Below are 57,131 nucleotides of genomic sequence, written 5' to 3' on the forward strand. Positions count from 1 at the left end.
GAGATGGGGCACTGCAGCTAGAAATGAGTTAGAACAATCACAGACATCTGATTTAATAAATACAAAAGGCCCCATCTCTTCCTTCTGTCCTCACATCTGTATGAGAAACTTGGAGACAAGTAAGAGATGTGGAATCTCTTAGTTTTCTTTTTTCTTAGTTTGAATACCAATCTTAAAAGGCAGTTTGTATCCAGGGTACACACCACCTCCAGTAATACCATAAAGGCTAAAAAAATCCCACAATATTCAGTGTGCATACCACCTCTAACAATACTACGATTGCTAAAATCAAAACACTCCCCCTGCCCACACACAATGCCCCTGACTAAACTGCAACACTGAAGTCCTAGTATAAAGAAGTCTGACAACTCCACGCCCCTCCACTAGACAAGGCTCCTCACTTGCCCTTTAAGAACCAGGAGTTATGTGTACCTTCAACTCACAGGATGGGCTTGTCATCAGGGTTATCAGAGCTCTGCAGGGTCCTTCTTGCAGCAGGGCAGGTCTCCTGCTCAGCGTTTGTCCAGAGTGCTGCTCTTGGGAAGCAGGAGGCAGTCCTGCAAGACACTAAACATCTGCACACATTTATTTATGGCACAAATTCTACTCCAGTCTCAAGACGTTGCTGCTTTACAGACTTGCTAGAAAAGGTCAAGTTCAGGAACTAACAGTTTAACAATGAGCAGGCAAACAGAGGGCTTGGGAGGGTCAAAACCTTCTCCTACCCAAAGGTCACTAAGATTCATCCCCTAGCGAATTTTAAATGTATTCAAATGTCTCATGGGACATACCGTCATTCTAAACCTCACAACAGTGCTCTTAGGAACAGTTCATGACATTGATCATGCTGTGAGGCAGCTAGCAAAAGAAATACTTTTCTATACACAAAGAAAAAAATAAATCAGTCAAGACAAACTGGAATTTCTCTGAACTCAGTGTTTTATTGCCTCATGATTATTAGTTATACTTTGACACAATGTACTTTGGAATAAATTGGCACCTACTACATAATTTTAAAAACTTAGTATCTTACAGCTCATATAATTGGCACTATAGAGAAAACCCAGAGATCTGTCATTTTGACCCAAGATTAAAAGAAAGATAAAATGTTTACATCCTTTATTGTTGGCAGGTGAACTTGCATTGTGGAAGGCCCTTTAAAATAGTGAACAGAAACTAACAACCTAAATGCCCTCCAAAAAATATATAAAACCAGTATCAGACAAATCACTCCCTTCTTTACACCAGTCTTTTTGCTTTGGTACTTTTAATACCCAAGTGCACAGTAACTCCCTTGTCGCTTTTAAGGAAAAAAAGTAACAGGATTAAGTCTACCTTGACTACTTTGGGTGACAAGAGGAGAGACTCCCACACACCATCCTCAGCGCCCACACAAACAGCATTTTCATCAAAAGTGACATTGCCTCAGGATTTACCACATCCCAAGAAGTTTATAAATACTAAAGGTTTATTTAAAAAAAAAAAAAAATTATTTTGAATAAATATATGACAGCTGTAATAGCTGCATTTGCTTTGGTGACCAGTTATCTATATGCAGCATAAGTTATCTTCACAAGGCAAGTGATGAGATAGCATAAGTGAAGTCCCTGAGGATCAGCATCTCTGTGTTCAACATGTTTGTTTCACAATGTGTGTAGACAGCCTGGAAAACAATCAGTCCCAAGGCATCTGCTTTTTAATCTCCGAGCACAGCTGCAGACCACACAATGAATTATTTCTGTACCTCTTCTGTAGGCAGGAATATGTAAATAAACCAGAATACTTAGTAGGTGGTAGGGGGGAATTAGTTCTCCTAAACCTGGACCAAGTGCTCCACCTTGTGTTAGTCCTCGGCATTCAGAGCGAACCTCTCGATGCCGGCTCCATAACTGCAGGTCCAGCAGAGTAGTTTAGGATTCCTTCTGCCTGTGCACAAGTGTTGTCCATGGTGCCGTATGATTGCTGCTCCTTAGGGTCAAGCATCGTCCTTTCTGTAGAATGATGCAAAACTCGGGGGACGTACATCTGAAATCACAAGTGTTAAGGACTTTACTAGTCTCTCAAAGCATACTGCTGGGATAATTCACCCAGGATAATTTTTCCCCTCGCCACTCTTCTTTTCATCCATTTCCCATTCTTCACCTTAACACCTAAGGCCTTTTGCTCCCTAATGAAGGCTTCCTGGTGCGACACTCACCTGTTCCTGTAAATTGTGGCACAAAGACCTCTATTTCTACCTCAGTCCTACATCCTTTTTAGCGACATGGCAGGTAAGACCTGCTACTCGTCACAACGTTCCAAGTCACAAAGCAGTGGCAACTGACTGCATGTGGCAGCTGTGCAGATGTGAGGACCTGTCTGGCGAAGGCCCAGAACACAGCTTACAGAGCTGCTGGAAGCAGTGTGTCTCAACTACTCCCAGAACATCAGCCGAAGGTACTTCTGGAACACCACCTGGCCACAGTCAAGGAGCCCAGCTGCAGAACTCTCTGGTCCCACATGCATATGGGGAGTCCAGTCAGACTACTATGTCCTACACAAGCTCTTCGGTAAGCAGGGTGAGAAATTTAGTTTTTCTAGGAAATGTAAGAGAATATTAGTAACTCTTAACTTCTTACAGAAGATGTTGGGATGGTTGGTACATCTGTGTCATTTCCTCTTTCACCTTGTGTGTCTTCTATCTGTAACCAGGAACAGGTGGGAAAAGGAAGAGAGACAATATCAAATTGGTAAGTCAAAACAACATACAGAGATCATTAAGTGCCCAAAAACCTGCAGACAGGTCTCTGTGCAGCACTGGTACTCTCTCCTCCAATCTTCTTGCATACTTCTTCCATACTGCTCTTTCCTCTCAAATTCAGTTCCTGCTAACACTGACAGACTTTCCACTGTGCCAAGCAGCCTACCTCTACTACCTGACCTCTTTAGCCATCTTACCAGAATGAACCTTTGTGGACAGACGTTGTTTGTGCCTTCTTGCTAGCAACCCAGTAGGAACAGCTGGTGCTACATCAAGCACATAGGTAGTTGCCAAAAGGTGTCAGGGATCCATCACTTACCTTGTAATTCAGTGGGCTCAGGTACTTGAAACAGCCAAAACAAGTATAAGCCAAGCAAATAACAATTGTGATGTTGACAACTAGGAAGGTAAACATGGTTGTAGGTGCTTTAAAGCCTAGAAAAACATCCAGAGAATACAATATAAAAATACATAGCAGGAAAAAGAAAAAAACATGCAACAAACCAACCTTCACTATCTTCCCCATTCTCAGAAGCCTTGTGGTTTTTTTTTTTCCTTAGAGGACTGGGCACACCACTTCCAGCCACAAACAGGAGAATCTCATTATGCACAAAGTTCCTTGACTGGTAAAACTGCTGAACAAGCTGTTTTCCCAGCTTCCTTAAAGGCCAAGAAAGGCGGCTGCAATACTCGAATGATAAACAAGACTCAGAGCGATTCTTCTCCTCCTCCCTCAGTCATCTATTCTGGACCCACTTCTAAAATACTTTCATTAATGATCTGTGAAATGTAATAGATAGAGTCCATTTATTAAATATGACAATAATACCAAACTAGATGGCTCGCAAACAACCCAAATTAACAACAAACAAAACAAAACAAAAAAAAAGAAATCTTGATAGACAACACCACCCTCTTTCAAGGAAAAAAACAAAAAACCAGAAATAAACAGTAAGATGAAATTGTATGTAGAAAACCGAATAACTACAATTTGGAAGGAAAAATTAAATACAGATATGAGGAATAACAAGCCTGTAGCACTGGAGAATACAACTGATGATTACAAGCTGGAAAGCAGTCAATAGTGTGATGCTATCACAAAACATGGGGAGGGGAGAAAAAAAAAAAAGCAAGCCTCTGGTACCTATACAAAATACTTCGGTGCTACTGAGCCTTCAACTTGAACAGCCTTGCCTGTGTAGGACACAACGATAAAATATGGACAGGATGGGGAGGAGTCCAAGGAGAAGAAACTGAGTAAACATGACCTAAGCTGAAAGGTAAGTTTTTCTTCAGAGAGAGCAAGTGTGTGAATATGAGAAAGAGAGAGAGAGAGAGAGAGAAGTATAGGAAAGGACATGGTAGCAGCTCTAGTATGAAAAAAATTATAATGATTACAGTGACTTATTATTCTCCAGCTCCAGTGGGAAATATTCTGAAGAAATTAATCTCATTTTGCAGCAAAGATGACTTGAATAAGATATTAGGGAGGAAAAAAAAAGAACCAAACACAAAAAACTTAGCTGTTTCCAAGCTTCTTTAGACAAAAGAGGCAACACCAACCCTCAGATATTTTTGTGGTAACTCCAGCATATGCAGTGGCACAGAACAGAGAAGTTTTACTTTTTAGCAGGTTATAGAAGCCCTGCACAGGTTTGTTCATGAGAGGAAAAAAGCTGCACACATGCAAAAAAAACAAACCAAAAACCCCACAAACATGTCACTATTCAAACCAAAAAGGGAAGTGAAAAAGCTCCCCACGGGTATTCTGGAACGTCCTTCAGAAGAGGTTTTTTTTCATAAGCGTAGGTTACGTCAGTATTTACCAGCTGGTGAGGCATCTCTATGCCAAAACCAACGTATGGTGTGAACCACAAGGCAAACTGCAGAGATCAGGGAAGAAGAAATCTCCGAAGATCAGTTTTCCCTGTCCTGTGTCCTCAGGACTCCTCTCTGCCAACAGCTCTAGAGAACATGGGACTTCAGTGACTACCCCAGGAGACAGGGGTTGAACTGCAGATACTACCATTGCTGCCTCTGTTGTGAGAGGCCCAGTGGTGCTTTAGGTATGGGAGGGAGGGAGGGATGGATGGATGGATGGATGGATGGATGGATGGATGGATGGATGGATGGATGGATGGATGGATGGCATGAGAGCTGAGGAAGAAAACAGCAACTGAGTCACCAGTGCAGTCAATCACTTTCTGTATGCAGTCAAGTGATATTTGATCCTGAGAACTGGGATAGAAGTTCCCGCAGCCTTACATTAATATAATGAGTGAGGAAACAGAATATTACCCCTGTACTCTGCAACCAGATTGAAAGATCCATACCAGGCAAACTATACAAACCAATGACCTAATCAATCAAGCTTTACACACCATAACTGATTTATTTTGCAGATAAGGAAGCAGAGCACTATTCCCCCTCCTTCCTTCTCTTTGTCACAAGAAGCAGCAATGAAATCAACATCTCAAGTTCCTACCTCTGGGACTCATACCACTTGGCTAGACTGCTCAGTGCACTGACAAATCCCTGAACAACATCCCGTAAACAGGATCCTCTGTACTGACCAAGCCAAACATGGCAAACAGGTCTGTGTTCTCCATTACTAAGTTCCATGACAAATGATGGTTTTACTGCAGATGCAGAACCAGAAAACATTCTTATAAAGATTTAATTTCTACTACTCCAGGATTTCCTTCATAACAATTAAAGAGGTACATCAATTGCTGCATGTTTGGAGTTGATTTTTCTAAAGCATGCTCTAGAAATTCTGCTGTTATTTCAGAGGACATAGATTTGTTGGTCTTCCTGGTTGCAAAGACAGCTTTCAAAACAAGCTCTCAAACATACAAGTAACACAGGGACATCTGCTCAAACCCAAGGACAGTCTGAAGCAATAGTTCCAAGTGCCTCTTACATCCACAGGGAGCTATCTCTAACGTGAGATGACAGTCTGCCAACATCATCTTTTTTACTACCGGTATGCTAGAAAAGCACAATGCAAGCATGGTCATTTGTCATCAGTGCTGTGAAAGCAGAGAAGCGGGCAAAATACAGTTAGATACTAAGGGCCTCCTGCTCAACTCCTTCCAGCATCACCGGCATCCCTGTTCCATGCCAAATGCTTCCTCCTATATCACAGACAAAAAGCCATAAGCTATCGCCTACCTTTTCTGATGTCAAAGCTGTTAGTACACCACAGCCAATACTGTCAATGCCAAGTACTTGCAAAACACAGAACATCCATATTTTTAAAATAAATTACACACAAAACATGAGTTTTTAAATTACAGTACGGGGAGGAGAGTCACCATCTCACTGCAGTCTTCCACGTAAAATTTGACAGATGATGTAGAACACAGGTCTTACTAGCATTAGCCAACATTTTAACAGTTTTTTCTAAATGACAGTTGTACAACAGAGGCAGTAGTTAATTCACCCAGGCAAACTAAACTTACGCACAGACTACACAAATGCAGGTAGTGAAGCCAGAGATCTTACTAGAAAGAGCTAATTCTGAACAGATTTTTGTTGTATTTAATGATTTTTACTCTACGTCACTCTACAGCTCAACTGGCCAGTTCAAACTCTACAGATTTAGGGAACACATGATCTCCTGTAAAATGAAGAAATATGAAACTCCATGCTAGCAGTTTTAAGTTAACACATCAACCATCTCCATCAGATTATCTTATGCAAACTTGTGTAAGCAGCAAATGTTGTATAATTCAGTGCTACAGGTAACCACCATGACTTCCCATTTATGGAAGCAAAAAGAAAAGCCCACAAAGCCTGTGAAACTTCAAGTGTAATTTAGGTAAGTTGGCAGGAGAGCTGGGAGCAACTTCTTGGTGGAAAAAGGTAATACTTACCTAGCCGCAAAAATGAGAAAAAGTAGAGCCAGAAAAGGCAGAGAATTGGAGCTGCAAGGGCCTGATTCACAGCTGCAAAGTGCATCTTCTTCTCCAGCTTGGCAGGGAGATATGCATAGTAAAGGTTGTAACGGTCAACCATGTGCTTCAGGAGTATGTATATTAAACCTGGAAGGAAAAAAGGGAAATCCAAGGAGAGGTTGTTGAAGACTATGTAAAAAAACAGCAATTCTGTGAAGAAATCTACACTAACCAAGTGACTGAAAATCTAGAAACCAATGGTGGATACAGCCCAAATATGAATGGGGTACAGCTGCATGGCAGCAGCCTGCTCCTAAAGTTGTTGCATCCTCAGCCCAAGACTCCTGGGGTCTCCCCATCCCTCCCCCTCTCCTCACACTTCTCTGTGGCACCACTCCCACTCCCAGGGAGAACCCAGAGCTCCTTCCTAGCGCTGGCACAGGAGGCCAAGCCGGTAGGGAAGACTTGGTTACTCCACCACTGTACTGGTAAGGAAAAGAGGTCTAACAGTGGCTTAATGTCTCCCTCTCAGCCTTCAGCAGATTCATGACTGGATTTCGAGTGAGCTATTTCTTATCCCCCCCCAAAAAAGCCAGTTACTGCTGTGGCAGCTATGAATTGCAACAGCTCTGGTATGCAGCACCACATTGAGATATTTACAACTGCACACAAAACAAAATGTAAATAAATATCAAGTATATTGTTACAAAAAAATTGGCCACATTCTCCCAATAATAAGGTTGTTGATTAAAACAAGTTCTGAACAATATTTAATTTAGCTAATTATGTTGTATCTAGCTCTCTAAAATTTTGGATTAGAAAAGGAAAATACCAACTATATAAAATGATTTAGTACTAATTATGCCTGATAAACAGGTTTCCAGAGTGAAAATATCTGTAGCTGCTGAAATGATTCTTTATACATAATTCTTATGAAAGTCCAAAATCTCTGTGAATAAAAGATTCAGTAAAATAAGATGTAGATGATGTCACAGTCACTAAAGATGAACAACTGCCCATGAGTTCTACACAGATTGCTAAGTTTCTTGCACACTCATACAGGATTTAATGGCTGGTACAGCAAGAAGAAAGTAGTCAAAGCCAGATATATAGGCAACTTAAGGCAGAAACGTTTTGTCCATGGGACTGAGATATACCAATTGAGTAAGAGAAACATGCTAGAAAAAGGAGGTCTGTGACTCAGATCTGGAGACCTTCTCAGGGTCCTGTAGGACTGCAGCTCCATCTACACCACAGGCCAGCTGTGCTCCACAAACATGCCCTGAGCTCCTAGGTAACTGGTTTTCTAAGCCAGCAAATCTACCAGAGTATAGAGCACTTCCTTTTCTGGTCAAAGGGCAGCTATGGTGTTCACCAAGACCATGTTGCAGCAAAGCAGTCAGCACATCGTTAGGTCACATCCCTGGGCTCAGGACCATGGAGCATACAGCTGTCCATAGCACAGTGATGACCACAGTCCCTTTTCTCATTCAGGATGTGCAATTTTAGACAAATGGTTTGCAATGCATAAGAGCTACAGTAGTGAAAAGGACAGGCAGTTTTCCAGTTTCTTGCTACTGGATCAACATGCTGATTTTTGTGCTTAATTTTACATACATCAGTCAAACTTTAGGACAAAAGTTATTTCAAATGTTCCTAAAGGATCTGGGGATCAGAATGTCTCAAGTCAAGTTTGGCTGCTTAAGGTGGACCTTCAGGCTGGGTACCCTCTGCAGCTTGCTTCTCCCAAACCTCAAGGACCCAGAGATAAAAATAATCCCCTCATCCCCAAACCTACCTAAACTCCTACACTTAACTATTAAAAACTACCACTAGAACTAATACACTCAAATTTGAGAAATAAAGTAAGCATCTAACAGACATTAAATATACTTTCAACTTCTAAAGGCAGTACAAGAGCTAAGTAATTCACCGTCTTCTGCCCTGTTTTTCTGCAAGAAGGGAAGGAAACTTGGATCCAAGTCCTAAGGATTATCAGCATTTGAACTGGTACAAGAATGCAGAACTGGGCCTTCCAAACCTCCCACATACCCCCATCAGCCCATCAGAAATGCCCACATCTCATCAGAAAACTTACCAAATGGAACAATGATGGGACACGTAATGCTGTAGGCCATGATGACAGTAAACACACACAACATCCAGGCATACATTGCTCCAAATTCATATTCAAATGCTTGTTGCTAGGAACAAAAACAAAACACTCAAAACTCTCATGTCATCTATCAATGTGTCAGGAGTTAAGAATAGATTCACTAAAGCAACAATTCACCTTCTCTTATTCTCTCCCTATGAGAGATCAGTTATCTCCCTAAGAGGCATAAACGATGTAATTAGAGAGATGAAGTATTATGCATTTAAGCATATGTACTTACAGAAAATACACTGCTTCTTTCATAGCCTTAAAGTAATTCCTCAGAGAATCTGTTTTCATCTACAAGAAGTAACTACTTTAAATCACAAGGCAGTGTGTGCTGCCAAACTCGGAACCTTCGTCTCACTGCAGATTCCATTGAAACTGTACTGCTCCTTGTGTTGGCTTTCCCAGTAGGGAAAGCTCAAGATATCAACGCTTTGGTGTGGTCAGTATTCCCACTTTTTCCTCTTGGGATGAGGAAATCAATATAAATCATTTCAACCAGAGCAAGGGGTAATATGCAACAGTTAAGAGAAGTGAATGTTTAAAAGAACCTTTTAAAAATGAAATGCACCCACTCATAAAAAAGAAAAAGAGAAAAAAAAATAAGAAGAAAAAGAGAAAAAAAAAAAAGAAGAAAAAGAGAAAAAAAAAAAAGAAGAAAAAGAGAAAAAAAAAAAAGACGAAAAAGAGAAAAAAAAAAAAAGACGAAAAAGAGAAAAAAAAAAAGACGAAAAAGAGAAAAAAAAATAAGAAGAAAAAGAGAAAAAAAAATAAGAAGAAAAAGGGGGAAAAAATAAGAAGAAAAAGGGGGAAAAAATAAGAAGAAAAAGGGGGAAAAAATAAGAAGAAAAAGGGGGAAAAAATAAGAAGAAAAAGGGGGAAAAAATAAGAAGAAAAAGGGGGAAAAAATAAGAAGAAAAAGGGGGAAAAAATAAGAAGAAAAAGGGGGAAAAAATAAGAAGAAAAAGGGGGAAAAAATAAGAAGAAAAAGGGGGAAAAAATAAGAAGAAAAAGGGGGAAAAAATAAGAAGAAAAAGGGGGAAAAAATAAGAAGAAAAAGGGGGAAAAAATAAGAAGAAAAAGGGGGAAAAAATAAGAAGAAAAAGAGGGAAAAAATAAGAAGAAAAAGAGGAAAAAAATAAGAAGAAAAAGAGGAAAAAAATAAGAAGAAAAAGAGGAAAAAAATAAGAAGAAAAAGAGGAAAAAAATAAGAAGAAAAAGAGGAAAAAAATAAGAAGAAAAAGAGGAAAAAAATAAGAAGAAAAAGAGGAAAAAAATAAGAAGAAAAAGAAAAATAGGGGCAGCTGTATACAGGCTTAAGTTCCCATTGTAACTCCTGGAATTTCAAGCTGCAAGATGACACATCATCTGGAAGTGAAAATCCACCACTTCAAATGGAATACAGACAATAAATATATATTTTGCTACGTGTATGTTCAGATTAAAGTAAGTTGTATTCACCTGCGGGCTGACAGAAGAAACTAAATATAGACAGATTTGAATTTAGAAAAACCTGAAGTCTAGACTGTAAGATAAAATCAGAATTATCCTATAAAATCCAAATCATAAAACTCTGACTTGGAGCTATGAATAGAATAATACCTGAAGTTCAGAGCTTGCGTTTTGATTTTTGACCATCTCTGACTTGAATAAATACCTCCCCATTATCTGTGCTGAAAATGAAAGGAATATGAACCCCTCACGGATGAGTGAAACAAAGGCTAAAAAAAAATGACAGGAGATGATTGTTAATGGTATGAAGGATAGGGGCTCCCACTGTTTCTGATACGGTTCAGTCATTTAATTGCCTCTTGCTAAGGAGGGCTCTAATACCTGTTTAATATTTTTCCTCTCTGCTGTGGACTTGGCCATTATCATGCGTATGGTGTAAAGGATGAGGCCAGGCAGGCGCAGCAGCTCCATCCCATTGCCAATGAAAGCAGAGGCAATCACATAGTTCACAAAGAAGGCTCCCTGGTCAGGCAAAAAGACACATCTGCAAGGAAGGACATCAGACGCTGACTGGAAAGCCAATATAGTATATATACAATAGGTCCCTATCACCCTTGGAAATCTCTTACCAGAACGATAAGCACTGGACACCTTAAGAAGGGGCTAGAAGACTTCCGATAATTTTGTTGAAAAAGAGTACTGCATAGCTATAAATGCAGTAAGTGTAGTATACTGCAAGGGCCTGGCTGAGTCACGGCTTGGATGAGGAATAAACTGTTCACTAAAAGATATGCCAGTCTGATGGGTGGCTGAGAGCAGACAAGAGCATCATTTGACATCTGCAACAGCAACCCGAGAGATGAGATAAGACTGCAAGAGAATAATTGTCTCTCCTGGCTTAGTAACTCCCAATTGTCTTCTTGTTACTGATTTTGAAACAGCATTTGGAAACCTACCTATATCCTAATAATTGCATTATATTATTTCCCTCCAGCCACAGTCACAAGAGCTTATAATAACTAATACCAGAAAACTGGCAATTCTGGTGTAAAAACGTGCATGTTTCTTAAAATCAAGAATCAGTGAATTTCAGAAAGAGAACTGCTGCAGCTATTTGGTCTCAATGTACTCCTTGGGAAGATCCCCTGTCCACGATATGCAACAATCCTCAGTATGTTGTCTGGTCCCCTCTAACCTGCATCATGTCATCCTGTCCTTTCTTGTCTTCTACAAAAATTGTGAAGTTTTGGGAAAATGGTGGTCTCTTTATTGAATGTTTGCATACATTAGCCAACAGAAAAAAAGTATGGATTCCTTCATAGCAAAAGCACTTGCATTCTCCTCCCCTTATTCAGATGCTCAACATTATCCCACAGGGTACCGTCCCCAAGCAAATATTAAACACACACTAAACCAAGGTCAGTCAACAGAAAAAAAAAAAAAACAAACCCAACCAAAAAAAAAAAAAATCAAACCCCACACCAAAGACTTTCTAATACTTACTCCAGCCTAACTGCAGAATCAGATGATTCTCTGTCAAACAGCCAACGGAAAAAGAAATCAAGGCTGAAAGAAAGACGGTTAATGTAATTCAGTCTCCAACAGCTTAGTACTGTGTAAAATTGCTTCTCTTTTTAAGTAGTTTAGATCAGAAGAGAGGACAGAGAGAATTTAATCAAATAATCTGAACACTACTTCATCTTTATCACAGTTACCGATAGTCGGAAATAGGAAAAAAGATACAGAATCAAACAAAACAAATGTCTACTTCATACTAAAGTTTTCATGATTCATTTTCAGCAGTTTTTATATAGATAGAACAAAACATGTTAGCCCGTTAGCCAGGGAAATACTGTAAAGGTAGAAAAAAAAGGACAACTCCCTGAAGTATAAGACGTAGTCAGGAAACTGGTTTCTCAGCTATGATGGTAAGTATGGGCAACTTTCAATTAGTCATTGATTTTACAAGGTCTTAAATTTCTTTGCTAAAAGAAGTCAGCCTTTGGAAACTTTAAGGGCTGTAAGGTCCTCAGATGAAAGATGAACATTGAAATCTAATGTGTAATGACAATATAACCATATGCAGTGGAGGTACATCAATTACACCTCAACTAGCAACTAGAAAACAGAAGTATGTTGTCTCATATGATAAAAATATTTTAACATTACTCTGTTAAACTATCTTTACCTGGTCAGACCAAGGGAGGGCAGAATCAGTACCATGAAGATCAAAAATATGTAGACTTTATGCATCATTATTCTGTTCTCTGCAGATCTACCAACATAAAAAGTCACTGAGTAAGAAACTCATATGAAAGACTTCCACTCAGGAACAATCTTCCCAGAGAATGTCAGCACCTGACAGACTTCCAGCTTCCCCTACCATATCACATTGCTACAAAATACACATCTTGGAGATATTCACTAAGTTGGACCAAGCAGGCTCTCAGTATCTTCTTGGGCAAAGAAAACAACTCTGAAATTAATCCAGACTCTGGATTAGCACCACTACAGCTCTGCACCACAAGCAAGAGGATGTGCAACAATCACAGCTGGTCTCTCATCCAAGGACACTCACATCTTGCAACAGCTTGTAAACAAACAGCTCTACAAGTGTTATGCCAAGAGGGATTAGGCAATTCGCAAAAGGGCACCACTGCCAAGAAACCAGACACTTAGACAAGCTACTTGACTGTCCTTGCCAAGTGTCAAGCCTTTGGGAACAACATGACACTACTAATGCTACACCCCTACTACAGTAGCAGGAACATCTATCTAGTGACACACTGTTGCCAGAAAAGTGCAGTGATTACTATAAACAATTCAGACTGTTAAAGGTGGTATCTGACAGGGCATTAAAACCACGGAGATTTTATGTATCATTCATGGATTTTATGGACCATGTAGCCCTTGGGCACTGTGCATTGTATCAGTATAACTATACTGAAGCCGGAAATCAGACCTGTGATCACTAGTGCCTTTAGAAATCTATTTCAACCAATTGAGCAGGGCTCAACATTCAAGTGCCTAGTGCAACTACCAAAACAAAAAACCCTCAAAAAACCAGTGGATGAAAAGCATACAACTTTGATGAATAAATAGTAGATTCTAGACATGATGTCTTACAAGGGAATGGTACAAAAAATTAAAGCAAAAAAAATTTACCTTAGAATACAAAAACAAACAAAAAATGGCTTCAGGCATTATAGAAAAAGATTAAGTGAAGTTGAGTGAAGCTGGGATTCACTATGCAGTATCATGCTTCTGGGTAAACTGGGGATGAAACCTGGTATGCCAAACCAAGCTGTGCTGAGTCCTCCAAGTTAGCAGCACGTCACTGTGCTTGACATCTCTGGAGTGCACTGGTTGTATCTGAAAATCTTGCATCAACACATCTGCTGGGCCTTGGTCTTCTCAGATCACCACTAATAATATCCAACAGCAACTGAGTTGTACATCAAGAGTTACATCCAGACCATTTTTTCCACACAAAACAACAAAAAGATGGATGCCCTTTTTACAAGTAGCATGCCAGCAGCTGGGGCACTTTCTGTTCAAGTGGGATTCTGTGATGTTCTCAACCTGGAAGAGATCCAAACCCACATGTCCTGTCTTCCCAGAGAGTGACATAGTTATGGGATCAGAGGCACTTCTCACACTCCTGTTGAAGCTACACCCCCTGAGTCTGCTTATACATTTTTTTCCTGATTAAACACAAAGAGGCTGGGGGCAGGGGGAAGCATAAGCAAATCATGTGATCAGATTACACTTGCTGTACTGATTACATGTTACTTAAACTTCAAAGTATTGGCTATAATATTAGAAAGAGTCAAAAACGTGACATTCCCTGCTACGAGAGGTCTGCAGATTTAAGAGGTCCATGAAAGATAAGCACTTTCTCCATTCATTTTAATAATTCAGCTGATAAGGCAAAACCAGAGCAAAATCTTGCTTACTTTGTCCAGTGGGACTCCAGCAAAGTTGAGTAATAGACAATTGTTGGTAGCAAAGCTGAGAAGGACCAGAGCAAGAGCGTTGGGAAAAACTGACTGACGATGGGATTCTAGCGGGGGGGGGAAAAAGGGTAAGAATAAGTAAAAAAACATTTTAACGTAGCTGTGGTAGAACATAAGCTTTTTTTGCTTTTTTTGCTTTTTGTAAATTGTAACAGGTTGGATTGTGGAAGTTCTATCCAGATACAGTCTTAAAATGAGTGAGTGCTCATCACTGGTGTGCAAGACAAAGAACACGAGTAGGACTGAGAATTAAATTCCATGAGAAGGAAGTCTCACAAGCAGTTTTTATGTCGTTTACACTAGCTTGGGGAAGTATTTAAAATGAACAGTTTGCAAGAGACTTTAGTAGCAGTCAGACTAGGACCAGATATATAAGCCATCCTGTTTTGAATCCAATAAGCAAAATAAAGCCATGGCATTTTACTTCAGAGTTTAAAATCTGAATTTCCCCCTTTCTCAACATAAAAATCAAAATAGAAATTGGTCTTGAAATTCCATTTTTGGCAAAGGTTTTTGATTATAAAATTTAGAATTATGTAAATTTGGAATGAAAATTTTAACTACAAACGAGACATTTATAATAATATAAAGTTTCAGATTAAAGTATGTCAGTTTACTCTCAATGAACAAAAGAGGACTAAAGACCTGGTTCTGGGCATATGCTTTTTAATCAGCAGTTACATAAAACAATCCTGAGGATTTCAACTGAATTGAGCTTATAGACACCTATCAGTTTATCAACATATTGGTTTGATACACAGCTATATCCAAACATGTGGTGATACTCACATTAAGGTAGTGAATAGGTTTAGTGACATTGAACTTGTCCATGGTTGAGATGATTATGGAAGGAGTAGTAAGAAAAAACAGCACAATAAAAAGAAGCAAATTAATGCAAGCCCATCTAAACCACCATTTTAGTCCACGCACTGAAAGATTTTTCCTAAAAAAAAGAGACATAAAAACAAGCAGTAAGCATTTGCCATTAAAAATATATACTATCATACTATCTGTCAAGTAGCAGGTGGCACTGCTTCTTCTAAATTGAGCTTTCATAGTCCCCAGGTCATATAACAAAGCACTACACAAGTTCCAGTTGCTATTAGAAATAAAGAAAACTGTGCAACCTTTCTTGAATGATAATATAAATTGCACTTGCATAAGAACGTATTTAGTCTTTCATAACACAAACACAATGTCTAACGTAGTTAAGGTTTGGGATGAAACACTTCCACTGTTTAGTAATACAGAAGTATTTGAACAAGAACTGACAGAGATAGAAGATACAGAGAACTTCTAAAAGGAGAATAGCTATCAGAGGCAGAATTTACCAAGAAACTGTGATTTGAAAAAAACCAATTAAAAAACCCTGCATCCCTTCCTGCCATATCAAAACAGCAACCATAGGTCTTTAACAGGTAAAGTTCTTAAATGTTATCTGAAATGGTTCCCAAAAGGACTGGAATGATTTGAACCCCAGCCAAAGCCAAGTATTTAGAACAGATAAAACAGGGATACAAAGGCTCAGTAACATCCCCAGTTGTAAGTCTTTTTGTGAACCCAGGTAAGTAACTTGGCAAATCCCTGTGCCCACTCTTTTCCAAGGGGGAGAAAAGAAAACAAACAGGAAAAAAAAAAAAACGAACAAACAAACAACAAAATCCCATCATCTTCCCCTCTCAGAGATGTTGAGAAAAGCTTTGCAAGTGCTTCAACCCACTGAGTCTCAAGGATCATTTCCTGCATCCATAAGATAGTGCTTGAAGAAAGGAAGAGGAAATGAAGCACACATGCATGCAAGAACCCTTTCATGAAAAAGGCAGATTAAAATGACCCTACTTGGAAAGCAGCTTACATGAGATTTTTAATTCATATCACAAAATAACACAGTTGCAAAAGACACAACTAAGAATCATGGTTGTTTGCTTTATGGTTAAAGATCATGTACTTTATTCCCAACTGCAAAATTGCAGTTCTAGAGAAAACCTCTCAATTATTAGAAATAGATGGCATAGTCACCTTATAAGTATTTTTCTATTAAAATCATTGGGCAAAAAGTGTACATTTAAAAGAAGTTACATACAGGTGAAATATATAATAACTTGTGCATGTTTGTCTCTCACTTGCAGTTTTGGTTTGGGCAATGGAAACATCACAACAAATTTACTGTTATATGAACAGGGGATTATATTGACCCAACCCTAAGTTATTTCAAAGCAATTGGAAAACGTTTAGTCATTTTTAGACTATGCATGACAGCAGGCAGCACAAGAAAAGTTTAATTCAAAAAGCATTTATCTATTTTCTACCACTCTCTTGTAAGCAGTGGGTAAAGTCTGGGAAATTAACTAGGTCAATAAAAAGATGTTAGAAGACAGACCATAGCTCACAGAATGGGTCAAGTTATACTCCTCAGGTGGCAACTCAAAAAAACCCCAAAAAACCACCATACTCGGAGAATACTCAGTACTAACACCAAGTTGCTTTCCTCAGATTTCAACAGTAGATATGCATTAACCTCAAAAAATGGAAACACTGAGGCACAGACATTAATAAGCTGGGGGTGGGTTTTTTGGAGGTTTTGTTTGTTTGTTTGTTGGGGTTTTTTTGTTTGTTGTTGTTGTATTTGCAGGTTTTTTTAGTTAACAGGAACTGCAGGTACCAGAATTTTACGGTGGCAAAACTCTAGTCAGCCCCTGAGACGTCTCCCCGAGGTCAATAAAAAACACCAGTAATGGAAATAAAGATGCAGATCAGTCACATTCAAATACTACATAAAGTCTTAATTTAGGATTAAAGAAAAATGCACTCAGGTCTCTTCTCCTGTCCCCATTCATTATCATAAATAAATGGATGTAAGACAGGAATCTTACCAACAAATATTCTCAGGATAAGGAGCGTACGTGACCTCCCAGTTTGATACGCACAGCTCCCTGCTGTAGGATGATGGCTGGGGTTCTCCTTTACACTTAATACTCTGACATTTGCAGGCATTGAAGTCCTTAAGGATACTGTAAGGAAGAAAAAGGTGGATTTTTCCAAATTCTTACACCTGAAAGTGATGCATATGTAATGAGAAAGACTGGGAATAGCGATAAAGGGTCTTTTGCTTCTAATAACCAGAGATCAAGATAGTACTTAGACAACAATGTAATGTTATATTATGCATGTAAGGACCAGCATATAAACGGTTACTACCACAGGGCTTTGAGATCTGACAAAGTTGGAAACAAAGAGCAGTCTTGGTTTGAACTGTTCAGTGCTTCTACCAACACTAATAACAGCAGTGACTCATATTAAAAAAATATTTTAAAAAATAAATCAAAGCCTGAGAGCATTAGAAAAAATAAAGACAGGCAGTTCCCCAAACACCTCTTTACATAATTACAGCTGTTTTCAAATCAAAGCAGACTAAAGGATTAGTCTGTACTCTCATTTCATTACACTAGTATCAAAACTAGCCAATTTTGCCTTGAGTAGCAATTCTCAGAAAACTTTTATCATGCTGGTATTCTCACAATTCAAAATATTACCCTGTTTCACCCACTCCTGAAATAATCACAGTGCTTAATTTTATCTTCTCATATTATGAGTTGATTGACAATCAATGTATTTAAACAGAATTTAAACACGCCCAGAATAAATGCTTTCAAAGATTTCCCAAAACGCAGCCATCGAAGCGCCAGGCATATATTCAGAGACAGTACAACTGTGTGTGCGTTACTGTGTATAAGAAATTCCACCCCAGATAAGCTCTATTACACTAGTATGGAAACAGTATATGTTATATTTGAACAGTCAGACTCTAAAATTCCTGAACATGCTTGTTTCTCAGTTGTGCTCTTAATATAAAAAAAAAACCAACCAGAGAACCACGCACACGAACACCAAACAAACAAAAACAACCCCCAAACCCCAGATCTTTACCTTACCAGAATTCAAGTAGTGATGTCAAATTGCCAGCATCTCGCAGCAGCAAGTGTTTAAGAAAGTTAATTATACTTTGACAGTTTATTTTTAAAAATACATACAGAGCAAGCTTTAGCACTACCAGCCATACTACCGAGCACCATCACTAACCAAGCTTCTACAACCACCTGGCTTCATGAACCTCAGTCCTGGCTTCCTGTTTCTCTCATCCTATTTTAGGGCTCTGTGGAGCGGAGCCTACTAAGGGCACCAAATAACTTTCTAATTTGATGGTAGGCTCAGCTTCACATGTAATCTAATCTAATTTTCCAGAGAATGGAGTCCACTGCATCAATTCCAAGCTAAACAAAACTAAAATGTTTTCAGTTCTCGATAATTCAACTCAGAGATGCCCGCACTGTAGCTCAAAGCACATGCCCATGGAGAGACAATTCCATCAAACTTTTACATGACAAATCAGCAGCTAGACAAGGAACTTCAGTGCTTATTTCTTCTTTCAGTTTCACATCTTAAAATGTTATTTCATGCTCTAGATTCTCTAAACACGGTGTGTAACATTACAAAATTAAAAGGATGGCAGATTTTGCCACGCAATCACTACTCAGTTAAAAAGCAGCAAGCAAAACTTTCCCCAGCATCTCAAATTCTTGCAAGGAATTCTATACACTGGTCCTCATCGAAAAAAAGCCTGAAAGACTGGCTCTCTAATATGGCTTGAAGGTCAAAAGAATGCAGACAATTTACATCAGAGAAGCTATGAAGAATAAAAAAAAGCATGATGCATTATTTTTGTAGTACAAATACTATTCTGCTTCCCTTTACTTAGTGTTAATAGAAGATGCTCACAAACTGCCAACAGAAGACAAAAGGCTACATGTATTTTCTCTACAAATGACTGAGTAAAAAGCACTGAACAACTTCTGATACACATGTATCTATAATATCAGGCAAGAGAGATACATAATGGGTATCTATCACGTACGGCCGGGTCAGTCACTGACTCAGCAAAGCAGAGATGACTAACTAGCAGTGTAATTTGCACCCACTGTGACAGTTTGGTAATGGGACCATTTGCACAGTGGAAAATGGAGAAATCAGCAACTCGCATTCAAGAGCCAATTAGTCTGGTCTACTATTAACCTACACTGAGGGACTGGATCCCACACATAAGAGAAAGGCTCCTTATCCCAATAAATGTCCAGAGCCATCTAGTCACTTTGATATTTCTTCACTTGAAACAGAGGCTAAATGCACACTCACGGGAAAACTTACCGGAAAGCTAAGCAGACCAAATCCACAGGATGGTGAAGAAGAAGAAAGGAAGAAGAACCAACATAAGCAAACAAGCAACACAAACAAGAAGTCAGTTGTACTATTATATTTAAAAGAGAACAAGACACCAGACAAAACTTACTAGGTTGCCATGGATTTCTCTTGAAATGTTACAAAAGCCATTCCCAGCGGGTTATTATGAACAGCTTGTTCCTCTTTTGAATATTCTTCCATCAGTTCATTTCTAACTTTGGTATAATAATCTACAGCATCCTCCTGTCAGGAAATTGATGATTGTTACATCCAAGTACCAGATGGCTAATATCTTCATTAAAATACAGCTTACACAGACCATAGTCTCTCTTCTTCATACTACTTCCACAGATTACAAATCACATCACAATATGAGGACAAACAAACAGGAAGTTTTTCTTCTTCAATTTTTGCACTAATATTACATTTCAAAAGTTTTGGGAATTTCCTTTTCTTTACAGTGCAAGAACATGAAGGATGAGCTATCTGCAATAAATGAATAAAGAATTTTCTGAAGCTTAACAAGATGTCACACAAAACCAATTCTCTACCCTTCTAAATCTACCTAGCCATAACTAAACACGAACACAATCTCTTACCCTTTCACATCCTCTCATTTCACAACAGCAGAATTGACCACATGGCTTAGGGTTGATTTGGACCCGCTTGCCATACTTCTGATGCAGGTGTTCATAGTAAGTCAGGCTTTTTTCTGCCTGTTTTCTGGACAGAAAAATACATCCATAACATTTTGCAAGAAAACAGTATCAACATCAAGTTTAAGAAGAATATAATCCTCAAGAGAAAAAGTTATGTCAAGGACTGATAAATTATTCAGTCACCAAAGATATTCATATACCTTATTTTGGCTATGTAGCATAATTTATTTTCAAGTCTGTAACTGCAATATACAGCCTACACTTTTAGTTAGGTTCCAGGAAAAAACCACCAATGTATAGCCCAGAAGATAGCACTTTTTTTCTCCTGTGACCAGCACCTCCAGCCAAAGAAGCAGGGTCCCAGAGTTATTAATTCAATAGTTGGGTTTTCCACTTTACACTGCCCGGCAATCATTAAATACATACACAAATAAATAATCAGCAAGTCAAAGCTTATCTTATGCAATGCACAACATATCACACCTACAAGAAACTGGCTGAGCCCCACTACTCACGTTAAAACACAGCTGAATCTAACTGAAGTCCAGACCAGAACTTTAAGAGCTGAATTTATTTCTAGTATGTGCAAGCTTAGTATTACTGGTATATGCTGATTAAGGACTGGCAAAGCATTCATAAAATTATGCTAAACTCGGGTAGATTACAAAAACAAGTACCTTTTTTTGAAGAGATGAATAAGCTTGGCTACATCATAACACAGCTGGACCTCCAGCACAGCACAGGTTGGGTAGGCAGCACTGAAAAGGAAGCAGTACACGAGAACAGTAAGAACAGAAAGTACAGTGAAGAAATTGCTTCAAAGAGCATCACTGTTGTCTAACTGACATTTCAATCATTCATTTTGTTTCTGAATGAGGTATCATAGTGGAGACTTCCAGAGAGACAGCTGCTGAAAGTTACTTTAATATGAGGTGTGCCACATTATTCCCAAGTAAAGGCCATGTGGGAGCATGAATGGGAAGTGTGGATACACAGCCAGCCACTTTCTTAGATTCTAATTTAAAATCAGCTAACTTAATTGAAACATAGTCTTTTCTCAATTCTGTCTAAGGAATAAGATACGCTTTTAGAAGATGGATACTATAACATGAATATTAAACAGCGCAAAAGTTAAAAAACATTTCTGCTTGGGCAGGTGAAACTACTAGGACAATTTTGAATCTCGTGTTCCTAATGATACTACTCAAGCATGGAACTTACTTGAAATGGCCTTGTATTGTCTCTTCTTTTGCATTTTTTGGAAGACCAGTTATAAACAATGTGCACTTAACCTGCAAGAGAAAAATGCAACTCCAATGAAACTGCAACTCATGAAAGAAAAAACAAGAATATGAGGAAGGCAGTAACACAACACAGGTAGCAGTGGTGAAGAGGGGAAAAAAAGGCAGGAAATTTTGATGGGAGCTGCACCTATTCAAGACAGCACCATGTTCACCTTCTATATTAGTAACAGTTACACCAAAATTTCACAAATCACTCCCCAACCCCCTTCTCTCTGTCCATTTTCACAATTCACTCAGTGGAGCTTTGCTTTCAGTGAATTCCTTCACACCTACGTTACATTCTAGCAGGCAGAAGGCATCTTAGCAATTTGATTTTTTAGCATTATCCACTTGCAAACATGCTATATGCTTTTTTTCACCCCAATACAGAAACTTACTGTGTTTTCTTCTTTATATGTGACATACTTCATGTGATGTCTCATGAAGACAACAGTCAGAATCAGGTAAACAACAGCAAAAACCGTGTGCAGCCAAAGAAGATTATTACTGTCAGAAAAATGTTACGAATATGAGAAACAGGAAGAACCCGTTGTCCAACTGATACAAGTAGCCATGAAGATGCTAAGTAGATCAGAACCTCTCATTGAGCACAAAACAAGGAAAAAAGGTAGTTACTGGTAGTCAGCCACACCTACACAGATGCCTTGGACAGCCATTAGAGTTACTTGCCTACCATAAAATTCTATGGGTAACAGACCTACAAAGGAAACAGATATTCTATGACATGGACATTTTTAGGCAGCGTTTGGCTTGCGCCTTCTCATTCAGATCACCAATAGCACACACCATGCTATTTGCCAAAATGTTTTCTATTGGCCTTATTATTTACTGTGCTGAGTGCATAATTGAACTCTCCTCGAACACAATCCTTACACAAATTGACAATGGCCTAATACAGGGAGTAAATTCTGCTTCTCTGATAGATCCTTCCTCAAAGCTTACAGAAGTTCTGTTCTGTGAACAGCTCTTCAGTTTTGCAAAGAGCATTAATAATTACAATTAACCTAAAATACAGGAACCTATTTTACAGATAAAAAACTCAAACAAACAAAAAATCCCCACTACTTACTTGGATTCATAATGTGGTTAAAAAAAACCCCTGAAGTGCATGGATTCGTAATGTGGTTAAAAAAACCTGAAGTGCATTGGCAGAAACTCTATTGGATATAGTAGCATGGATGGATGTGGATTGGTCAAGTAATAAACCAAAAAATTGTACAGCTTTGTATCTCAACTATTTTACAGACCTTTTAATAAAAACACACAGAAGTAATTTTAACTGTGATCTCAGATATGAGAGATATGCACACACGTAAAGAGAATTTAAATCATTTGCGTTACACATTCTAGTAAAGCTGTTAGCTTTATTTTCCTTCTGAAGTATGGTTTCTTTTAATGTGGAAATTTTTGAAAATAATATCACTAGATGTGCAGTCATTAGCCAAGAGAAACATGTGGTGCAAGAAGTAAGAGCTGAGAGAGTAGAAGCCAAGTCTCCAGATTTCTTATCAGCACTGTAACTGCATAGCCTGAAGCAGAACGTATCCCAGTTTCAGTTGTTGAAGCGTGAATAAGTAATTCCTACCCCATGAGCCATGCGGTAAGTATCAATTCATGTGTTTAGAGACTATGGCAGGAAACAGACATAAGCATAAAAGTAGTCTGTAAGATTTACTTACCCAGTTTGTAAGTTTACTATAGTTGTTCTTCCAAAACTATAGGGATCTTTATCTAAGAAGAACAAAAACAGGTAGCATAATTAACTGGTGCAACATTCACATGCAAACTATTGGAAAGTCAGCTTTTATTTTTTTTTTTAATGTTGATATACTACTTTTTAATGCCAAACATGTTCATTGTTAAAAAGATTTAGAATCATAACTAATGCTGGTTTACAGTGTATTGCATTTTAAAGTTGGGGAAAAAAGCGCAGGATTACACCACATTCAACCCACCAAGAGAAATTCTAGATTATTTTAAACATCTGAATACTAGACCTTTGCAGCAGTTTCCCTTCTCCCTCCAATCTCCCTTCAAGCCCATTAACAACATTGATTAGGGATTTGAACATATTTCCTTCACATTTTTATTCCATCTTCACTGATTTCTTATCTCAGTTTTTTGAACTGCATTAATTCAGTGTTGACAAACCAGTACTGATAACCTTACAAAGGTCAAAAATGAGAAAGTTTATATGACAGTGTTTCTCAAGACTGTCAAGTATTTTAAAAAATGATAATTCAAGGCAGTGAAAATTGAGTGCATATTCACAAAGGAAAGAGACCTAAGTGTATCTGGAAAGCTAAACAATCTTCTAGCATAGACTGTTAAACCACATTGCAAATTAAGTCATCACAACCGAAAAAACTATAAATGCACAAAAACAACATACAGTGGAAGGGGAGAAAGAAGGGGAGAGGCACTAAAACTTCGTATTTGTTTTTCATCTGTATTTTCTAGCATCACAAAAATTAATGTAGGAAAACAGAAGCTCTATTCTCCTGCTTTAGAAGGCCAGCCATACTCTGCCATTTGAATTAACAGAGAGCATCTATTGGTATCCAAGATACTACTACTTTTATCAAATTATAGTTAGTTAGAGAAGGACTATGCACACAAATTGATGTGTATTACAGAATCCATTTTGGTATAAATATACAAGTAGTAAACAGATCAAAAGAGGGAACTATGTTCTGTAAGTTCTTTGAAGGCACCAGCATCTCTCTCTACTTTATGAAGGAGGTGAAGACAGCAACAAGGGCACCAGTTGTGTTAGATTTGATTCTGTAAAACTAGGAAGGCTGGCTGAGAACAGAGATGGAAAACAAGGAAGGAGAAGCAACTGTGAAGTGATAAAGGATCCTTTGAAAGAACAGAAAAAGAAAAGAAATGCAAAGAACTAAAAAAAAAAAAAAAGAAAAGCAATGGTCTTTAAGAAAGCAGGTATTAATATAAACAGAGAATGGATAAGAAAGAGCTCATAAAACGGAAGTCAGAGATGGCAGTTCCACAGAGAAACAATACTAAAGGCACAGGTACAACATATCCCTTTACGGAGGAGGGCTAAGTCACAAGGCTGTTTAAAACACAGGTAGGAGTAAACTGAAAACAAGAACTAGGCCACATTATTAAGGACAATAGAAGAGAATAAATTACAGGGACAAAGATCAGCAAGGTCAGTACACAAAACAAGATGCAACTGTTGTGGTATAAGAACAAGCAAAACAAAACACAAGCAAATACTCCTCCTGAAAGCTCCTGGTAAAAGCAAATGAATTATTGCTTTTTCTGCATTGCTATTCACCAAGATGATCAACTATGAACAACTCTGTAAACATTATCCTGACAAGACTGATAGAAAGCCAGGTATAAAATGGGCTTATAAGGGCTCATTATCAAAAGTGGAAGAATGTTTAAACAGGGTTTAACAGAGTTCTGTCCACCAGTATTCTCATTAGCAACCTGAATGGCAGACTAGAGGACACACTTACTGTATTTGTTGAGTGTGAGTTAATAATGGAAAGAGGTAGGTGTCACACTGGCAAACATAATCAGGACTAGACTGCAAGAAATATGAAATAATTCTTTGCCTAGTCAGCACAGTCTCAGCAAGAACATCTGTCTAGTTTTGAGCTGCCAACCAAGACAGAAAGTAACAGTTTGAGACAGTCTAGCTAGATTAAAAAAAAAAAAAGTAAAAGTTCAAAGGATGGCTGATGATTTTATGATCAGCGAACTAGAAAACATTTCTCATTAATGACCAAATTAACTGGTCTGGTTTATCAAAAAAGAGGAAAAGGCACAGATGAATTGATAATCTTCAAGCAGCTAAAAGGATATTGCAAAGAGGAAAATAATCATCTATCCTCCCCAGTGACAGGTCAAAAAATAGTGATCTTAAATTGCAGGAAAAGAGATTCAGACTGGACACTAAAAAAAGATTTCTTGTCTGTGAAGACAGTTTCCATTGGCAATTGCCACCAATAAAAATCATAAAGAGTGCCTAGATAAACACCAGTTAAGAAGGCATAGGTAAAGTTAATCCTGCCTTGAACCTTCTAGGTCTAGTCATCCATGTCTGCATGTGGTCTGCCATCTTGTTTCTGACAAAAGTTTTTGCCAGACATATAAAGGACCCTCTACTCTCATACAAATTTTACACAAAATGACGCACACAGCAGACTGAGAGGGGAAAACAAAACAAAACCAAAACTTACAAAGTCTACCAAAATTTTTAAAAATCCTAAAAGCTTTTACAATGATATAAAACACAAAATTCTTCTTAGAATACAAACAAAATTCTTACCAAGTAGATCACCCGATAGGTTGACAGGTAATATCACACACACAGACAAAATGCTGACAGCAATTAACAAACAGATGATGTGACGCTGGAAGGCAAGGTAATGTATGGCATCTTCACCACATCTCTCATGAATCTCGTCATCGCTGCATCATAGACAGAAAAGCACATGATCAGTCTACTTAGTATCTTTGGGGTTTTGGGGGGTGGTTTTTGAATATATACTAATTTCTCAGTCTACCCAGTGACATATCCATCAATCCCTATCGGTTTTCAACACGGTTGTGTTCTTTCATGCATAAATCTAACTTCCAAAAGTGTTTTTTTCCTGTGCAGTATCACCATACAAAAATTAACATGAGGGAATTTAAGATGGAAACAAGTGATCTGAAAAGCAAATATAAATCCAAGTTCTTTTTTATCAGCCTAAAAGAGGACAAAGTAATTTGCTGTGACCTCCTGCTTTGACAGTCACAAGGTGTTAAGTCTAGCTCTCAGACTTTAAGATCACACTGTGACAGTGTTCACTCATCTCCATAAAGGCTCCCCAGGAGGAAAATTACAACAGACTCACCTTACTCTTGTGAAATCAAATTAACAGAAAATATTAATAGGCTTTGGAATGAACTCTCATCATCTATCCATTGTCAGCAGGACAGATGATTAAAACAGGAGTTCTTGAAAAAGGAAGGAACTGAACTAGCAAAAATGGAGAAAGACAGGCTCAATCCCCACCCCTTTATTTTACTGTATCCAAGCTAGAAACTGATTTTTAAAAATCATGATTTACTAAGCCCCAAGAGATACAAAGAACGAACATCACACATCTAATGCTCAGTTTCTAGGAAACAGTGGGATGGGCTTTTCCTAGTTCATCAGTTCCAGCCCCTGCTAAACCACGAGTTCTCCACAGAAATCCTTGCAGGGAAATCCTGTTTCCTGCCCAGAAGCCCTAATTGCTTCAAACAGGGCAACACCCACACAGAACTCTTTGAAGGGTAAAAGCCTAGAGCCTAATTATTAGCTCAGAATTCATATAAATGTCATAGATTCACTTAGGTTCACACACTGTCCCAAGATCAGGAAGTCCCTGGGCTGCCAGCAGAAGGACAACTGAAGAAGTATTCCCATAAACTGACCTTGTTTTTATATTCTTTTTCCACCCCACCAGAGGCACCTGTATCACTGTTTGTATTAAATTCTATCTACTAAAGGAAAAAAAAAGAAACAAACCAAAAAAAACCCCAACAACATTTTTGAATGCAACCCCCCTTTTTTAATTTAAAAATAGAACAAAATGAACCACAGGTCACTATTTCTGTTTCATATACTTACTGCATCCGAAAAGCAGCTGTCATCCAAGAACAAAACCCCTATAAATAAAAAAGGAATTTTTTAGGATTTAACATACAAAAAATATAGTCTCTAATCTGTACGATTAAGAGAAGTGTTCCTATTAAGTCAATCTCTTAGCTAAAATGTTGGCAGTTTGTTGCTCTGAAATCATAATTTCAAAACATACAGAAAAATACCTCATACTCTACATACTTTTTACAAGGTACTTCATATGTCTGTCTTCAGAGAGTATTTAAGGGGAGTTTTTTTATTACTTGCACATTTATTGTTTGGACTTCTTAAATTTATACAAGCGTGTCCAAATCCCATCTCCAATGAACAGAAGTCAAGGTGGAGGCTTCTAAGGAATTTTTTTTAAAGGATTGTTTTAGAGCAGAAAAGGTGATTGTTTTTTCCAAAACCATTTCCAGAGACTCTTGAATTTCAGGGATAAGTTCCATGAGAGTCTAATACAAGTTAATCAGTTAAACGGTAGTTAGAAACAACGCTGTGATTACATTAATAGAAAGACTGCTTGTATAGGTTTACAAATCCCCCTATGGATTAGTACAGCAGAGATTACATCTCACTGAACTTTCCAGTATGGTTCAAAAAAAAAAATCTTGTGTCTCAGAAGGCCTCTTCTTCCCAGTGAAGAGTACTGAGCTAAAGAGACACATTTTTATTTAACAGCTTCAATGATAAAGTTGTTTTAGGGTTTTAAAAATGATGAAGAAAACTACACAGATAGCAGAGCAATCCTGATCAAACACCAGTATGCTTTCGTTGCTCATACAATTATATAGTTGTAAGGCTAGATATTGATACATATATAAAATGTTGGCTGCCACCACTGGACAACTCTTGCATGGTTCATTCTGACGCTGCAACATGCAAAAGATGTGTGACTTCAAAGACTGCAGAGAGACTATGGATGGAACCAATTAAAAGTTTGGTAAAAAAATTATCTTCCACTCCAAACCAGTTTTAATACTAAGAGCACATGGTATTATTAGTAGCCTCACACTCACATCCAGTTTTCTCATATTTGTGAGGAAGACAATGTACCATAAAGACCAACTAGGTATTATTTGCAATGTGAACATAATGTAACTTTCTGAACTGTTATTTTAAGCACAAATTATTTAGTAGCCTTTTTTCCTTCCCTCCTTCCCCTTTGAAACTCTAATATATAGTCCCTCTTCTAATTTTTTAAAAAAATAGTCACTTAAAAACAACAACACAAGATATTGGTTTGTGATATGGCAATAGTTTGTCAGGAAATGGAGAGAGATTATGTATGGTTCTACAAAAACACAATACACAATGCATTACTAATTTTTGCATATAGATGGTCTTCCAGTTTAATTACTGGTTCATTGGGCTAGGTGGAATGGCAAATTACAGATTCCATTAAATAGCTTACATTAAAAAAAATATTAAAACTCTAGAATACTTACCCTATCATATTCAAGATCTTCAGGTACTGATGAAGATGTTGACAAGCGGTTGTATCTTGATTCACTAAAATACATTAAATGATGCTCTTAAGTATCTTTAATAACAGATGATGGAATTCCACAGAATTATTTCAACTTTCACAATTCTGAAGTAACTAAGAGAAGTAGTACAAAAATACTTTTTTGCTTATGAAAGCTGTGGTTTTCACCTTGTAGCATATGCTTAATTACAGTAACTTGTGCTATGTCTCATGTTGAAAAGGGAGGTCATGTGAGCTCCTGACGTGACAGCATATAACAGAACTAGAAAGAAAACAATGCTTTATTGGGGTATTAAGACCACAGTAACATAAGAGAATGCAACACAGGTTTGGAAGCCTAGCGAGGATCAGATTTGCAAGCTAGCTTCCTGTTCAGATGTGCCTCATGACAAGAGATCACCTCTTTTCCCTCCACCTTTCCTCCCTCATTTTACAGCCACTACTCAGAATTTCTCTGTACAATTAAATCTCTCACCTGCAGGGCCACCTTCTGGTGCAAACTGAGTCCTGTAGCAAGGCTAGAAACATTTAGAGAGTCTGTAGCCCTCAAAAATAGCAGAGTCCCTGTTTTTAGTTTGTTGCTGAAAAGAAATGTTGCAATGGTGATGTGCCAATAACCACAGGACAACACATGTTAAAATGGAGTGTATTTATAGGCGTATCTATAATATTTTTGACCTGGCTGGCGCAGGTCACAGCCCAGCAGGGACAATAACATAGGCTCCTAGGTGTCTGACTGCTCAAGGACCTGTTTGTCCCATGCAGGCCCCTACAGCCCACATGGAAGCCTATACCTGAGCATCTTCATTCTTGCTGCCTGAGCTAGCTGGATTAAAGCAGCCGCAGTTATTGGCCCTTTTTTTTTTTTTTTTCTCCCCCCACAATTGTACATGGATTACATCTAAAACCACATTTTGAGTCCTTTCCTGCTGCTTAGTTGTGAATTTACCACAACTTCGTTACACCACTAATACCAGGAAGAGGCTCACTGTTAAAGTTTACCCACTTCATAAAGAGACAGCTAGCTTTTAAAGATCCCAAGACATCATCCTGTAGAAATAATTTTTTTTTTTTAAAAAAAAAAAAAAGCTCATTTGCCGTCTTACTAAATATCAGTGAAGATTTCAGAAATCTGCAATGATACATTTCTTTCTTATTTTTAAACCCTTCAGCAATATTATGGCACAGGCTGCATAGGGAGCTCTGGGAAACACTGGGCTTGAGCCAAGATAAACAAAGCGGTTAATATCCTTCTATCACAGAATCACACTGTAAACATCAACATGTAGGTATGTGACATGTTAGCAGACAAGAAGCCTATTTTCTTACCTCCACTTCCTTAACCTGCAACTGTAGAATGAAATTCATGACTATGCCAAACACGCAACTTTAATACTGAAACCACAAAGAGTAACTCTGAGTGGGACGTATTTCACACAAAGCAGCATGAGGATATTTTTAACAAATATGTGCATGTGATTACAAATATACCTAATTTATACAAATGTGCTTAATCTAAGTCCTATTTATGGTACCTACTTCCACATTCCCTAGATGGTTTCAACAAATTGGTTCTGATTGCATATTTTTTTTACCTTTCAGCTTCTGACACCAGAGCAACACGACCGTAGTCCCAGAATCTCTTTCTTATAACGGAAAACAGTAATATTAGAATCTAGAAAATAAAAACAAAGATCTTTGGATATTTATTTTTCCACTTCATAACAATTACTCTTCGGTGTATAGGAACTGTCAAAAAAATGCTACCCTCACTCCTAAACCAACTGTCATACATTAAGCAATCCAGTGGTGGCTGTGCTACAAACCAACCTGCCTGGGACTAAAGGACCAGAACACCTGCCTTCCTGCTCTGATTTATACAGGAGGAGAACTGCATGCAAAAATACTTCTGAACTGCAAGCGTAGGAAGGTTTGTGACAGAAAAAGTAGCAAGCAGTACTTCAGAGGAAGTAAAAACTTTCATAAATACACCTTTACTATTATTCATTACTTAATGACCAGAATTATGACTTGCAATTTTATTTTATTTTGAAACAATGATGTAAACAGACTGCAAGGGGCTCAACTGTTTTCTCAAGTATGAGAATTATTTTTATCCTCAGTAAAAATAATATATTACCATAACTTATAAAACCCAGAAACTTATATTTGATCTCTGCAATGTATTATTCATCTTCCCCCTATATTTTCACTTTGAGAGCCTAACAAGAAAAAAACCCCTAACACTAGGTATTTCATAGATGCATTTATTTCGCCTTTTTTTTTTTTTAAATAAACAAGTTGCTCTGTACAAAGCAACAAAGCAGAAGTAACAAGGCCTGTTTTCTATGCATATGTAGCATACGCCCTTACTCCTAGCCCCTCCTACATCTCATACCTGTTTCGCTAGAAAGTGCTAGTGATGTAACTTATTTGGATCTATGCAAATACTGACTGGCCAGCCAGGATACACATTAAGACTATCTAGGCATCTGGATTACACAGCTAATTTCCACATTTCACAATAAATATAACCTTCTTCTAAGAGCCTTCCTCCCAACAGGGATTATTAATTTAGATCTTCCTCCTTCATCTGGCCATTAAGCTTCATGCAAGCAGGAAAATTCTCTAGACTCTTTGACAGCTTTGGTTGAAATTGGCTAATGGATTCTACGGTTATTAGGAGGAACTGCCAGATAAAAATGGGAAGACAACACAATATATAAACCTCACTTCCGTAGGAAACCAGCCTAGATATAATATTCAGAAACCCATCAGCTGACAGTTACTAAAGGGATATGCAGTAAACGTGCACAAAAATAGGAATACAGGAGTTGCTAAATAAATTGCAGTACTTGGTACTTGGAGAGAAGCCTTCCACACTGCACCTAACTCTCTACCTAACGCTGTTTGAGAGGAGAGTTCAACATCAAGGAACTCAAAAGCAGAGACTTAGTACGTCAAAATTCAACCACAGCTTTACAAAAAAAAAAGTCCCTCCATTCCAACAAAATCTTATTAAATGTTGTGGCATCAGTTTCACAGAGCAGTAAATGCTGTACATGCTCAGAAAATGGATTTATGGTAGCGTGCTGCATACACCGAATCAATAGCAAAGAATGCCACTATGTAACTTTTAGGAACATCCCCTATATCCCTACAAAAATACCAGTTCAGGTAGTTTTAAGTTTCTCCACAGTAGCTTTCTAGAACTCAGGAACTGTGTCATTCCTTTAGTCTCATTTTTCTACTACAAGCCTCACTTACCAGGCCAATTTGCAGGTCTACAGCTCTCTTTCTGGTGGCTTAAGACCACCTAGACCAAATTTACATTAATAATCATAAGTTTTATTGGAGTCTCAGGCCTGTCCTGGAGCCTCCAGACCAGCAACTAATCCTATTCCTCCTTTTCTCAGGACTGAGCTGATCAGTACATTATTTTGTCAACAGCTTTATGAAATCTAATTTTAAAAAAGTTTGTGAAATGACAGATTTTCCATATTGTATTTCATTTTGAATAACAATCAAGTTAGCAATGGTGTTCTCTTCCTGAAAAGGTACCCAGTACCTAAACCCAGAGTAAGGAAAAAACTTCCTTGCAGTTAAGACAAAACATAGAAATCTGAGCTACCACTACAAAGCTCACCATGACCCTATGATACTTTACTCTTTCTACATCCACACAGCGACACTGTCACCCCATGTGTATATGAACCTTTATCAACACTTGAACAGTGCTTTGAGGTTCCCAGCATGGCCTTAGCCCATTTCTTATTCTGAAGATTCTCAGAAACAAATCCCAACCTGATAAATAAGAGAATTCTGAACAATCTAACTTTTGAGAAGGCCAGAGGTATGTTCAATACAAGAAATAGAAACTGGACTTACAAAAAAGAAGGTTACATCAAGCAGCAGGACAGTTGGGATTCCACCAAAAGTTACTCCTTGGAGCACTGTGCTGCCCCGGGCAGTGCTGTAGCAGTACGTCTCATTTGTTGAGTTGAAAGGTACACTTCTATTCCAGAAGTAGACTAGATGAGAATGGCCAAAACCCAGAAAAAAGAAAGGGTTCATTTTGTCTTTCCCTAAAAAAAAAAAAAAAAAAAAAAAAATAGAAAAAGTGAAACAACCATGTGAAAAGCCTACCTGGTATTTGTGAGATATACTAATATTACAAATATTAAAAGTGCAGAAAGCTTCTGAAGTAGTTTCCCAGTGGAAGAGAAGTTGTATTTGACAATCTTTCCCCTTCACCTGTAAAATATTTTGCGATAACTGACAGGCTGAGTTATCAGCAGTGCCCAAGCAACAATTCCAGACATCTAACTAATCATGTCCTCTACAGACATCCAAGGAAGACTACAGAAGACCCACACAAAACAAACTTCTCTATCTGCTAATCTGTAGCATCAAACTACTTATTCCAGCCTGGATTCTGATTCTAGGAGTAACACAGGATATTAGATATTCCAGCAATAGCAGTTTGAAGATTTTGTTCCTAGTTGATGAGCATGTGTGAACGTACCGGCTTGTGAACTTTGTATTCAAATATCAACACCTCTAGATTATTAACAAATTTGGCACTAATTCCATGGAAAAGAACTACTACACAAATATACATACTCCTCTCTGTTCTTGGGCTATTGTGTGATTTTTCCTTTTTTAATAGGAGAATTCAACTGAAAGAACAGCACAGCAATCACAGTCTATCACGAACAAGAAAGAACAAAGAGTATTTCTAAGAGAACAGCCATCTACCTCATTTTTGGTCAACTGACCTGCTTAGATAATGTACTAAAGTGCAAGACTGCACAAGATTTGGCTATTGATACAACGGTCTTTTTATCACTGCATGCAATTGCTCACTTATTTGGGGGCTTTCCACTTCAAACATTTCTTTTCTTGGATATTACTAACTTCATGGTTCCCATGTAGTACTTGGGACAAAAGTATGCTTCATGCAGAACACACTTCATAAAGCAAGCACAGCCCAAAAAACTCTATCCTTTGAAAGCAAAGGTCCTCATCACAGGTCCAGGGTCACTACCTTTCTGATATCATGCCTCTGTATGAGAAATGCACATGTATCTGATGACAGCACTATTGTGGATGCTGAAAACAAAACAAAACCAAAGCGAGAACATTAATAACTACAAATTCTCCCTCTAAACATCAGAAAAACAGCATAGAGAATACTCCTCCCAAACCAGCATTTACCAAATGTTGGACTGTGTGACATGAGAGGAAGAAATGTTGTCCCAATTGACATGTTTCTTCGCAGGAAAAAAAGAAAATACACACTTCTAAGGACTGAAATTTAGTGCTGACAGGAGAGAGTATTTTTGAACATACTTTGGAAACCTTGATCACAACAACTGCAGAGACTGCACGCTAAATTTTAAGTATCACGCTGGATCTCATCAGACACAGTTTCCAGTTTTTGAAAGCCATTATTTTTAAATACGCCAGCTGTCAGGACGAGAACGACGGGTGGAGCCGCGCTGCCGCAGCCGAACGAGCGGCACTTCGCGACCTTTCCGCACCGGTGCGGGCTCTAGAAACGCGAAACCGTCTCCCCTGTTTTGGCTGGACCCCGGCAGCGTCCCCGGCCCTGGGAGGGCCGTGAAATCGGGGCTGACGGGCCAGCTTCCCCCGGCGGCACACCGCAAAGCCCCAGGGCTCCCAACTCCAGCCAGCCCGCCCGCTGCCTGCTCGCCTCTGGGCGAGGGGGGGGGATGGTGTAGCCCCCCGCCCTGCACCGCCCCTCCGACGGGAGGGGACGCCCCCAGGGCTGCCCCGGCCGCCCGCTCCCCGCCCCGAGCCGGCCGGGGTCCCGCTGCGGCCGCCGGCGGAGAGCGGGGAGGCGGCCCAGAGGAAAGAGCTGCTTCCTCGGGACGGCCGGGCGGAGGGGAGCGGCCCCAGCCGGCAGCACAGCACAGCCCAGCCCGCGCCCCGGCGGCCCCCTCAGGGCTCACCTCGCCCTCTCACCGCCCGCGGCCACCTCACGCAACCCCGTCCCGTCCCGTCCCCACACGCCGGCAGCGCCGCTCCCGCCCTCCCGTACCTGCACCGGGGCGGCCGCGGTCTCTCCCCTCCCGTCTCGCCCCGTCACCACACGGGGCGCGGCGCCGAGGCACCGTCCCGGCCCCGAAGTTACCAGCCCCAGCAACAAGCCGCGGGAGCCGCGCATGCGTGGCCGGGCCCGGCGCTTCGAGCCCGCGGCGGCCGCCATTGGTGCCTTCCTCACAGCCCCGCAGGCCTTTGCCGTGGGGCATCGCTGCCCTTCGCCTCGCTAACCTTCTGTTCCAGCCCCTGAAGTGCTTCCCTCAGGGAAGGGACCCTCGAGTAAAATAGCCGGGGAAAAATTGCTGTCGTTTTTCTTGCACTGCTGTCCGTTTTCATCTGCCGCCAGTATGACATGGCGGGCAGGCGATGCAGTCACCCGGTTTTAATTCAGCGGGGTTTTATTTTAGCACAGGAGACAGAGCTCTGCTGGGAGCTCGTTTTATTCCCACATGGCGGGGTCAGCGAGAGCTGCTGAGTCGAAGGCCTGCATATGCCAGAACTGCCTTTGAAGCATGTTGAGCCAAGCTTCCCCTTATGCAATATCATTGAAATTATATCTCTGATGGCTTACAACAGTTATTTTAGAAGTCCATAGCTTATCTATGAAAATTTTATGCTGGATCCTAAAGACAAAATCTCTGGTGAAGAATGAAGGATATCCTAACTACTTGGTGATTTCTCAATTTTAATGTTAGTGCGGCTCTGCTTTGCAGCAAAACCTTTTGTGCCTCCATGACTCACATTATCCACTAACATGCCCCTCCTTGATCCAAACAGAACTTTTTATAGCAAAAAAGGAAGAAGATATGTGAGATTTCAAGAGAAATTTCACAATTCCCAGTCTGGTAAAGTGGGCAAGTGTGCCAGTACAAGTGAAGCAGGCCATTCACTAGGTTAGGTAGCTCTGAAATAGATCAAGTAATAGTAGTAATTTCAATGTACCATTAAATATTAAAAGCCAATTGTCTCCACATGCCTATAAAGAGAAATAGCATTCAAATGCTGTAAATTGGAGGAAAAAAAAAAAAAAAGAGACCTAGGGAGTTTAATGCATCTATGGCAGAGCTGGAATGAGACTGATTCCCTGCCATCCACAAGGACATCTTATTCTTTACAGGGGATAATGGCTTCCAGCCAGGCCCCGCCATCCACCTCTTCTCTACCCTTTAGTGTTCCCTCGACAGCCATTTCATACCCAGCATTGCCAACCATCATCATCCTCCTGTGTCTTCATCCTTTGCCCCTGATTGGCATGATTGACCTCAATGAGCAGCAGGCATCCGAGGAACAAGATTATGATAATGATGAAAATGTAACTGTTCAGAGGGAGGCAGGGAGACCGCTTGCCTTCAAAGGTTTGCGCCCTACCTCTAGTCTCATGGATGAAGCAGCAGTGATGTTTCAGAACAGCGACCCACTCTAAAAACAACCAAATCATTAGGGCATTGCAAGGTTCAATCTGATGTCACACTGATCAAAATCTCAGCCATCTGTTGACTTTTATGTTTAAAAGAAATGGGCATCCCAGCTGCCAAGAAGCCATCATCTCCTCCAGTTGACAATCCTGCCTCTGCCTCTCCATCTTCAACTCCTTATGTCCCCTGTATTCAAACTGTGTGTGTTACTTAGGGCCCTGCATGCACACCTGCTATCCTGCTCCCTGCCATTTTATTAATCCACAATTGATTCACTCTGTCAAATCCTTGTTTCACTATTCAGGAGTGCCTGCTTGGTGGAGAGCAGCATTTGGCTGTACATATGCTACGTGCCTTCCCCCACTCCATCCCACAAAAAGGGAGAAGTCCCAGTTATCTGCAGTAACTGAGAGACATTTCAAGATGATAGAATTTCATAATTTATCTAGCAGCTGCATTGTAGATAATCTGTGATTTTAACTTGGCTGTAACAATTATGTTACTTAGAATATGGCATAGAATTTCTCAGCTCAAAGCAGAGTGGTTCAGATTCACTGCTGGAATAAATGAATGCTGTTAATTATTTTAGCTTTAAAACACATTCTCTTCTACTCAGGGCTATGTTGGTGGGAAAGTTGTTTGGCATGAGTGTAGTACAGTAATTATTCCATCCTGGCTTTCCTGGAATAACTCTTCCTGTGGACAGTTTATTTCAAAACAGGAATTAAAAGTGGAATAGTTATAATCACTTTTTTAAAAATTCAATTTTACTGATGTAGCTGCAGCAGAGTAGACCTGCCATATAGGTGAAGCCTCAGTGTATGCTTGCAGCTCTTACATTTCTAGGACCAAAATCCATTTGGTTGATTTTCTCACTGATTTCCTAAGCTGTTTGTACTTTTGATTCTTACCTTATTTTTCAAAATTAAGAAGGCCTTGCTTTGGCTAGACTATCTTACTCTGTAGCATTAAATAGGTGGTATTCAGTGATCTTGACATTCTTCATTGTAGCCCAGCTACAAAATCATTTTTCCCTCTCTTTCTCACAAGAAAATAATTTTTCCCTCTCTTTCTCTCAAGAATAACATCAAGCTTTTGTAATTTGTTTTTTTTTTTTCTTCCTCTGTCTAGACAGGCTCTTTAGCTAAGTGGTGTGATTTTGTTTATCTCTAATTTCAACAGCAGAGTCACATTTCCCTCCTCCCTACCTCTTGTAAATAGGGTTTTGTTTACCACTGTCTGTTCTTCTGGTGACAAAAGCCACATACAGTCATTAGTCAGCAAACGTTTAATTATGTTGCTAGAGCAGATGGAAATACAGCTTCAGGACCCAGGGAGCAGGTCAACAGAATTTAAAACTCTTCCATCTTTCTTGTATTTTGCATGTTCCATATCCACTTCAACAGCTCTTTAGCACCAGGTTGAACAAGTGTGTGGGGTATTTACACTTACATGTGTGACTCTTCCCTTACTTTATTAAATGACCTTATGGCTGAAGAACTCTGCTGTCACTTTAGTTTGATTTATCACAGCAGGACTTCCCTTGATGGGTGAACTCCCAACGGGACATCAATAGTCTCTGGACGTGAGTAGCAGGTGGCCTGATGCTTTACCATGTGTGGCAACTCTCGCCATGGTTTCTTCTCTCTGAAGAAACTCATCAGCCCAGCTTGCTGTTCCTTACTTATCTGCCTATTCAAATATATCTTAATGGATTTAATTCAGGCTTCTAGCCTGGCAGCCCTTTGCTATCTTTTAATCTTTGCCTTCATCTAGCAATCTGTTTACAAGCCTCAATATACCAGAGGACTTAGTGTGGGCATTATGGAGTCTTCCTTTGAAAGGCCGGAGCATTAATATGTGTATAATAAAAACAAACAAATAGAAAAAATCTAGACAGATAGACAGATTTAAATGAACTCTAATCATAATACAAATAAGCAAGCAGCAAGTGTTGATTTAAATTAACAATTTACACTTTGTTTCTCTCTAGACAGTATTTTTGTAGTGCTGCTTCTCATTCATAGATAATATGTTGATTTTCAAGGTAGAGATAGCCTTGCATTAAAGTTGGAATGTATTTCTATTAATCAAGAGAATCGACTATTATGCAAAATATTTAACCAAATATATCTAGTGGTATGTGAGATAAATTTGCCTTGCTTTTCTTTTACATTTTGTGTCAGATAGGAAATGGTGAATGGGATGTTGGTATTGATGCTTGAGTGTGATTCATTTTTCTCATGATCTTTGTCAAGTTATATTTGGATGAAAACTGGAATTTTATTAAAATGCACAAGTAACTGCAATCTAAAATAGCAATACTGAAAAGTACACAACAAATGTACAGGAGAAAAAAATAAGCTTATCACATCATATTTTGCATTTAAACTTGGTTGATGAAATAGTGAATTATTGTCCCTACTATGTGCACTGAGCTGATTGGTTTTGATCATCCTGGTTATGTCTAAAGAGGTGTCCCTGTGAGTGTTCCTAGGCTTCTGTACCGATACCCCAGCTATAAACACTGCCAAACCCAGCCGCAGCAGCTGCTGAACCTTGCGGTAGGCCTGTCTGGACTGAGACAGGCCTATGCCTTACCAGGGCGCAAAGCGTGGACTTCCTCATCACTCACCTGTGCGCAGTGTGAGTTTTCAAACCTCTGTTTTGCAGATAGTTGCAGCTGGAGAATCTGTTGCTGATATATAGGAGTTTAAGGTTTATTATTAGCTCATCAAAATGCAGCCGCTGTTGATGTGACACACTTTGGTACAAAACTAGGACAGGGTGACCTGAAACATGGATGACTTCATTGTTTTCTGAATACACATATTATCTTAATGCCTACCCATGCGTTAACCCTGTGTGTATAGAAGCTGAAGGGAGTTAATGCATAGGTGGCATAGCACTAACTATAATTAAGGCAGCTCCCTGAGAGAGAGAGGGAGATGGAGAAACCATGTGCCACAATCTGGTCTCTCCCACTGAAGAGGACAACACCTGGCCACATGACGCACTGCACTGAGGTGGATCATGGAGCAGCTGTGTCTGTCACCAGTGTAAAATATCAAACCACTTACAGCTTGTAATGTTTTCCTGTTGGGTACAATATACATCAGTTTTATTGAAGAACTCTGGTGTCCTCAGGAGCCCCGGTGTTCCATAGCTTCCCTGACCGTATGTAGTAACTCTTGTTGCAACAGTACTGGGGTGAGATCTGGACAGACATTAGCATCCTTGCCTTGGGTTCTGCTTTCCCTGGAGCAGAAAGCTGAGTGATTGCTAGTCCTGGAGCCACAAAACCCTCCAGGAGATCTTGCAGTCTAAACCACTGGAGGGTCAAGTCAGCAGGGTTTGCTGAACCTTGGACTGAAAGTAAATTCTTGTTAACCAACCTCTCAAATCCTGTTTTTGATCGTAATGGATTGGAAGAGGAAAACTAGGTTTTTCTTTTTTCAAATACTACTCAGTTTGACAGCTTTTAGCAAATTAGTCATTAAAGTGGTTGGTCTGCTTTATCCATTCTCTAGCTGCAAAGAGTCCAGTGAGATCCCCAGCTTTTAGACTTAAGCATAGGGTTCCAGGGCCTTGGTGATGACCCGTCCTGGTTCACTGGCTTGACTTCCCTTAAAATTTCAGCAGCAAACACACAGCTTGAACATTAATAAATCTAATTTACAATATTTTTAAAATGTGAAAAGCTTAAGCCTTAATATACATGGTTATATATTAAATAAGTATATTTTTAAAAAATAAGAATATATTTGAATAGAAATCTGGATTAAATAATTTTTAAAGGACTTTTAAAATGAGTAACCTTTTTCTTCCTTGGGTAAGAATTCCCTCTTCCCACTTCTGGATTTCCATATGAAAAAAATTCAGAGTGCAGGTTTTATTGTAATCTCAGGTTAACTCAAAGTAAACCCGAAGCAGCAGAACTAAGAGTTACACTTTATGAGCTTCTGTGTTCTGCCTAGGAGCTTGCACTGATAATTATCTCTGTAGATTTGTGTGTCTCAGCCTTTAGAAATAGGCCTGATCTGTTAAATTCAGATTTTGGCTTTGCAAAGAGCCGAGGAGGTCCCTGTTACATTTTCCACTGCAGCGCTGACTTGGCCCCTTTACAGATACATGTATCTGCAGCAGGCGAGTGCAGGGGGCCACTAATGACAGCAGGATGATCCTGGTGAGCCTACGCAGGGGGTGAGGTGCCAGCTACGCGAGGCGCAAGTGTCCGGGGCGAATTGGTGGCAGGATGCAAAGTGGCTTAAGCAGGAAGCCGTGAAGAGCTATCGCAATGGCAAACAGCCATGACCAAGGGCAGAGTGGCTTTTTTCAGAGAGGAAGATCTTGGACCCAGGGCCTGGCTTTACTAGAGCATGACTGGAAATGGTGGGGTGCAACAGCATCCAACCAGTTCCACATGCACGACTGCCATTTGAGGCACACTGTGGGCATGTGGGTCCTTGCTGGGCACTTTCTCCTCCGCTTTAGGGAAGCAGAAGAGTTGCCTAAATCCTGGCCTTTCCTTAGCACGGGATCACCTGTTGGACATACTATCACCATACCTTCTGACTTTCCCATTCTTATCCCTCCCTATCCACTCTTTCATTCCTCTTTCTGTAGTAGTTTATTTCCTCTTCCCACTCATCCTTTCTCATATTTCCTTTTCTGTGATGATTTTATTTTCTCTAAATCTCTTTCTTCTCTTTCTGTTCCATCTTTCTCCTTTCAGGTGTATGCAGAGTATAAAGGTATTCCCTTGCATCTCTTCCAGCTAGTACTCAGCATGTTTGACATTGCCTCATGAGTGAGAATGTGGCCTGATCTGTGTAAAAAGGGAAACTAATGTAGTCACTGCAAACTGAGCTTAAACACATGAGTGATCTATGGATCAGTGGAGAACTTTCTTCCCTGTAAGTAAGCAGTAACAGATGGCAAGAGGGATATCTCTTGTTTTACTAAGATACTTTATGAACAGTAATTGTTAGAGTCTATTGGTGATTAGGGTTTTGTTGACAGAAGCTGTGGTTGGCTGGTACCTTTGAAAATCAGGTTATTTATTTTAGTGTCTAAATACAGACTTGAAAATTTTGACCAAAGCAATTTGCTCAAGGTCATTATCCTGACTTGGGGACAGAACTGGGAAGAGAGTGCAAATCTTTTCAGCTTTCCCTTCGTGTTGATATTCTGTACAGTTTCAAGTAAAGCAGGTTTATATATTTGGATTTAGTAAAGCAGATGTTTATATATTCAGATTATATACCAGATTATAATGAAGTGAGTGATCAGAACTAATTTGGGAGGAGTTAAAAGCAGGTCCTGTAAAGTGGCACAGCCACTTTGTGGGAGTTTCTGGAGTCAGATGGACTCCGGGGCAGAAGAAAGGTTTCATGTTGCATGGGAGCACCTCAGCAAACTATTTCTGCCTTCACAACACAGTGCACCTTTCCTTTTACATCCTTGTCTGGATGAGTTCCTGGGCACACCTGAGAAAGGTGTAAGCTGGCACTGCTGCACACAGAGCGCTGAGATGAGCAGACCTGAGGTTTAAGGCCCCAGATTGCCAACTGCTCTGGGGAATGGCAAACCAGGTTGATCGTAGTTCCTTTGCACCGTAGCTCCTGTGAAGACTAGGAGGGTTTCATACGTCAGCCCTATTGAACTTATTATTCAAATTATCGCAGTGACAGCATTTCTCAGAGGGCATGAAATTGTGTTAAGAAACCAGTTCCCATCCACTTTCCTTAGGAAACAAGACTGTAATTGCTGTGGTTTCTGGATCAGTTTCAAGGCAAGCCCAGGCAAGAGTATATTTTCATGTTCCATTATGAATTGGAGCATTTTCTTATTTAGGACAGCATGTGTTTAAGAGTTTACCAGCCTGGAAACATGGTGAAGTCCAGAGGTAAGCTTTCCTACCACAAGGGACTGAGAACAAATCAAGTGGTGCAGCCTCTAAAGAGTTTTAAGAGCCAGTCTTCCAAGTCTGCTGCACATTGTGATTTTCAAATCCCTTCCATTGGATTTGCAGAACCTGAACTTCATTGAAAACAACATTTTCCTGTAGTCAGCCTTTGAGGTGTTCTAACAGATCTGGTCAAACTGAGTAAGTATCTCAAATTAATTCCCAGGTCATCTGTGTCTCTGCTCTGATTGTAGTAATTTATTTCCAATTTTGCTGTCACAGAGGCAAAATATTCCTTGCTCTGTTTTAATCAAAGCAGAGAAGAGGGACTAGGCATCTAAGTTTTGCTCAAATAGATGAAAAATGGACTCTGAATTCCTTTTTGTGCCTTTGAAGATCTTCTCCACATGTATGATTTGTCAAAAGACCCTGTATTCTATACTGACAACAGCTAAAGCTAACAGCCATGCTGCATAAATAAAAAAAAATTTTAGTCACCATGTCTTTACTACTGTTATTCAGCCTGGAAAGCTGACAGATACAATCTTCAAATGCGTGGCATTTCCTGCAGATTCTCATGGTGAATCCAAAATTACGGTTCAGAAATGCATTTGGTTGCTATGTGGAAATGTTGGCCATTCCTGGATTAATGCTTTTGAATAAGCAAATGGCTAGGTAAGAAAAGAAAAAAAAAAAAAAACCAACAACTGAAGTTTGTGTTTCACGCTTCAAGTGACCTGGCCAAGTGTGGCTAGATTTCCTTTTAAAATCAAATGACCATGATGCATCTCCCAGGGTCCTGTAGTATGAATGCTAAAAGGATTAAAACTAGTCAGGTCACACAGCTTTATTTTACTCTTTACAAGGGCCATGTTAAATCCGAGACTTTATACCCCTTGTTTACATAGATATTGGGTACATGGCAGGAAATTACATAATTTAACCTGTGCCATGAAGTAAAATACCCCTTTGTGTTCTGCTTTAGAGTCAAATACACAAGAAACTGTATTTTCTCCAGTTCTTTCCTACTGAAGTCTTTTTCATTAAAAAGTAATAACATACCCAAAAAGTTACAAAAGCAATACAACAATAATATAAATATTTAAGTGGAAACAGCTTTGTAGTAACTGCTTGAGTAGAAACAGTCTATCCACCCACCATCCTTTCTGAACATTGCTGCATTGTTTGAAGGCAAAAGAAAATTAGGGGGCTATTTTGATATTTGTTATTATGCAATTCTCAAAGGTGTAACAAGGTACCCAATCGAGACAGAAGGGGAATGGAATGAACAGCATGAATAATAAATCAGCGTAACTAGTAAACAGCTCACTAGGTTTTAAAAAATGAGTTAATGTTAATGATTTGAAATTTTATTAATAGATCTAAAATCTTTTAAAATGCATTTCAAATACTCTATAGCCCTTTAGGACCATTCTCAGAAGAGATGGCAGAACTCTGAAGACAAAGAAAAGATGACTGCAAAGTTTGATGCAACGTTTACAGCCAGTTAAGCCTGGCTATTTCTGTTTAAAAAGAATGAACATTAAGCATTGGGATGAGGGATTATAGTCTGATTCAGATCATCATTTCCAAGAAGACTGTTTTGTATGTCTTGAATCTCCTGGCCCCCCCCAGAAGCCTCTCAGACATCCTCCCTCAGTATCAGCCCAGCTCACCCAGAGCTCCGGCAGGCAGGTCTGGGGTTGTTGCTGGACCCATTCAGAACTCCACTTCATCATCCTTTTGATCATGGCACTAGTGCGCTGTTAACATCAAGGAAAAAAGCCATGTGCGAGTAATTATTTTGAAACCGAATACATCTTGGTTCCATGGTGTAAAACCTACTGACACACAGTAGCCCCAAAGTCACTTTAGCAGCAGATGTTACAGACAGAAAACAACTATATAAATAGTTTAGCTCATTTTCCTGCTGTAGCAGGTATCTGTTTTCCAATCAATATATTTGCTAAGGCATTGCCCAAGTTAATTTTAAATATCTCATTGAGGACTAATGGAAGCCTTTGGGCAGTTACTCCACATTCCATCTGATGTACCAAATTAGAGAGGTCTAAAGTATTTATCAATTCTATCTTGTTATCTCTGTGCATGTTATGACTTAATTTTGTCTTCTACAATCTTGCACTGGCTTTTGTAATTTTCTGTGCAAGGAACAGCCCTTTTTCTTTTTTGCATCACACTAACAAATTACTATTTTGCATGACAGATCACAATGCTTAGCAGAAGAGGTTCTTTTTAGATCTCACTCATCTTGGCCTGCAGAAAAAAAAATATTCCAGCGAAGTTAGTGATGCAGATTATTAAATTTTCATTAACGTGTAGTTCATAATCTTTCTGCTTTGCAGCTTCTCCTGGTCATTCCTTATCTATCTGAGTCAGGAAAAAGCGATTAATTTTCTCTTTTTCTTAGCAAAAGAGGAAAGACTGTTCAGTGAAGCAAAAGCTATTAGAGTTAAAATTAACTGGAGGAAATACAGTCAATACTTAAGCCAGGCTACTCACTGCCACAGACGCAATATGAATAGTATTGCAAGTGTATTAACATGACAGGACAACAGGGGCATTTCTCAATTATTGGAAGGCCACTTGCTACGCAAACTTGGCACAGAATCTGTAAGGGGTATGGGACATAGAATCATTTAGGTGGGAAAGGAACTTTAAGATCATTGAGTCCAACCGTTAACCTAACACTGCCAAATCCACCACTAAACCGTGTCCCTAAGCACCACATCTACACACCTTTTAAATACCTCCAGGGATGGTGGATGACTCAACCACTTCCCTAAGCAGCCTCTTCCAGCGTTTGACAACCCTTTCAGTGAAGAAATTTTTCCTAATATCCAATCTAAACCTCCCCTGGTGCAACTTGAGGCTGTTTCTTCTTGTTCTATTGCTTGTTACTTGGGAGAAAAGACCAACAGCCACCTCGCTACAACCTCCTGTCAGGTAGTTGTAGAGAGAGATAAGGTCTCCCCTGAGCCTATGTCTCTTCAGGCTAAACAACCCCAGTTCCCTCAGCCACTCCTCATAAGACTTGTGCTCTAGACTCTTCACCAGCTTCGTTGTCCTTCTTTGATGAGCTCCAGCACCTCAATGTCTTTCTTGTAGTGAGGGGCTCAAAACTAAACACAGCGTTCGAGGTGGGGCCTCACCAGTGCCGAGTACACAGGGACAATCACTTCCCTAGTCCTGCTGGCCACATTATTTCTGATATAAGCCAGGATGCTTTTGATCTTCTTGGACACCTGAGCACACTGCCGGCTCGTATTGGTGGACAAGCACCAAACTTTCAGAAGTCCATAGAGCTGTGTCAACACGGAGCCGAGCTCTCTTGCTAGCACCATGTACATTAAAACCTCCGGCTGCCACATTTTTTTCCAGCGTGCCTGATGCCTCCCTCACACACAGGTGCCCTTCTCCCAGCCAGACGTGCTCTGGGTCAGGCAACTGAGTGGGTCACACACTGAGCCCTCTTGGTGACATTCGCTGGAGCACGTTGGTTAAAGGCCAACTCGGCAGCAAGCACTGCCAAGGGCAGGGAGAGCCCGTGCAGCCTCTCAGAGCCTCACCAGCCCTGCCTGGCCTGGAGGTGGGCTCTCACTTGCATCACTAGAGCAGGAAAAGCATACTCTTAAAAAAGCTGATAAACTTTTACAGTGTAAACACACAGCTGCAAAGAGAAAAAAAAAAAAAACACATCATTTTAACTAGGCAGGTAAATAGGCTCTTATTAGAAAATTAAGTTCTGCTCCTACAAAATACAACTATCTCTCAGTAATGGGGACATTCCTTAATGAAGTGGACTGTGACAGTGTAAGGCAAGCAATTTAGGGCCGTATGCTTATTTATCTGATTCAACATCATTTGCTAGATGTCAGCATTTTTGCTAGAAGCCTTTTTTGTAGCCATCAGAGTGGTAACAAATCCTGCTTCCCCAGCTACAGACAAGGCACAGACTAGGGCGGTGGGGAGGAGACTGCTGAGGGGACAGAAAAAGCTGTATTTAAACAGTTGTGTTTGCTTTTCTGTAAAAAAAAATGTCTTGGAGATCCCTTTTCTGCCAGAACACTGGCACTTTGCAAATGCTGCCAACACAAACCCTGCAAGCAAGCCAGCTGACATCAGCTGACCAAGGACATGGTGGGACTTTGGACATTTTATCCATTCCTCTTCAAACAGGAGACCTTTTGTCTCGTCTGTTTGACCAAAACAAGCCCATGAGTAAAAGCAGAAGCCTGCCTATGGAAGACGTGCTTAAGTCAATGCAATCTAAGATACACAGCACCAGAAGTTACCTGAATTGAGCTCAGATCAAACCAGGTTTGCAATATCTCTCTCAAATAAAATGGGGTTTTTACTATACTGGATACATTGTGGGATAAATGCATAAGGGAACATTATCCCTGTTGCTGCCTGGGGCTTCATCGCCAGCATTTGTAAGAGGAACCCAACAGAACATGTGATCTGTAAGATATTTCCCTTGGAGATGGCCAGTTCAGTCTGGCCTAGACTGGTGATGAGGAAAAGCAGGCTCATGTCCTTGCCTAGATTAAGTGAATTGGATAATTTTTGTATGGCTCAAGTAGTTGATTGTTTGCACCACAAAACTTGCTACTGAAACTGGCTCCTTAGCTGACAGACAGAGTAAATATTAGGGACTGAGGCTGTGGTTGCAGTGTCTTTGGTACGAGATCTGGGCGCTGTCAGGTCAGAATAAACATGGTTTGGCTCAGACATGGGAGACAAAGTTATATTTCCCACAGTCATATTATCCAGACTCCACAAAACTGATGTAAAGTCCATTTTATGATTTTATGCTCACTGGGGGGGATGCATGGAAATGCATATGTAAGGACAGGTAAGTCAGGCGATACCTGATCAAGCACAAAGCCTTTTGGCACAAAAATTGACACAGCCAAATTTTTGGGACAAATCAGAACCAACAGAAAGGATTTAGTGGAGATCAACACTCTGCATTGAGTGGCTCCGCTGTTTTCAGTCTGGCCCTGGGAGCCAGATAAAAGCTTGATGTCTTGTGTTATCAGGCCAGATCTTATGAAACTTTTCCATGCCAGACTCTTGCAGAGCAGGCTGAGGCTATGGGGAACAGGCACGCAAACTCCAGTGAGCTATACTAGCCCCACAGAAATCCTGGGTGCTGTACAGTGAGAAAGCTATCCATGCCCTAATGAAAGAGTAGCTGTCTCTAGAGGTAGAGAAGGACTGAAAGCCACTGCCCTAGCAAGAGTTTCCCAGTATCTTTCAGCAGACGTATGCCATTTTCAAGGAACAAGTATAGTACAAATCAGAGCATTTCTAGACCAAGCCAGGGGCTGGTGGTGTTTGGAGCTAAAGTGACAGACAAGTGTGATAATAACCCTGTGTCCTGCTCATTTGCTCTTTGTACTGGAAGAATTTCTCAAATTTCTCAGAGGTCTTGCCTCTCTGGAACAACAGTCCTATTGAGGAATTACCACTAGTCGTTTTGCATCATCCCTGGAGCCACACAGGGTAAGGTGTACATCGCCCTTCTCTCCTTGCATAAAGGCAACATCAACATACAGTATGGGCTGCCTCTCTGGCAGGGGGATGAGCGTTGCGCTGTGTTGCACCCCCAGCCATGCTTGCACCAAGGGCTTGCTAAGCCCTGAGCCCAGCGAATGCTGTCTCCTGCTCTGGGTGACATCTCACTCTCATCCAGCGCTGAAGGTTCTGTGCAGCTCAAGAGATGGGAAATGGAAATGCTTTTTGTCTCGGCCACTATTTAGAAATTAGGCATAAACCCAGACTGAGTGAAATCGAGCTGCTGTCTGCTGGCAGTGGGGTGGCTTTCCAGCGGTGGGCTTGGTGAGCTCCATGTTTGCTGTCTGGACTTTGACACAGGGCTGGTCCCCGCAGAGGAACTGGGGTGCCACCACCAGCACAGACTATGCCAGTCAAGGAGGAAGCCAAAGATGCCTGTGAAATCCCGCTTAAAAGTGTGTAGCCTAGGTTTAAAATACTGGTGGGAATATTAAGTTTGAAGCTCAGGCTGGTGGCTGTTGGGGTGTGTTGGTGAGGCAGCACCAGAGGACATGCCTTCGTGCATAGCCTACAGTTCACTTCCACTTTTGAAACCTCTAACCCAGCACTTCACATGACCAGCCTATTGTTAGCTATGTAAAACTCGGTGTGCTTAAGACTGAAAAAGAATATGAAACAGAACCTCTACTGGAATTCTTTTTTAACTTTTTATACCTGAAGTTTATACCCGCATCTTAACCACTACTATTTTTACTTCCACACTCCTAGATTAAAAAGACCCTAGCTTTGGGGAAAAACAGACCAAAATCTACATAGAGATGTGCTCCCATCTCTGTGTCTGTTGCACAAATCAGGGCATTTCTTGGAGCACACAAAAACTGTTGCCTTTCACATCACTTAAGCAAAGGCTGTTCTAATATGGGCTCAATTGTAATACAAAACAATTATGTCCATGGAAATTCAAATCTTGAAAAATTAAATATTCAGGTCCTCACTGACATACTGCAAATACATTTGAAACATTCTTGTTTCCCAGGATAATAGCTACATAATTAAGCTAAGCCTTTCACACTTTCTCTTTGAAACCATTGGATTTATTTACCAAAAATCATTGCATAGATATGACCAGCAAATGTCTTAGGGAACTGTTTGTAATTAAATTAAAAGCTTAACTACAGAGATTCTCTCTTCACTAAGTACTGGCTTTTATTAAAACAGCAAGTTGTTCATACTTCATCCCTTGCATCTTCTTGAAATCTTCTGTTTGACATTTTGAATGTGCCATGCAGGTTCTAATACACATTACACAAAAAGAGCTATTATAAAATTCCTGACTTTTTCTTGTTTGCATGACAGAGGGGGAATGGCAAATCCTCCAATTGGACCAGATAATCACTCTCCTGTGAAAAGCCTACAATCCACATCCTCTGTTTTCTTCTTAGCTGAGCTTTGACTGTGTTTGGTCAATAATTTTATTTTACGTGTGAAGCCCATAAATCACCTTCCAATACACATTGGACAGTGAAGAGTCCTGGTAGATTAGACATCAGTCACAGGAGAAATCACATCCGGATCCAGGAAAGCCGGGTGCTGCTGGAGCAATCAGGCATTTTCATTTCATTTTATCATGGTTTTTTGAAGAGCCCTCACTACATGGTAGGACCGCTCTCTGGAGCGAGGACTAATTGGATGGATAAAGGTTTAGAGGATCAGGTCTTCTGACATGAGAGAGAGACTATTAAAAATCCATGAACTGCAGTTTTATCCAGGTGACTGTCATTATATAAACATAACAAATTCAGTGCTGAAACTGAGTTAGACAGCACTTATAGAGCACATCTGAAGGAAACTTTGTCAGGCACCTGAACGTTGCTTAGATGCAGTTTGTGACCCAAGCCTCTGAAAGTGGCTCATGGTGTGACTGCATCTGTCCCACCCCATGAGAATCAGTAATGTGCCATTTAGCTGGGGAGGCAGTCTGGAGGAAACAGCCAGGCAGACGGAGCCTTCCAAAGGGGCTGAGAGGCTCACAAAGATTTCAGCAAAAAACCCCTTCCCTCCTCTTACTCACAGGAGCAGGAGTTTTTGGCATGAGTTGAAGTTGAGGCAGTCAAATGAAGTGGATGTTTTACACTGTTGGGGAATGAATATAACAGAAAATATGGATTTGTTCAGAGAAAGATGCTACACAAAGGGAAAGATTAAAGAATGTACTGCCTTGGGCCATGCACAAACTGTTAGTTCGTAGTCTATGGTTCCATTTCAGCCTTAAAACTCAATTCAACTAAATAAGGTGCCCCTTTAACATTTAATGGAGGCTTTATCATGTTTAAGGAGACAAGTTTCTTGAAAGGTGGTAAAGACAAAATGGGCAATAACAGCAGTGTTCAGTTAGGCTCTTTCAGATGGCTTTGTTGCCTTCCTCTGTGTACAAAACAGGCTGCCTCAGCTGACGCTTGTTTCAATGAGGGATGAACCTCAACTGTGTGTTTTTGTACACGTTCATTACATTGGGTCTTCCACCCAGACTTTCTCAGCCTGGTCATTGGATGAAACTGGACCAATATTAAATCATTTACAGAGACATATAAAATCCAAAGAACTTTTGATGCTGAAGACATTTGTATGCATGCTTAGGCCTGTTGCTGCTGGAGAGGATAAGAATCTGCCCCAAGTGCCATGCTCCTTCACACTTCTATCAACCACATTTTAGATTTTTTCAAATCACTTCGCTTGGGATTGGTTTCAAAAATAGACTTCCACATCTTATGTCAGCAAAGACCAGGGAAGCAAAGGATGGGAACTTCAAGTTTAAAGGTAGACTTCAAGGCAAACATCCAACCCTCGCCCCCAGACTCCAGGTCAGCTTTCGTCTCTAGAGACAGCTCTCTATTGTTGTTAATAGTGTTCAAAATACCAATATTCTTCATCTATGTTGTGGAAAAGCAGAGTGGATTCTCATGTTCACTGAAAGGTGATCTACCTTTATATAAAGCCGCCTTCTTTTACGTACAAGTATTATGAAACCCATTGGAATCCATAAGGACTGATGGGATATTTTTCTAAAATGTCAGGCCTGTACATCTTCCACCTTCTGTGATTCAGAAGCAGCGTAAAAGGCCATAAACCATTCAACTGCTGTGATTCACTGCCCTGATTCATATACTTGATACAAATATTCAGCGATCAAAGCAGTACCTACCCCCCAGAAAAGATTTTAAATTATTTTTTAATGCTGGCCATAAAGATGGACTTTCAGCTAAAGCATTACTCTCCTGACTGATATTGGCTATTTTAGGTAGCAAGTCTCTTGTGGTAAAGATTGATGCTTCCTTTAAGAATCATATGGTGGGGCACATAACGCAATGTACTCTGCAGATGTGTTTCCTCCCTGACCTAGTCAGAACATAAGACACTGATCGCTCAGGGGTTTTCTGAGCAAAAGTTTGCAGAGAATTCAAAAAGGATGGAAACTTCTTCCCTGTGAAGGAATCTGGAAGCTCCCCTAAACCTGCTTGTATTAACTTTAGAGTAGATGAAGGTGTTAAACTGGCATGTGTCTACCAACGGGGGAGTGATCCTTTTAAGTCCTCTGCTTCGGCCCGACTTGTGGAATTTGTTGTGCCAGTGGGACGAGGCTGGCTATAAAACCCCGGTGCAGGGGACCTCCGTCCCGCTCAGGCAGCCTGCCACCACATCTCTGCTGAGAGCAGCCCCGGGGAGACCCCCCCCTTCATCTCTGCCGGGCAGGCGGCCACTTTGCCGACAGAGGAGGATGGACGTGAGGTTCACTTGGATGCTCTGCGTGCTCTGCCTGGTTGTCATGGTCCGAGCGTTTACCCAGGACAGGTTCAAGGAGGTGTTGCTGAAGCAGCTGGGGCTCTCTGAGGTCCCTAAACTTCATAAGAGAGACTTGGTGGATCTGGTTATCCCAGACCACGTAAAGAACAAATACATCTCCATGCTGAAGCGCAACAGAGTGAAGCGCCGAGCTTTGCCGAGCCTGGCTGGCATCCTCAGGGGGATCCCTGGCAACACAGGTAATGTGTCTGCTTTGCTGTCGGGAACTCACAAAGCACTGTGCTGCTGCCAGGGCAAACTGCCCATGCCCGCCCGGCCGGCCGCAGGGCAGGCAGAGGCAAACCCACGGGGGGAATGAGGTTTGGGTCTGGCTCCAAGCCTGAGCTGAGTAGAAGAGATGCATGTAACAGCATCTTAAAGATTAACACACACTAGCAACACTTGCACCTGGAGATGGGGTCCCACAGTCCTTGCAGAGAACAGGCTGCTGCTGGAGCTTGATAGAAGAGAAAAGCCTTGGTACCCATGAAACATTTTGTGCAGGTGGAAAAAAAGAAAAAAGTCAGTAGAATGTGCAGACCTTGCAGGTTTTGGGTCAAAAGTCCAAAAAGCCCTTTAATAGGAGTCACACCTCTTTGAGGATGTTTCACTCTCCCCCGACTTTTGGTTTTTGTCTGGGAAAAACATCAAGGAGAAAATCAAGGACACTTAGAGCTTGTTTCACTTTCAAAAGACATACATAGCACCCCGGACAGCAAATGAAAACACTTTTTCATTGCAAGTGGTACAGTTTCTTGCTTTCATGCCCAGTGCTGGCACAAAATGTGGCACACCTTTTATGGTTTGCTCAATTTAGCGTCAAATTATATAGAAGATTTCTTTCCTCCAGGTTGCAGAGACTCAGACATAGGAGAATTAGGGCATTTGCAAGACATTGATTCAAGTATGCATTAGAAAAGGTGTGTTTAGTGGCTGTCTCTGCCACAAGGACTCGATGTGGGAGCATGGAAAGAGTGCGTTGTGATGATAATTGTGGACAGTGTGGGGCTTTGCTAACCAGGATGGCAATGACAGGCTGTCTGTTTTGTTCCCAACATGCACAGGCATGGCAGGAGAAGTCCTCTACTCTGACACCACCACGCGTCAGAACCTGATCTTTGACATGGAGGGCAGAATACCTAAAAACAGCGAAGTGACAATGGCTGAACTGAAACTCTTCAAAAAGCCTCTGGACAGAGCAAACCTGCCTGCCAAGCAGTCTCACAGGCTCGTCTCCAACGCCAGAGTCAGCGTGTACTGGGTGCAACGGCAGCAGGATGGTACCAACAGGACCTCCCTGATAGACTCCAGGTAGGAAAGGAACCTCTCCTGAAGCCAGGACTCTAGTTACAGGGTATGGGTCCTCTGGGCCGGGTTTGGGTGTCATGCATTTGTGCCTCCGGTCAGCCTCATGGGGTTATGTCTGTAGAATCAGGCTCTATAGCCTCTAAACCCAGAATGAGTTTGTAAGAGCAGAAACTAAGTTAAGACTGAATATATGATGATTCATTGAAATAATCTATTTCTGTGTCAAACGACACAGTGTACTGCTAGGTCTTCCCTTCTAAAACACTCCACTTGGTTCACTTCTCTCACTCTCTAACTCACATGGGTTACTGACTGCTGGTACTCTATCCATCGGCCATTTCATTAGTTGGTTTAAATAAATAAATTATGCAAAAAGCATCTGATTCTGTAGCCTCATGCTCTGTGGATGTTTTACAACCCTTGAAGGCAGAATTAGACATCAAATCAATTTTCTGGTGGGTAGAAACTTACAGCCCTAATGCAGCTAGGACAGGAGCAGGTGGGAGTAGTGGTGTTTACCAGGCCATTGTCACTAATACTGAGGCTGCATATAATCCTGCACTGCCGTATTTCTGTATGAGCATGAATGAATACCTTGACATGGGCATGCACAAAAGGTTTTATTTAGCCCTTCCATGTCTCTTAGGTCTGCATGCTTCTTTTTGAGGTGTGAATTAATTGCCATGGGTGCTCACCCAGAGCACTCAGCAAAAATTATCGTGTAATCAAGGTACATGACAATCTGCAGGAAGCAAATTATTCTGCTGCAGTAACAGCACTGTGAGCCCGGGCTTTATCTGATGGGCTTTTCTCTAATGCCAATCCCTTGTCACACAGGCTGGTTCCTATACGTGAGTCGGGCTGGAAGAACTTTGATGTGACGCAGGCCGTTCATTATTGGCTGCGAAACAAGAGGCGGGAGCCAATGTTCCTGGAGGTCTGGATTGAAGGAGAAAGGGTAGGCAGCCATGCCTCAGAAATGGCCAAAGCTGTGCGTTTCACCTCTCAGGACCCCAAGGATAAGGCCCTAGGCAAACCTGAACTGGTGCTTTACACCCTCGACTTGGAAGACTATGGGTATGTATGAAACCTAAATCTGTACTGTCTCCAGTGTAACTTTGCCCCTGAATTATTGTACTGTGTGTGCCAACCCAGGACATGCAGCTCTTGCCCTTGTGAGGGGAGGAGTTAGAAAGTTGCTGCTGAATCACACCTCTCCTCTTCCCATATTTGTTGTCCAAATATTCAAATGAAGCCCAAGCATGGCCCAAGTTTCACGTCTCAGGGCCCACCCATGCTATAAACAGGAGGATTATTTCTCCCACCTTCCCGGTTTCCAGTTACAGCATCAGTTCTTGTTTTTCCCTTGGTGCGCAGGGGCCCCGGGGACTGCAAGGAGGAGGCGGTGACGGGGAAGTCCACCTGCTGCAGGCAGAAACACTACATCAACTTCCGCGAGCTCGCCTGGACACAGTACTGGATCATCGAGCCCGCAGGGTACCAGGCTTACCGGTGCTCGGGGGGCTGCCTGCAGCCCCCCAGCTCGCTGTGGCACTTTGGCTACGGGGAGCGCGCCTGCGCCGTGGCAGAGAGCTCCCCGCTCCCCGTGATGTACCTTGTCAAGAGGGGCAACCGCACCGAGATCGAAGCGGCCGAGTTTCCCAACATGGTCATCGAGAAGTGCAGCTGTGTCACAGACGGCATGGCACTGGTGTGAGACGTGGGCGGCCAGCCAGGGACGTCACCCAGTCCCCCGATTCCCTGCAGCCCTGCCCAGAGCCACCCCGGCCCCCAGCCCCAGGGCCAGTAATAAAGGTTCTGGGGGGACCACCAGATACCCTCCTGCAAGTGCCAGCAGCAGCTGGGGTGGCAGCTCTCCCACGCACCCTGCTACCCTGAAGAGAGGGTGCACTTAAAGGTCCATATAGCTGGGCTCAGGGGAACATCCATCTTCACATAGACCTGCGTGAGGGGCACCTATGAAGCCTACCGCTTCTCAGGGCCCCCTCGATGCTAGCCAAATTTCATTGCATTTGATTGAGCTGCATCCAATTTATTTCAGTCCCCACCCCAGAGTACTGCAAACAGCTACAGGCAAAGGAGTGATCATCACCAGGTGAGGAGTAATGCCTGGGTTCAGCTTTTCATTCTTAGGCTCCTGGTTTTGATCCTTGTCTGTCCAAGTCATGTTTGTGGTGATTTGGAGAGCCAAAGCACTTACATGTATATACTGTATACACACACACGTGTACATATATATAGTATATGAATATATGTATGCATTGTCTACATAAATATTGGATATATACATACTGTCTACGTACATACATATATGTACATAAAGTATTGTCTAGAGATCAAAGGAACATATATATGTGCGTATGTATTGTATGCACATACACACATACATAAAATATTATCTGGAACTCAAAAGATTATATTTTTGGCCCCTGCGCCATGGGCTTAGCACAATTTTAGGCAGAATTTAGAGTCCTGAAGTCAGTGGGAATATTAAGACTTAGGTTTGCTCATGTAAGTAACAGTTTGTAGAATCATACCCCTATTTTTCTGGTTGTATATTACAGTTATTTTGATTTAGGGATATTTTCCAAGTTTTGAGTGCTTTCTAACTCAAGGAAACAATAAAATACAATTATTAAAGTAGTAGCCATGTGTTTGCTTATATTTATTCTTAGGTCTGAAAGTGGAGGGAAAAAAATCTGTCATATTTCTGAACATAGGCCAGTGCCCAGCTCCTATAAACACACACACAGTAACAGCTCGTGTCAGTTACCTGTGTGATCCTGCCTGCTGCTGGTAAAGCTTATCTACTCAGGCAGGGACAGGACTGGGCTGAATCGGCAGGTGGAGCAGAGCCCACACCACCAGCCCTTCTCCCTGAGCTGCTGCGGTGTTTAAGCCGACGCTTTCTTGAAGAGAAATCCTAGAAACATATCTGACAGGCAAGAGGTGATGCTCTCTGTGTGAGCTGCAGCAGTGCAATGCCAGAACCTGCAGGCAACCAACTGGATCTGTAGAGATGAGCTGTCTCCCACCCCCTCCCTTCCCAGGTGAAGCCTTTTAACCCTGACCCTTCCTTATGGACATCTGACCAACACATCCCCTGGAGAAAAGCAATCAAAATGTGGTTTAATCCCTTTTGGAACTGTACTGAACTGTTGGCCAGGGTGTCACCAGTGACAATGATGTCCACGTTTTGTGTCAGATTCCTTTCCTCAGTTCATAACCTACTGAAATACCAATGGCTCTGGGGATGAAGTGGTCACGGCTGTCCTTCTCTGTGGGATGTGGTCCCTGAGGCCCTGGATGAACCCACTGCTGGTGGGAGGACTCTGAAATGAGTTTGTCTGGCTAGACATGGTGGCCATGGGTCATGGACCAGGTGTAAAGAGGGACCCATTGGACCCTGCAGTGGCTGTGGGTCATTCATCAGGAAGGCTGAGATGTCAAGTGTCCCTGTTGCCGTGCAGGACCCCAGGTCTGAGGTCATCCAGGCATCTCTACAGTCACCTTGGCCCATGGGTAGGCTGGCACCTTTCACTTGTGTAAATGCCTGTGGCAAAAGAGGAGCTTTAAGGGGAGAGAAAAAAAGCAGAAACAGACTCACCAGTCACCAGCGCTGGGCTACAGCACCATGGGTTACTGGAATCAGAATTGGATGAGCCCGATCGATCTCTGGCCATTTCCTTCTCATGACTATGTAGCATCTAATCATCTTAATGACATTGGCATTCAGCTCCAGTTCCGCTCCACCCTGCTTGGGGCAGGGCATAGCCTGAAGGCCATGAGCTCAGCTATCACCATGAAGAACAAAGCCAACGATTTATCCACGCACTCCTGGGGAAGAAAGTGTTTGAACTGGTTCCTGCCTGAGAATGAAGAGCATTAACCCTGGCTTCCTTCCAGCCTCCAGCCCTTGGACTCCAGACATCACCCCCAGGCCTGGGAGAGATCCCATCCAGTGCAATCAGGGCCAGGCTGCGGCGGGAAGCGGGGAGTGGAGCACCACAGCAGGGATGCGGGGCTGGGACCCGCCAGGTGGACAAGGGCTTCTCCTCCCCTCCACCAGGATCCTGCACCGTGTCCGGCTCCCCTTGCTTTGCATCTGGCTCCCTTCCCTCTGGTGTCCTGTGGACACAAGGTACATAAAAGTGAGCGGTGGGTCTGTGTGGATGTGTGTCACAGCTGGGGGAGATGGGGAGGGGGAGGCGGTGGCCAAGGAGACCCCATGTACTGTGGGGAGAACTGTGGGCATTGCCGGGACAGAGCACAAATCTGTGAGCAATCAAGCCCTGCCAGCCCTGCCGCCAGCATGGATACTTACTTATAGCTAGGGGAGCCACACAGATGTACGGCATCTCCCTCCCCAGACCCACTATCCCGCTGCATTCACAGCCCTCCAGCCCAGTGCGTGGTCCCGTCCTGGG

The 57,131-nt window shown here is 41.0% G+C and overlaps 2 protein-coding genes across 2 annotated transcripts; one reads left to right on the forward strand and one right to left on the reverse strand.

The window, feature by feature from the left end:
• Positions 1–921: 921 nt before the first annotated feature.
• Positions 922–34,759, reverse strand: TMEM63A (transmembrane protein 63A). The gene is made up of 23 exons (XM_074863836.1): positions 34,670–34,759; positions 32,494–32,690; positions 30,201–30,280; positions 28,565–28,628; positions 27,105–27,142; positions 25,773–25,915; positions 23,146–23,197; positions 21,844–21,952; positions 21,384–21,454; positions 20,840–20,920; positions 20,103–20,226; positions 19,613–19,746; positions 17,142–17,279; positions 15,058–15,211; positions 14,209–14,315; positions 12,441–12,527; positions 11,756–11,818; positions 10,634–10,796; positions 8,738–8,843; positions 6,619–6,786; positions 3,060–3,175; positions 2,619–2,681; positions 922–2,025 (listed from the first exon to the last, which is right to left on the reverse strand). The coding sequence occupies exons 2-23, from the start codon at positions 32,677–32,679 to the stop codon at positions 1,858–1,860; spliced, it is 2,415 nt and encodes an 804-aa protein (XP_074719937.1). The 5' UTR covers positions 32,680–32,690; positions 34,670–34,759; the 3' UTR covers positions 922–1,857.
• A 16,551-nt stretch (positions 34,760–51,310) lies between these two features.
• LOC141941888 (left-right determination factor 2-like) lies at positions 51,311–54,400 on the forward strand. The gene is made up of 4 exons (XM_074864864.1): positions 51,311–51,575; positions 52,452–52,686; positions 53,521–53,760; positions 54,061–54,400. The coding sequence occupies exons 1-4, from the start codon at positions 51,311–51,313 to the stop codon at positions 54,398–54,400; spliced, it is 1,080 nt and encodes a 359-aa protein (XP_074720965.1).
• The last annotated feature ends 2,731 nt before the right edge of the window (positions 54,401–57,131 follow it).

The sequence above is a fragment of the Strix uralensis genome, chromosome 3 (genome assembly GCF_047716275.1).
Source record: "Strix uralensis isolate ZFMK-TIS-50842 chromosome 3, bStrUra1, whole genome shotgun sequence".
Taxonomy (NCBI): domain Eukaryota; kingdom Metazoa; phylum Chordata; class Aves; order Strigiformes; family Strigidae; genus Strix; species Strix uralensis.

What these genes read in the sequence shown, in the direction of transcription:
- TMEM63A (XM_074863836.1), bottom strand. Translation starts at nt 32,679, where the DNA reads ATGAACCCTTTCTTTTTTCTGGGTTTTGGCCATTCTCATCTAGTCTAC. An exon ending in ATAGTAAACTTACAAACTGG is followed by an intron (nt 21,953 to 23,145) that starts GTAAGTAAATCT and finishes TTTTTCTGACAG; the next exon opens with TAATAATCTTCTTTGGCTGC. An exon ending in ACAATACAAGGCCATTTCAA is followed by an intron (nt 20,921 to 21,383) that starts GTAAGTTCCATG and finishes CTTCCTTTTCAG; the next exon opens with TGCTGCCTACCCAACCTGTG.
- LOC141941888 (XM_074864864.1), top strand. Translation starts at nt 51,311, where the DNA reads ATGGACGTGAGGTTCACTTGGATGCTCTGCGTGCTCTGCCTGGTTGTC. An exon ending in GGGGATCCCTGGCAACACAG is followed by an intron (nt 51,576 to 52,451) that starts GTAATGTGTCTG and finishes GCATGGCAGGAG; the next exon opens with AAGTCCTCTACTCTGACACC. An exon ending in ACCTCCCTGATAGACTCCAG is followed by an intron (nt 52,687 to 53,520) that starts GTAGGAAAGGAA and finishes CTTGTCACACAG; the next exon opens with GCTGGTTCCTATACGTGAGT.